This window comes from Schistocerca cancellata, chromosome 10 (genome assembly GCF_023864275.1).
Source record: "Schistocerca cancellata isolate TAMUIC-IGC-003103 chromosome 10, iqSchCanc2.1, whole genome shotgun sequence".
Taxonomy (NCBI): Eukaryota; Metazoa; Arthropoda; class Insecta; order Orthoptera; family Acrididae; genus Schistocerca; species Schistocerca cancellata.
Window position 1 is genome coordinate 157,699,573 of NC_064635.1, and position 72,089 is coordinate 157,771,661.

General features: G+C 44.9%; 1 protein-coding gene and 1 non-coding gene across 2 annotated transcripts; one reads left to right on the forward strand and one right to left on the reverse strand.

Moving 5' to 3' along the window:
- Positions 1-4,304: 4,304 nt before the first annotated feature.
- LOC126106211 (neurogenic locus notch homolog protein 2-like) lies at positions 4,305-60,126 on the forward strand. Its single transcript, XM_049912442.1, has 5 exons — positions 4,305-4,345; positions 24,064-24,215; positions 37,810-38,386; positions 48,102-48,239; positions 59,547-60,126. Exons 2-5 carry the CDS (start codon positions 24,128-24,130, stop codon positions 60,124-60,126), a joined length of 1,383 nt encoding a protein of 460 aa, XP_049768399.1. The 5' UTR covers positions 4,305-4,345; positions 24,064-24,127.
- Positions 47,530-47,604, reverse strand: Trnas-cga (transfer RNA serine (anticodon CGA)). Its single transcript has one exon. It is a non-coding gene; the product is annotated as a tRNA-Ser (tRNA).
- Positions 60,127-72,089: the final 11,963 nt, after the last annotated feature.

The following is a 72,089-nucleotide window of genomic DNA, read 5'->3' on the forward strand; positions in this document are numbered from 1 at the left end:
GTAGAGGAAGACAGAGATTGGAATACGTCAAGCAAATAATTGAGGACGTAGGTTGCAAGTGCTACTCTGAGCACAGGAAAGGAATTCGTGGCGAGCCGCATCAAACCAGTCAGTAGACTGATGACCAAAAAAAAAAACGCTCGACTTGTGTTTCACGTAGTGCAACGGTCGGATCAGCATTTCTTCTTCAGCATTCGGTGGCGTTATCTACCTCTACAACCACATGTACGTCTCCACTCTGCAAGTAACCTGACAGTGTGTAGCGGAGGGTACTTCTGCGGAGTGCGATTGTTCTGGAAAACATGTAATTCTCAGGGCATGACGTTTTATCTGAATCACAAATTTGAAAATGTTTAATATTTGAAAGAATCTTATTTATATGGATATTATTCCGTATAAACTATCAGTATTTAAAAATTGTTTACTGCTAATGTACCTCAGCTGAGAGGAAAAGAAAAGTCGTTATCGTGGAATGCTCCCCATCCCCTGTCACTCATCATTAATTTATCAGGACATTCTTCTTTGCATTTTCCATTTGCGAACGGCGCTTTAGAAGACTGAATGTCGGTAAAATTACGTACTAGCTCTAATTCCCCGGGTTGTCTCGCTGTGGTCATTTCGCAAGATGCTTTTGGGAGGACGTAACATGTTCTCCTAGATTTCCTGGTACGCACTCTCTCGGAATTTGGACCGCAGTCATACAGTATATCCGTGATGCACAACGCCCCTCTTTCAGCGTCTGCCAGCGGAGTTCGACCAGAAGATACCGTGGCGAAACGCACCGCTCTCCGTTGGATCTTCTCCAATTTTTCTGTCATTCCTACCGAGTAAGAGTCGCCCATTGACAAGCAGTATACAAAAAAGCGTGAACGAGTTACATTTCCTTAAGATTCACGCTGTGAATCTCAGTCTGCCATCTGCCTTTCGTACTATTTGTTTTACGCGATCATTTCACTTAAGGTGGCTCTGTTACTCCTAGGTATCTTACGGTTTCCAACAACTTGTCATCAGTGTTGTCGTACAGTAATGGATTTCTTTCCCTGTGTATACGCAGTACGGTACACTTACATACGTTCAAGGTCACTGCCAGAGCCTGCACCATTCATGAATGTTCTGTAGGCCGTTCCGGAAACTGATATTGTGTTTTGGCGCTGCTGCTTTCTTATAGATAACCGGATCGTGTGCGAACAGTCTTATAGAGCTTCTGATGTTTTTTACTAGATCATTTATGTACAATGTAAACAGTAACGGTACTATTACACTTTCTTGGGCAATTCTGGAATTTACCTTTACATCTTTCGATTTTATTGCGTTGAGGGCGACACACTGAGTTCTGTCTGCGAGGAAGTATTGAATCCAGTCACAAATCTGGAAACCTAGTCAGATACTCGGTGAACTCGTTTCCCGCTAAGGGGCAGTGTGGGACGGCGTCAGCTTGAACGCTGGTGTGGCTCTCACAGAGGAACACAGCGAACTGAATTTCGCAAGACGGCGTTGACTTTTATAGAGGAGATATCTGTTCTTCGAAAACGACGTAATACTTGAGCCTGGAACACGTTCCATAATTCTACAAGAGATCTAAATTTATTCACGTCTCTGGTCGCAATTTTTTTGTCATCACACTATCGGTTTCGGTCTGTATTGACCATCTTCAGGTCTATTTTATAAAAACACGTCCTAATATACATCGTCAAATGCTAAACACAAAAGCACCGGCAGCATCGTCAAATGCGTGTGAATAATGGTATATACAAGAACCATCTCGTCAGCAGCCCTACTGTTTCAAACTAAACTGCCCAAAGGTATATAAATAATAGTATATACAAGAGTAATCAAAAGCACTTCTGTTCAAAGCAATCTGGGCAGTTCGCTTTGAACAATAGTGCTGCTGACGAGATGGCTCTTGTATATACTGTTATTTATATACCTTTGGGCAGTTTGGTTTGAAACAGTAGGGCTGCTGACGAGATGGCTCTTGTATATACTGTTATTTATACACGTTTGATGATGCTGGCGCTGATTTTGTGTTTAGCATTTAACTTTGCTGCTATGGCTCCAGTATATTAGCAAATGTTTCCATAAAACAGATCTGAAGATGGTCATTACAGAACGAAACCGACAGTCTGGTGACAAAAAATTTATGACCGTAGACGTGAATGCATGGAAATTTATTCTAATTTGGGGTCGCTGTTCAATTCGCGACTACGTCGCAGCTTGTGCTACAACAGATCTGCGTCAGCTATATAGGCCTATAATTACGTGCATCGGTCCTACGACACCTTCTCGTATAGCGGAATGCCCTGCGATTTCTTCCAGTCACCGTGTGCCCTTCAGTGCTCCAGCGTCCCGCGATACGCTACAGACAGAAGGGGAAGAAGTTCTTTCACATAATCTCTGTAGAACTCGTAGGTGTCGTGTCGGACAGATGCGTTTCGAGCACCTATCGATTGTAGCTGTTCTTCCGTTCCACGATCACTTATCACAATATCTGCCACATCCTCGTTGATGTAGTGATTGAAAGAAGGAACTGTTTTACCCTCTTCCGTGGTGGAACAGTTCTGGAAGACCGAATTCAGTATTTCGGATTTGTATGGGCAATCTTCAGCACGGTGACTACGTGACTACGTGACTAGGTGACTGACTAGACTGTTCAGTCCGCTTACTGATTTTACACTACTGGCCATTAAAATTGCTAAACCAAGAAGAAATGCAGATGATAAACAGGTATTCATTGGACAAATGTATTATACTAGAACTGACATGTGATTACATTTTCACGTAGTTTGAGTGCATAGATCCTGAGAAATCAGTACCCAGATCAACCACATCTGGCCGTAATAACGGCCTTGATACGCCTGGGCATTAAGTCAAACAGAGCTTGGATGGCGTGTACAGGTACAGCTGCCCATGCAGCTTCAACACGACACCACAGTTCATCAAGAGTAGTGACTGGCGTATTGTGACGAGCCAGTTTCTCGCCCAAAACTGACCAGACGTTTTCAATTGGTGAGAGATCCGGAGAATGTGCTGGCCAGGGCAGCAGTCCAACATTTTCTGTATCCGGGAAGTCCCGTACAGGACCTGCAACATGCGGTCGTGCATTATCCTGCTGAAATGTAGGGTTTCGCAGGGATCGAATGAAGGGTAGAGCCACGGGTCGTAACACATCTGGAATGTAACGTCCACTGTTCAAAGTGCCGTCAATGCCAACAAGAGGTGACCGAGACGTGTACCCAATGGCATCCCTACCATCACGCCGGGTGATACGCCAGAATGGCGTTGACGAATACACGCTTGCAATGTGCGTTCACCGCGATGCCGCCAAACACAGATGCGACCATCATGATGCTGTAAACAGAACCTGGATTCATCCGAAAAAATGTCGTTTTGCCATTCCTGCACCCAGGTCCGTCGACTACGCGGTCGCAGGCGCTCCTGTCTGTGATGCAACGTCAAGGGTAACCGCAGCCACGGTCTCCGAGCTGATAGTCCATGCTGCTGCAAACGTCGTCGAACTGTTCGTGCAGATAGTTGTTGTCTTGCAAACGTCCCCATCCGCTGACTCAGGGATCGAGACGTGGCTGCACGATCCGTTACAACCATGTGGATAAGATGCCAGTCATCTCTACTGCTCGTGATACGAGGCCGTTGGGATCCAGCACGGCGTTCCGTATTACCCTCCTGAACCCACCGATTCCATATTCTGCTAACAGTCATTGGATCTCGACCAACGCGAGCAGCAATGTCGCGATACGATAAACCGCAATCGCGATAGGCTACAATCGGACTTCTATCAAAGTCGGAAACGTGATGGTAGGCATTTCTCCTCCTTACACGAGGTATCACAATAACATTTCACCAGGCAGTGCCGGTCAACTGCTGTTTGTGTATGAGAAATCGGTTGGAAACTTTCCTCATGGCAGCACGTTGTAGGTGTCGCCACCAGCGCGAACCTTCTGTGAATGCTCTGAATAGCTAATCCTTTGCGCATCACAGCATCTTCTTCCTGTCGGTTAAATTTCGCGTCTGTAGCACGTCATCTTCGCGGTGTAGCAATTTTAATGACCAGGAGTGTATTTAAGACCAAACTTGTTAGGACTCTCGGCTAAATTTTATCGGCGAACTCATTAAGCGCTGTCACGTCACGTGACCCCGGCGTCTGCCTTGTGAGGCGTCGAGCAGGAGTAGTTGGCACGTCAGCCGCGTGGAGAGGCGGTGGCGGAGGCGGTGGGGACCGAGGGGTGGAGGGACGGAGCACGAGGGGGGCGGCACTCGGGGCTCATAGGCACCAGCGCCAGCCCAAGCACCAGCAGTGCACGGGCGGCCGCGGCGAGGGACGTGTCTGGTGAGTAGAGTCTCTGCGTGACCTTCCTCTTGTCACTGTTACCGTATCTTGACAGCGCTGGTTGTCACGACGATGCAAAGGACCAAGTTTCATTCCTCTCTCTTTGTCTTTGAAGAAAGATCGCAACACCGAGAAACAATTAACGCAGATTAATGAAAAACATGGGTCCATTTTGTCGTACCAGTGCTGGATGTTAGTTTCATCCGTGTCTCTTGCACTCGATCGATCGATAAGGGAACGGTTAACGCTGGTTTTGGTTATCGCTGGAGTTTCGTTCGATGGTGTCTCACATGTGGTCGATTGGAGACAGGTCTGGTGACGGTGTAGGCCGAGGCAGCATGTCAACGCTGTACAGCATATTGGGTTACAACAGTGCTATGTGGGCGAGCGTTAGCCCGTTGGACAACGCTCTGCAGAAAGCTGTTCGTGAACGGAGGCACAACTCGTCGAATCGACAGTCTGTGTGAGTGGGATAACCCCGATAGTGCTCGTGCTGTCATACGAAATCGCTTCCCAGACCACAGCTCCAGGCTGGTTGGTTGATTTGGGAGAAGGGACCAAACATCGAAGTCACCGGTCTCATCGGATTATGGAAGGATGAGAAGGAAGTCGACCGTGCCCTTTCAGAGAAACTATCCCGGCATTTTCCTGAAGCGATTTAGGGAAATCACGGAAAACGTGAATCAGGATGGCCGGACGCGGGTTTGAACCGTCGTCCTCCCGAATGCGAGTCCATTGTGCTGACCACTGCGACACCTCGCTCGGTGTAACTCCAGGTGTAGGTCCAGTGTCACTAGCACGCAGACAGGTTGGTTGCAGGTTCTCAGCTCACGGCCACCACTCACACCGAGGCACAACCAGTTTGCATCAGAGAACACAACAGACCTCCATCCTGCACTCCAACGAGCTGTCGCTTCACACCACTGCAGTCGCAAAAGGTGGTGGTTCGGGGTCAGTGGAATGCACACTGGTTCGGAGCTGTCCTTGAAGTGAAATATAACAGTTCCTTGTGCCACTCTGGTGCACAAATTGTTGCTGCAGATGCAGCACGACTCGACGAGGGCCATACGCCGAACACGACCGTCTTCCGTCTCTGCACTGCCCTGTGGCCGTCCGGAGCCCAGTTTTCGTCTTACCGTGTTGATGTTGTTGTGGTCTTCAGTCCTGAGACTGGTTTGATGCCGCTCTCCATGCTACTGTATCCTATGCAAGCTTCTTCATCTCCCAGTACCTACTGCAGCCTACATCCTTCTGAATCCGCTTAGTGTATTCATCTCTTGGTCTCCCTCTACGATTTTTACCCTCCACGCTGCCCTCCAGTACTAAATTTCTGATCCCTTGATGCCTCAAAACATGTCCTACCAACCGATCCCTTCTTCTAGTCGAGTTGTGCCACAAACTCCTCTTCTCCCCAATTCTATTCAATACCTCCTCATTAGTTATGTGATCTACCCATCTAATCTTCAACATTCTTCTGTAGCATCACATTTCGAAAGCTTCTATTCTCTTCTTGTCTAAACTATTTATCGTCCATGTTTCACTTCCATACATGGCTACACTCCATACAAATACTTTCAGAAACGACTTCCTGACACTTAAATCAATGCTCGATGTTAACAAATTTCTCTTCTTCAGAAACGCTTTCCTTGCCAATGCCAGTCTACATTTTATATCTTCTCTACTTCGACCATCATCAATTATTTTGCTCGCCAAATAGCAAAACTCCTTTACTACTTTAAGTGTCTCATTTCCTAATCTAATTCCCTCAGCATCACCCGACTTAATTTGACTACATTCCATTACCCTCGTTTTGCTTTTGTTGATGTTCATCTTATACCCTCCTTTCAAACCACTGTCCATTCCGTTCAACTGCTCTTCCAAGTCCTTTGCTGTCTCTGACAGAATTACAATGTCATCGGCGAACCTCAAAGTTTTTATTTCTTCTCCATGGATTTTAATACCTACTCCGAATTTTTCTTTTGTTTCCTTTACTGCTTGCTCAGTATACAGATTGAATAGCATCGGGGAGAGGCTACAACCCTGTCTTACTCCTTTCCCAACCACTGCTTCCCTTTCATGTCCCTCGACTCTTATAACTGCCATCTGGTTTCTGTACAAATTGTAACTAGCCTTTCGCTCCCTATATTTTACCTCTGCCACCTTCAGAATTTGAATGAGAGTATTCCAGTCAACATTGTCAAAAGCTTTCTCTTAATGCTAGAAACGTAGGTTTGCCTTTCCTTAATCTTTCTTCTAAGATAAGTCGTAGGGTCAGTATTGCTACCTTTCGCTCCCTATATTTTACCTCTGCCACCTTCAGAATTTGAATGAGAGTATTCCAGTCAACATTGTCAAAAGCTTTCTCTACTAATGCTAGAAACGTAGGTTTGCCTTTCCTTAATCTTTCTTCTAAGATAAGTCGTAGGGTCAGTATTGCCTTACGTGTTCCAACATTTCTACGGAATCCAAACTGATCTTGCCCCTTACCGTACATTCCCATTATCATCTCTGCCAGCGAATGTTGTGCAGTGGCTACATTCCCGCCACGTCTTTCTACAACATCACAGAACGAATGTCCAATTACAAGACCTCGTACAAAGTCAGTGAGGCATTCATGATGTTATCTTTGTCACCTTACAGGCATTCTTGACTAATATCATTTCAGCACGTCCAGTCTGTAAGGTAACAAAAGCTCATGACAGTTAAGGCGTGTATTTAAAGCAGACGTTATTTGCATCCTCATAGCAACGCTCTTAGCGCCACTGTTACGTAAATGGCACGAAATATGAACAGACGTCATCTACCAGATGTACAGGGTGGCGCACGAAATGTGTTACCAATTGTTTCTTTCAGAATTTACGACGCACATTAGCAGAGCTTGGAAAAACAAATGAGTTGCGAAATGACGTTTAATTCACGATACTGCCGCTAGGAGACTAGTAATCAGCAATGGCTGACAATGGAAGGCTGACGACACAGTAATGATTGGCAGTTGTGTTACTTTTTCATGAAACTAAAAGCCTTGTTGTGACTCAGAGGAGTTTTCGACAGTAGTTTAACACACGATGGATCCCTCGCAAGAAGACCACCCACAGGTTGTACGATAAATTTGTACAGGAAGGAACAGTATTGGAAGCGCAGCGACCTCGGCTTAAGCCTGTTTGTTCGCCGGAGAATATTGAAGCGGTACGAGTTGCTGTACAGAGAAGTCCCGGGAAGTCGTGTAGAAAGGCAGCAGTGCAACTGAGAATATCCAGACGCTCCAATCAACGCATTCTTAAAAGTGACCTCCATATGTACCCATACAAGATGACTTGTGCACAGAAGCTCACTGAAGAACACAAGCAGCAGAGACTACTGTTTGCTCAGTGGGCGGACGATGGGGAAGAAACTCTCAACAACGTCTGGTTTTCAGACGAGACGGTGTGGTTAACAAACAAAATGTATGCTTTTGGGCCACTGAAAACCCACAAGTGCTTCATGAACGATAACATTACGCTCCGAGGATTACAGCGGGGGCAGCAATTTCCAGTTACGGACTTATTGGACCCTTTTTCTTTGAAGAAACTGTGAACAGCGAGCGTTATTTGAGCATGCTTCGCAACAGCTTCATTCCACAGCTTCTTGCTACTGCATTGCCCTTCGACACGCAGTGGTTCATGCAAGATGGTGCAAGGTCACATACTGCAAACACTGTGTTGGAGTTTTTACACGAGCATTTCGACATACGAATCATTTCACTCAGGTTTCCAGGTCGCTTCAATGACGGACAAAATTGCCCCCCCCCCCAATAGTCCAGACCTCAATCCATGTGACTTTTTTCTTTGGGGGTACCTAAAGGAAAAAATTTTCCCGAAACGTCCACGTGATTTAATGGAGCTCAGAAGACTTATTCTTCAAGCTTGCAGTGAAATTATGGAAGATGTGTGCCGTAGGGTAATCACTAACTACAGTGTTCGTTTGAAGGAAGTTAGGAAACGAAATGGTGGACATATTGAGCACGTGCTGAGTTAGAACAAATCCCCATGGACGGCTCTTCATTGTAGTATATGTTCCCTTGAGATTGTATTGACAATAAAGTTTATATTCAAAAATAAAAAGGTAACACATTTCGTGCGCCACCCTGTAGAAACACGCCTACCTAGTTTCTTTTTTATTGTGAGTCTCCTTCTTGGTGCTGCGATTTTTTCCTGCGTCAGTGTATTGTCCGTGACCTGTGGAGCAGCAGCTCCTCCGAGGCATCCCTGTGTCGTCCTGGGGGTGGTCTGGTGTGCCCTGTGCCAGCCTACTCCGTCTGACAGCTTCATTAAAGTAATATTACTGCTTCTACATACTTACTATTCTTACATCTTGCGCGTTTTTGAAACAGGTTCCTGAACGAATGTGTCTCTTACTGTAACAGTAGAAACAGTCGAGTTGTCGGGACCGCTTCGTAAAGAAGCCACAAATATGAGCTGTATTTGCCAATTGGCAGAACACCTCTTAAAAAGCGTTCATCATTGTTTTTGCTAAATAAGTAAAAATGTGGAAGAAAGTTTGACATTCATAGTACACTCCTGGAAATGGAAAAAAGAACACATTGACACCGGTGTGTCAGACCCACCATACTTGCTCCGGACACTGCGAGAGGGCTGTACAAGCAATGGTCACACGCACGGCACAGCGGACACACCAGGAACCGCGGTGTTGGCCGTCGAATGGCGCTAGCTGCGCAGCATTTGTGCACCGCCGCCGTCAGTGTCAGCCACTTTGCCGTGGCATACGGAGCTCCATCGCAGTCTTTAACACTGGTAGCATGCCGCGACAGCGTGGACGTGAACCGTATGTGCAGTTGACGGACTTTGAGCGAGGGCGTATAGTGGGCATGCGGGAGGCCGGGTGGACGTACCGCCGAATTGCTCAACACGTGGGGCGTGACGTCTCCACAGTACATCGATGTTGTCGCCAGTGGTCGGCGGAAGGTGCACGTGCCCGTCGACCTGGGACCGGACCGCAGCGACGCACGGATGCACGCCAAGACCGTAGGATCCTACGCAGTGCCGTAGGGGACCGCACCGCCACTTCCCAGCAAATTAGGGACACTGTTGCCCCTGGGGTATCGGCGAGGACCATTCGCAACCGTCTCCATGAAGCTGGGCTACGGTCCCGCACACCGTTAGGCCGTCTTCCGCTCACGCCCCAACATCGTGCAGCCCGCCTCCGGTGGTGTCGCGACAAGCGTGAATGGAGGGACGAATGGAGACGTGTCGTCTTCAGCGATGAGAGTCGCTTCTGCCTTGGTGCCAATGATGGTCGTATGCGTGTTTGGCGCCGTGCAGGTGAGCGCCACAATCAGGACTGCATACGACCGAGGCACACAGGGCCAACACCCGGCATCATGGTGTGGGGAGCGATCTCCTACACTGGCCGTACACCACTGGTGATCGTCGAGGGGACACTGAATAGTGCACGGTACATCCAAACCGTCATCGAACCCATCGTTCTACCATTCCTAGACCGGCAAGGGCACTTGCTGTTCCATCAGGACAATGCACGTCCGCATGTATCCCGTGCCACCCAACGTGCTCTAGAAGGTGTAAGACAACTACCCTGGCCAGCAAGATCTCCGGATCTGTCCCCCATTGAGCATGTTTGGGACTGGATGAAGCGTCGTCTCACGCGGTCTGCACGTCCAGCACGAACGCTGGTCCAACTGAGGCGCCAGGTGGAAATGGCATGGCAAGCCGTTCCACAGGACTACATCCAGCATCTCTACGATCGTCTCCATGGGAGAATAGCAGCCTGCATTGCTGCGGAAGGTGGATATACACTGTACTAGTGCCGACATTGTGCATGCTCTGTTGCCTGTGTCTATGTGCCTGTGGTTCTGTCAGTGTGATCATGTGATGTATCTGACCCCAGGAATGTGTCAATAAAGTTTCCCCTTCCTGGGACAATGAATTCACGGTGTTCTTATTTCAATTTCCAGGAGTGTATTACAGTGTACATGGTGGCTCTCAAGATTGCGCACAAAGTTGATACAGGTCTTAAAAGACAAGCTTGGGGGTAGGAATTTAAGGTATTTGAAGCAATCCTGTCGCAGGGAAAGCTTTCGATGGTCAGGAGCCACACAGACAATCAACATATGCGCTCCTCAAGTTCAGAAAAGATAATGTACTGCTTACTGAACAATTTTGTCGTTCCAGGAAGTTTTCATAATGGTGACTTGGTGGAGCGCCTGCACACTTTTCTTTGCGTGTTTGAAATCACGTAATGTGAATCAGTGCCCAGTACATATCGCTGTGGGGCCTCATACGTTAGTTTCAAGCCATACTGATGTTAGTTTCGTGCCTGTAACATCCTGTGATTTCTGTTATGAAGTTGAGGCTCCATCTGTGGAGAAGGGGGTGCACTAATGCCAGAACTCATTAGTTTGCCAAGTGGAATAATGTGATCCACACAATCAAAGACTCTGGAAAGGTCACATAATATACGAATAGTGTAATTTATCTTGCTTGGCTCTGCAGCCGCTTAATTTGTGAAGTGCTGTACTGATTTCTCTGTAGAGAAATGTTCACGATAGCCAAACTGTGAGGCATTTATGAAGTTTTGGTCATTTAAATGAGTTAGTATTCTGTCACAGCTACTTTCTCATAGGAGGAGTTAAATAAGTCTGCAATTAAAGATATTTTTCTTACTTGCAGTTTTATAAAGCGCTGTTCCTACGCACATTTATATCTGTAATCATGTCATATGATATCTCTATGTATTAGTCGTTGCTGAATCTATATCATAATGTTTGTATACTGCCCTAGTGTTTACATTGTACGATGCCAAGCTACTGTCTGTATGTTAGCTGTTGACGGGAACTGTTTTCCTTAACACTACATTTGAAGGATCTTTGACTTGTGTGTGTCTGTAGTTGCAAAAGTCTTTCAAATAGTGGTTCACAAGTTACCGTTGTATAGATAAAGTAACGGAAATCGCTCAACAGAGGGAAGGCCACTGCATTGACGGGATACCAATACGTATCTCCGTAGAGTATGCGAATGAATCCATCCCTCTTCTAGCAGCACTCTGCCGTAGGTCTTTGGAGCAGCGAAGTGGTTCTGACGATTGGAAAAAAAAGGATAGGTGACTCCCATTTTCAGGAAGTGTCGTCAAGAAGACACACAAAACTATAGGCCTATATCTGTGACGTCGGTCAGCTGTAGAATTTGGAACGTGTTTTATGCTCGCGTACGAGAGTAGTTTCAAAAGTTCTCGGAACAGAATAGAAAGAAAGTACTTAGATCACTGGAACTACTTCTGTTTTTTAATGTAATCTGCTTGTAGATAAATGCACTTGGTCCAACGATGTTCGAGTGCCTTGATCCCATCTCGAAAATGTGTTTCCTCCAGGCCTGCAACATAGTTGTCAACTCCGGCTATCAGTTCTTCGTCTGAAGTGAGTCTTCGACCACCAAGAAAAATTTCAGTTTTAGGAAGAGATGAAAGTCTGACGGAACCATATAAGGTGAATAAGGTAGGTGTGGCAACAATTCATACCTTAGTTCGTGTAATTTTGCCATTGCGACGGCACATGTGTGCAGGCGCGCATTGTCTTGATGGAAGATGACTTTCTTCCTTGCTAAACGTGGCTTTTTTCCCCGTATCTTTTGTTGCAATTTGTCCAGGAGTAAGCATAGTATTCTCCAGTAACTGTTTGGCCCGTTGGGAAATAATTTAGAAACAGAACCCCCTTCGCATTCCAGAACAATGATGCCACGACCTTTCCCGCCAAAGGAATTGCCTATGCTTTCTTTGGTGGCGGAGAATCAACATGTTTCCACTGCTTTGACTGTTATTTTGTCTCTGGGGTTTCATCTGTGGTCACAAACCGGTGTAAAAAATTTTGTTCGTTTCTCCTAAAACGGGCCAAACATTGTTCCGATGTGTCCATTCTCATGCGTTTTTGTTCCAGCGTCAACAGTCGCGGCACCAATCTAGCAGATTTTTTCATTTATAAATAAAATATTTGCCACCTTTCGGCTGGTCGTCGATCACATAATCGAGATGCACGCACTGCAGTATTTCTCAAACGATTTTACAGAAACTGTATAGTAAAAAAAAAGTTTTTGTTTCACTCATAGCTTTATATGCAAGGATCATGATGATGCCCCCATTATTTCGTTAACGGTCATAGTTATTGTGATACTTACATGGAAGTAACACATTGCGCGAAATTCGAAAAAGTTTGCAATGAAAAATGGGGGTCGCTATGGTTTTGCGTCTTGTAAAAATTACATAATATATTGCTGCGTATGAAATTTCGCTAACATATCGAATTCTTCTTAAGACTTGGGTGGAGGTCTCTATCTGTCACGAACCTCTAGAAAGTTCATCTAATGTAACATAGTCATTTGCGATCGCACCACGTCTGCGATGAATCCAGAATGAAATATCCACAACATTCTTCATATTTCATAAACAGTTTCAAATGCTCCAAACGGCTCTAAGCTCTGTGGGACTTAACATCTGTGGTCATCAGTCCCCTAGACTTAGAACTACTTAAACCTAACTAACCTCCATGCCCGAGGCAGGATTCGAACCTGCGACCGTAACAGCAGCGCGGTTCCGGCCTGAGGCGCCTAGAACCACTCGGCCACATGGGCCGGACATAAACGGTTTGAGATATCGAAATGAGATTTTGGCAAATGATAGCACAGAAAGAGGAAGGTATTTTTTCCATTCGGTTATTGTGCAAAAGTTCATTCTCTGCCATGTTATTCCACCAACTACAGACTTACTCGATGAAAGAATGTAATGTTTAGGGGCCATCAATAGCTGTTGAAACGAGAAATGCTATGGGTTTTGGAGCAACATTAGTCTCTATACGTTTATTTTTTTCGAGGATGTGCTTTTTCGATAAAATACTGACATTACCTTTCCTCAGTTTCACACTTAAACTTAATAAGTCACTGTTTTAGAATTCTCTCGCAGTTGCCTCTGCACATGTTGGAGAGGTGACACTGTGTATACTACGCTGTGCTGTGGCAAAATAAGCAAATTTTAACATGGCAACCAGAGAAACGTGTCAAGTTTTACTCAAAATTCGCTTCTGTGAAAGGTACAAATGATTAACAAGCCAAGTGAAAATAAATCGCTGTGTTTTCAGGGGAATTCTTTTTAGAAGCAGACATAATGCACTACTGGCCATTAAAATTGCTACACTACGATGATGACGTGCTACAGACGCGAAATTTAATCGACAGGAAGAAGATACTGTGATATGCAAATCATTAGCTTTTCAGAGCATTCACGCAGGGCTGGCGCCGGTGGCGACACCTACAACGTGCTGACATGAGGGAAGTTTCCAACTGATTTCTCATACACAAACAGCAGTTGACCAGCGTTGCCTGGTGAACCGTTGTTGTGATGCCTCGTGTAAGGAGGAGAAATGCGTACCATCACGTTTCCGACTTTGATAAAGGTCGGGTTGTAGCCCGTGGTGATTGCGGTTTATCGCATCGCGACATTGCTGCTCGCATTGGTCGACATCCAATGACTGTTAGCAGAATATGGAATCGGTGGGTTCAGGAGGGTAATAAGGAACGCCGTGCTGGATCCCAACGGCCTCGTATCACTAGCAGTCCATATGACAGGCATCTTATCCGCATGGCTCTAACGGATCGTGCAGCCACGGCTCGATCCCTGAGTGAACAGATGGGGACGTTTGAAAGACAACAACCATCTCCACAGACAGTTTGACGACGTTTGCAGCAGCATGGACTATCAGCTCGGAGACCATGGCTGCGGTTACCCTTGACGCTACATCACAGACAGGAGCGCCTGCGATGGTGTACTCGACGAACCTGGGTGCACGAATGGCAAAACGTCATTTTTTCGGATGAATCCAGGTTCTGTTTACAGCATCACGATGGTCGCATCCGATATCGCCGTGAACGCACATTGGAAGCGTGTATTCGTCATCGCCATAATGTCGTATCAGCCGGCGTCATGGTATGGGGTGCCATTGGTTACACGTCTCGGTCGCCTCTTGTTCGCATTGACGGCACTTTGAACAGTGGACGTTACATTTCGGATGTGTTACGACCCGTGGCTCTACGCTTCATTCGATCCCTGCGAAACCCTACATTTCAGCAGGATAATGCACGACCTCATGTTGCAGGTCCTGTACGGGCCTTTCTGGATACAGAAAATATTCGACTGCTGCCCTGGCCAGCACGTGCTCCAGATCTCTCACCAATTGAAAACGTCAATGGTGGCCGAGCAACTGACCCGTCACAATACGCCAGTCACTACTCTTGATGAACTGTTCTATCGTGTTGACACTGCATGGGCAGCTGTACCTGTACACACCATCCAAGCTTTGTTTGACTCAATGCCCAGGCGTATGAAGGCCGTTATTACGGCCAGAGGTGGTTGTTCCGGGTACTGATTTCTCAGGATCTATGCACCCAAATTGCGAGAAAATGTAACCACATGTCAGTTCCAGTATAATATATTTGTCCAATGAATACCCGTTTCTCATCTGCATTTCTTCTTGGTGTAGCAATTTTAATGACCAGTAGTGTAGTAGATTCCTTGGAATGGTCAAGTTGCAGCTGTGGGCACGGAGCCCCCCCCCCCCCCCCCCGCCCGCCTTAACATTCACAGAAAATGTGAGCCCAGGCTAGAGTTTAGAGCGGCACTTCCCCTACGGCGGCTGCCGCAGCCCCACGCGTGCCCTGCCCACTGCACATCTGCAGGTCGCGGTCCTCTGCGCGACCTTTACCACTTGTGAGGCGCAGCTGACACCACGAAAAGGGCAGCACTACTGACAGCCAACAAACAACAAAAGCGTTGATTTCGTAATGGTCAGCCACTTGTCCGCGAAAATTCGCTATTTGTAGAAACAGTACAAGAAAATTTGCGATTTTTCATACCTAGCGTGTATTTAGATGTCACTGTAGGTAGTGGGGCCGGGCGTGGTAACTACGACAATAAACCATCACTCGCACTTCTGTCACTTACTATGAATACTTTTATTCTCACAGCGTATGCGCAATGCGTCAAGCAAAGAGCGCGTACTACAGAGAACTGATCTGGCAAAGATACAGCTGTTCGTGCTGTGGTAGAGCAGCCATATTATTGGGGGTGGGGGAGCGGGGGGTACAGCCAGTGGTACTACGTCCCGACATCACAAAACCCATCAAAGACGGACTGAAAAAAACTGACGCCGTGGCAGCGTACAAAAAAGGAGTTTGCCGCGCAGGATTAGCCGAGCGGTTTAAGGCGCTACAGTCATGGACTGTGCGGCTGGTCCCGGCGGAGGTTCGAGTCCTCCCTCAAGCATGGGTGTGTGTGTTTGTCCTTAGGTTCAGTAGTGTGCAAGCTTAGGGACTGATGACCTTAGCAGTTAAGTCCCATACGATTTCACATTTTTTTTTTTTTTTTTTTTTTTTTAACACAAAGAGACAGTGTGGCGGATTGGAGACGCTAGGACTCACTCGGCAGACAGAACAACACCAACGAGAAAAACTTCACACAAGCGACGCTGCGGCAAGTGAAATAAACAAGAACCTTCGTGCCCGGCACTCGAAGCGGAACTGTGCTTATTAGACAGAAATGCCAAACATTACACCACCGCAGCACTACGGTCAGTGTTGCTGACGAACGACAGAGGTCCACCATTATCGTAGATAAAGATGAGACTTAAATGTCTCGGGGAAAATCTCTATAAGATCAGCTACGGTATACGATTTTCCCATTACGTTCAATGTCGGGGTGCTATCCCAATTATGGAGAGCCCTGGCAATAGTGGCAATGTACGGGGAAATTAAGATGAAGGTATGAACTGAAGTTTGTGTTCGAGAGGGCAGTGTCCTTGAGTAGTTCGTGTAGAACTGCTGGCCATAGCGCTGTGGTGGGGTAATGGTTAGCATCTCTGCCTTAGTAAATAAGAAGATTTGGGTTCGCGTGCCGGCCGTGGCAAAAATTTCAGTTCCTTTTTTCAGCTTCCGTCATTATCATAGGGAGACCTTTTTCTTTCGAATTTGTTCAATTATTGAAACGTTTCTTCATGTTGCCAGAGTAGAAAACTACGTATTTCGTTGATTTTTGATGAAGCACTTGTTTACATATACGAAATGATCATTCACCCTAGCAATTTATAGGCTAGTTAGTGAATTATTTAAAAAATTAGTTGAGTTAATACATCCGATACAAATAGCAATGTTTACTAATGCAGTACTATTGTAATTCGAATGTAGTAAATGTTTATTGATATTCTGCAAATATCACTACGAAAGTGCACTTGAAAACATCCAGACTCAGGAAGCACTGAAACTTCCTTGCACATTAAAACTGTTTACCAGACCGAGACCGAGACCGAGACTCCCGAGTTCGAGTCTCGGTCCGGCAAACAGTTTTAATCTGCCAGGAAGTTTCATATCAATGCACACTCCGCTGCAGAGTGAAAATCTCATTCTGAAAACATCCCCCAGGCTGTGGCTAAGCCATGTCTCCGCAATATCCTTTCTTTCAGGAGTGTTAGTTCTGCAAGGTTCGCAGGAGAGCTTCTGTTAAGTTTGGAAGGGAGGAGACGAGGTGCTGGCAGAAGTAAAGCTGTGAGTACCGGGCGTGAGTCGTGCTTCGGTAGCTCAGATGGTAGAGCATTTGCGCGCGAAAGGCAAAGGTGCCGAGTTCGAGTCTCGGTCGGGCAGACAGTTTTAATCTACCAGGAAGTTTCATATCAGCGCACACTCCGCTGCAGAGTGAAAATCTCATTCTGGAAACATCCCCCAGGCTGTGGCTAAGCCATGTCTCCGCAATATCCTTTCTTTCAGGAGTGCTAGTTCTGCAAGTTTCGCAGGAAAGCTTCTGTTAAGTTTGGAAGGGAGGAGACGAGGTGCTGGCAGAAGTAAAGCTGTGAGGACGGGGCGTGAGTCGTGCTTGGGTAGCTCAGTTGGTAGATCACTTGCCCGCGAAAGGCAAAGGTCCCGAGTTTGAGTCTCGGTTCGGCACACAGTTTTAATCTGCCACGAAGTTTCATATCAGCGCACACGCCACTACAGAGTGAAAATCTCATTCTGTCAAGAAGCACTGTTCCTGCATTTAACACGACGCCGGAAACTGAGACATAATTTACACTAGCTACTTTCCTTTACATCTTGTTGGGAGGAAATGAGTTATATTAATTCACAAAATTACTGGTTGCTCAAAAGCGTGCAAATGCTGAAGATATTTGGCGCGATCAATCACAAACAGTTGTAGCAAAACTGCCTACGTCCATTGCTGCGTCGCTTCTCACAATTGCAAATTTAAATTTCATATAAGTTGGGAAGGAAAACATAGGTACAAAGAAGGTAGCTGCAAAGAAACCATGGGTAACAGAAGAAATACTTCAGTTGATTGATGAAAGGAGGAAGTACAAACATGTTCCGGGAAAATCAGGAATACAGAAATACAAGTCGCTGAGGAATGAAATAAATAGGAAGTGCAGGGAAGCTAAGACGAAATGGCTGCAGGAAAAATGTGAAAACATCGAAAAAGATATGATTGTCGGAAGGACAGACTCAGCATACAGGAAAGTCAAAACAACCTTTGATGACATTAAAAGCAACGGTGGTAACATTAAGAGTGCAACGGGAATTCCACTGTTAAATGCAGAGGAGAGAGCAGATAGGTGGAAAGAATACATTGAAAGCCTCTATGAGGGTGAAGATTTGTCTGATGTGATAGAAGAAGAAACAGGAGTCGATTTAGAAGAGATAGGGGATCCAGTATTAGAATCGGAATTTAAAAGAGCTTTGGAGTACTTACGGTCAAATATGGCAGAAGGGATAGATAACATTCCATCAGAATTTCTAAAATCATTGGGGGAAGTGGCAACAAAACGACTATTCACGTTGGTGTGTAGAATATATGAGTCTGGCGATATACCATCTGACTTTCGGGAAAGCATCATCCACACAATTCCGTAGGCGGCAAGAGCTGACAACTGCGAGAATTATCGCACAATCAGCTTAACAGCTCATGCATCGAAGCTGCTTACAAGAATAATATACAGAAGAATGGAAAAGAAAATTGAGAATGCGCTAGGTGACGATCAGTTTGGCTTTAGGAAAAGTAAAGGGACGAGAGAGGCAATTCTGACGTTACGGCTAATAATGGGAGCAAGGCCAAAGAAAAATCAAGACACTTTCATAGGATTTGTCGACCTGGAACAAGCGTTCGACAATATAAAATGGTGCAAGCTGATCGAGATTCTGAAAAAAGTGGGAGTAAGCTATAGGGAGAGACGAGTCATATACAATATGTACAGCAACCAAGAGTGGACGATCAAGAACGAAGTGCTCGTATTAAGAAGGGTGTAAGACAAGGCTGTAGCCTTTCGCCCCTACTCTTCAATCTGTACATCGAGGAAGCAATGATGGAAATAAAAGAAAGGTTCAGGAGTGGAATTAAAATACAAGGTCAAAGGATATCAATGATACGATTCGCTGATGACATTGCTATCCTGAGTGAAAGTGAAGAAGAATTAAATGATCTGCTGAACGGAATGGTCTAATGAGTACACAGTATGGTTTGAGAGTAAATCGGAGAAAGACGAAAGTAATGAGAAGTAGTAGAAATGAGAACAGCGAGAAACTTAACATCAGGATTGATAGTCACGAAGTCAATGAAGTTAAGGAATTCTGCTACCTAGGCAGTAAAATAACCAATGACGGACGGAGCAAGGAGGACATCAAAAGCAGACTCGCTATGGCAAAAAAGGCATTTCTGGCCGAGAGAAGTCTACTAATATCAAATACCGGCCTTAAGAAATTTTGAGGATGTACGTCTGGAGTACAGCATTGTATGGTAGTGAAACATGGACTGTGGGAAAACCGGAACAGAAGAGAATCGAAGCATTTGAGATGTGGTGCTATAGGCGAATGTTGAAAATTAGGTGGACTGATAAGGTAAGGAATGAGGGGGTTCTACGCAGAATCGGAGAGGAAAGGAATATGTGGAAAACACTGATAAGGAGAAGGGACAGGATGATAGGACATCTGCTAAGACATGAGGGAATGACTTCCATGGTACTAGAGGGAGCGGTAGAGGGCAAAAGCTGTAGAGGAAGACAGAGATTGGAATACGTCAAGTAAGAAAGGTACGTTGCTTCTGGAATACTTAACTTTAATCCATAATTGGTGAACATCGGTCTGACGGTACATGCATCACAAGATAAATAGCAAATTACACTCCTGGAAATGGAAAAAAGAACACATTGACACCGGTGTGTCAGACCCACCATACTTGCTCCGGACACTGCGAGAGGGCTGTACAAGCAATGATCACACGCACGGCACAGCGGACACACCAGGAACCGCGGTGTTGGCCGTCGAATGGCGCTACCTGCGCAGCATTTGTGCACCGCCGCCGTCAGTGTCAGCCAGTCTACCGTGGCATACGGAGCTCCATCGCAGTCTTTAACACTGGTAGCATGCCGCGACAGCGTGGACGTGAACCGTATGTGCAGTTGACGGACTTTGAGCGAGGGCGTATAGTGGGCATGCGGGAGGCCGGGTGGACGTACCGCCGAATTGCTCAACACGTGGGGCGTGAGGTCTCCACAGTACATCGATGTTGTCGCCAGTGGTCGGCGGAAGGTGCACGTGCCCGTCGACCTGGGACCGGACCGCAGCGACGCACGGATGCACGCCAAGACCGTAGGATCCTACGCAGTGCCGTAGGGGACCGCATTGCCACTTCCCAGCAAATTAGGGACACTGTTGCTCCTGGGGTATCGGCGAGGACCATTCGCAACCGTCTCCATGAAGCTGGGCTACGGTCCCGCACACCGTTAGGCCGTCTTCCGCTCACGCCCCAACATCGTGCAGCCCACCTCCAGTGGAGTCGCGACAGGCGTGAATGGAGGGACGAATGGAGACGTGTCGTCTTCAGCGATGAGAGTCGCTTCTGCCTTGGTGCCAATGATGGTCGTATGCGTGTTTGGCGCCGTGCAGGTGAGCGCCTTAATCAGGACTGCATACGACCGAGGCACACAGGGCCAACACCCGGCGTCATGGTGTGGGGAGCGATCTCCTACACTGGCCGTACACCACTGGTGATCGTCGAGGGGACACTGAATAGTGCACGGTACATCCAAACCGTCATCGAACCCATCGTTCTACCATTCCTAGACCGGCAAGGGAACTTGCTGTTCCAACAGGACAATGCACGTCCGCATGTATCCCGTGCCACCCAACGTGCTCTAGAAGGTGTAAGTCAACTACCCTGGCCAGCAAGATCTCCGGATCTGTCCCCCATTGAGCATGTTTGGGACTGGGTGAAGCGTCGTCTCACGCGGTCTGCACGTCCAGCACGAACGCTGGTCCAACTGAGGCGCCAGGTGGAAATGGCATGGCAAGCCGTTCCACAGGACTACATCCAGCATCTCTACGATCGTCTCCATGGGAGAATAGCAGCCTGCATTGCTGTACTAGTGCCGACATTGTGCATGCTCTGTTGCCTGTATCTATGTGCCTGTGGTTCTGTCAGTGTGATCATGTGATGTATCTGACCCCAGGAATGTGTCAATAAAGTTTCCCCTTCCTGGGAAAATGAATTCACGGTGTTCTTATTTCAATTTCCAGGAGTGTATAATGGCGCCTTGCTAGGTCGTAGCAAATGACGTAGCTGAAGGCTATGCTAACTATCGTCTCGGCAAATGAGAGCGTAATTTGTTAGTGAACCATCTCTAGCAAAGTCGGCTGTACAACTGGGCGAGTGCTAGGAAGACGCTCTAGACCTGCCGTGTGGCGGCGCTCGGTCTGCAATCACTGACAGTGGCGACACGCGGGTCCGACGTATACTAACGGACCGCGGCCGATTTAAAGGCTACCACCTAGCAAGTGTGGTGTCTGACGGTGACATCACAGTTAGCACAGGAAAGGAATTGGTGGCGGGCCAGTCAGTAGACTGATGACCAAAAAAAAAAAAAAATAACTGCTCAAAACCGCTCACTGAGACAAACAGTTGTAGCAAAACTGTCTACGCCCATTGCTGCGTCGCTTCTCACAATTGCAAATTTAAATTTCAAATAACTGCTCAAAATCACTCACTGAGGCTGCGTTGAGAGTATTTCTAATCCTGCTGAAAGCGACGATGTGAGGCTGAGCTCAGTCGAATTACGCCAAGTTCGACGCTTCGCACACGGGAAGCGCTGCTGTCAACTCGCGGCCCAGACACTGCCTGCAGGATTACCGCGCATCAGCTCCCCGCAATGGCTCGCCGCCAGGAGACACCCGAACGACGGGAAGACACGGAAAGCGGAGAGGACGGCGGTCTGCGCCTGTCGCTGCCCTCCGTCACGTCTCACACCGCTGCGTCCCAGTTTGATTCCGAGAGAAACACTCAGAACTAAAGCTTTCCTCAAGTATACATCACGTTACAATAACTTTACATTCATCATTGTCATTTTGTGGCCTCTCTAGGAGTGAACTACACAATATTACGTAAGATATGAACGAGAATCGTGCTCACATTCGGTTTTTAGCACAGAGAAAGTACGCTAAGTAAAGTTGTTGTTGTTGTTGTGGTCTTCAGACCAGGGACTGGTTTGATGCCGCTCTCCATGCTACTCTATCCTATGTAAACTTCTTCATCCCCAAGTACCTACTGCAGCCTGCATGTTTCTGATTCTGCTTAGTGTATTCATCTCTTGGTCTCCCGGCCGGCCGGTGTGGCCGAGCGGTTCTAGGCGCTTCAGTTTGGAACCGCGCAACCGCTACGGTCGCAGGTTCGAATCCTGCCTCGGGCATGGATGTGTGTGATGTCCTTAGGTTAGTTAGGTTTAAGTAGTTCTAGGGGACTGATGACCTCAGTAGTTAAGTCACATAGTGATCAGAGCCATTTGAACCATTTGAATCTTGGTCTCCCTCTACGATTTTTACCCTCCACGCTGCCCTCCAGTACTAAATTGGTGATCCCTTGATGCCTCAGAACATGTCTTACCAACCGATCCCTACTTCTATCAAGTTGTGCCGCAAATTCCTCTTCTTCCCAATTCTATTCAATACCTCCTCATTAGGTACGTGACCTACCCATCTAATTTTCGGCATTCTTCTGTAGCACCACATTTCGAAAGCTTCTATTCTCTTCTTGTCTAAACTGTTTCACTTCCACATATGGCTACACTACCTACAAATACTTTCAGGAAAGACTTCCTGATGCTTACCGTAAATCTATACTCGATGTAGCAAATTTCTCTTCTCCAGACAAGCTTTCCTTGCCATTGCCAGTCTATACTTTATATCCTCTCTACTTCGACGATCACCAGTTATGTTGCTCCCCAAGTAGCAAAACTCATCTTCTACTTCAAGTGTCTCATTTTCTAATCTAATTCTCTGAGCATCACCTGATTTAATTCGACTACATTCTATTATCCTCGTTTTGCTTTTGCGATGTTCATCTTATATCCTCTTTTCAAGACACTGTCCATTCCGTTCAACTCCCCTTCCAGGTCCTTTTATGTCTCTGATAGATTCACAATGTCATCGGCAAACCTCAAAGTTTTTATTTCTTCTCCATGGAATTTAATTCCTACTCCAAATTTTTCTTTTGTTCCCTTTGCTTCTTGCTCAATATACAATATACAAATAAAGTCATACGAATACATGTGGCAAGCTTATAAAGAGCATACCTCCTCCCTCCACTCATTTGTGCTTTTAGATTTCACATAGCGTGTAGCATTTGATTTTTATTTAGCAATTTTAGCTATCCCCATTTGCATAAACAATGAACTAATGATTAAATACCATTAAACTTTCCATATTCATCATCTGGAATAGCTAGTAACGGAACTGGATAACTCATACAGCCTTTCTATTACATTCAGCCGTGGCAAATTCAGAATAATGACACATTTCCCCTACGATACTGTTATAAAATTGGCTGTACTTTTAGATTAACTAATATAAAAGAAATGTGACTTCTATAGTTTTTACTCAAACTCTCAGTTTTCATGTGATACCCCATATTCTGTGGCAGTTAAAATAGTAGCCATTAATTTTCTGTTGCCTGTCACAATATCCATAATCACAAATATTGGTCACTCTTCTCATATTTATTGCAAAACAAGCTCGTATCGTCGACACAATTTCCGTCGTGTCTTTGTTTCTGTTTCTGTGTGTTTAGAGGGCGGCAACAGTCGTACTAGAATCAGCTCTCTGTAGCTGCCAGTATATGCCTCAGGCCGTAGTTTCCCCCACCACTTTGCGCTGTTCTTGCCTGCTCAATGCTCGCTGCTGCTTTAAGTAAAACACATCAGCTCGTAATTTCATTTAAGACAATTTCATTCGATGTCATTTCATTTCCGAAATACTTGAGGTAAACGGCTTAGCTGAGGCAGAAACTATGTATTGGGCAATACGAAGTGAAAATTCATTTTTGAAACAGATATTATCCACTTTAGCTTGATAGATTAATTTACACTAGCCACTTTCCTTTATAGCTTGTTGAAATAAAATGAGTCATGTAATTGTAGCCGGCCAGGATGGCCGGGCGGTTCTAGGCGCTACAGTCTGGAACCGCGCGACCGCTACGGTCGCAGGTTCGAATCCTGTCTTGGGCATGGATGTGTATGATGTCCTTAGGTTAGTTAGGTTTAAGTAGTTCTAAGTTCTAGGGGACTGATGATCTCAGAAGTTAAGTCCCATAGTGCTCAGAGTATTTGAAGCAAGTAATTGTATGTGTTTATAAAATTACAGGAGACTCAACAGCGTGCACGTGCCGAAGACATTTCGACGGAGAAGACACTTTTTCTCCTCCATCATGTCTTGCAGAAGCACTAGTTGGCTCATCTGCGTCTTTATGGCAGTAGCCATAGCAGCTGACTGCAGTGGCTCGAAGTCCACGACAGGTAAAAAATTTACTTTTTTTCAATTGATACACACTGAAGCGCCAAAGAAACTGCTATACGCGTGCGTAATCAAATACACAGATATGTAAACGGGCAGAATACAGCACTGCGACCGGCAAAGCCTGTATAAGACAAATGTCTGGTGCAGATGTTAGATCGGCTACTGCTGCTATGATGGCAAGATTTAGGTGAGTTTGAACGTCACGTTATAGACGGCGCATAAGCGATGGGACACAGCATCTCCGAGGTAGCGATGACTTGGGAATTTTCCCGTACGACCATTTAGAGAGTGTACAGTGAATATCAGGAATGCAGTAAAGCTTCAAATCTCCGACATCGATGCGCCAGGCAAAAGATCCTACAAGAACGGGACCAACGACGACTGAAGAAAATCGTTCAAAGTGACAAAAGTGCAACTCTATCACAAATTGCTGCAGTTTTCAATGCTGCACCACCAACAAGTGGCAGCGTGCGAACCATTCAACTACACATCGTCGATATGGGCTTTCGGAGCCGAAGGCCCACTCGTGTACCCTTGATGACTGCACGACACAAAGCCTTACGCCTCGCCTGGGCCCTTCAGCACCGACATTGGACTGTTGATGACTGTAAACATGTTGACTAGTCGGACAAGTCTCGTTTCAAATTATATCGAGTGGATGGACGTGCACGGGAATGCAGACAACCTTATGAGTCCATAGATCCTGCATGTCTGCAGGGGTCTGTTCAAGCTGTTGGAGGCTCTGCAACGGTGTAGAGCGTGTGCAGTTGGAGTTATTGGGACCCCTGATACGTCTACATGCGACTCTGACAAGTGAAACGTACGTAAGCATCCTGTCTCATCATTTGCATCCATTCATGTCCATTGTGCATTCCTACGGATTTGGGCAGTTCCAGCAGCACAATGCGGCACCCTAGACGTCTTGAATTGCTAAAGAGTGGCTCCAGAAACGCAATTCTGAGTTTAACTTCCACTGCTACCAAACTCCCCAGACATGAACATTTTGGGCATATGTGGGATGCCTTGTGACGCGCTGTTCGGAAGAGATCTCCAATCCCTCGTACTCTTACGGATTTATGGACACCCCTGCAGGATTCATAGTGTCAGTTCCCTCCAGCACTACTTCCGACGTTAGTGGAGTCTAGATGCGATTCTGACAAGTGACACGTACGTAAGAATCTTGCTTCAGAACTCTGCGTTCTCACAGGGGCTATCTACAATATTAGTAGCAGTTTCTTTGGCTCTTCAGTATATATCCTGGTATGATAATGATTAACAGATTTATAGTAAATGAAGCTCAGCTTGTATTCAGGACAAATGCAGGAACCCACGAGGCAATACTGACCGTATAGCTTCTCATAGTAGATACGTTAAGGAAAGGCGAACATATGTTTAAAGCATTTGTATAATCAGAGGAAGCTTTTGACAATGTTGACTGAATGCTCTCTTCGAAATTCTAAAGGGGGCAGGGGTAAAATAGAGGCTGCGAAAGGCTATTTACAATTTGTACAGAAACCAGATAGCAGTTATAAGATTCGAGTGGCACGAAAAGGAAGCAGTGGTGGGGAAGCGACTGAGACAGGGTTGTAACCTATCACTGATGTTATGCAACCTGAATGTTGACCAAGCAGTAAAGGAAACAAAAGAAAAATCTGTAGTAGGACATAAAATCCATGGAGAAGAAGTAAAAACTTTGAGGTTTGCCGATGGCATTGTAATCAGATGAACGGAATGGACAGTGCCTTCAGAGGAGGATATAAGATTAACATCAACAAAAGCATAACGAGGATAATGGAATGTAGTCGTATTAAGTCAAGTGATGCTGAGGGAATTAGATTACGAAACGAGACACTTCAAGCAGAAGATGGATTTTGCTATGTAGGAAGATAAATAACCAATGATAATTAAGCTACGAAGGATAAAAAATGCAGACTGGCAATGGCAAGAAAAGCGTTTCTGAAGAACAGGCATTCGTTAACATCGAGTATAGATTTAAGTGTCAGGAAGTCCTATGTGAAAGTATTTTGAAAGGAGTGTAGCAATCTATGGAAGTGAAACATGGACAATAAATGGTTTAGACAACAAGAGAACTAAGCTTTTGAAATTTGGTGCTACAGAAGAATGCTGTAGATTAGATGGGTAGATCACGTAACTGATGAGGAGGTACTGAATAGAGCTGGGGATAAGAGAAATTTGTGGACAACTTGACTACAAGAAGGGATCGGTTGCAAGGATACATTCTGAGGCATCAAGGCATCACCAGTTTGGTACCAGTGGAAAGCAAGGGGGGGGGGGGGGAGCCGGGTAAAAATCATAGAGGGAGACCAATAGGTTGTAGGTTGCAGTAGTTACTCGAAGCTGAAGAGACTTGCACAGGATAGAGTATCATGGAGAGCTGCATCAAACCAGTCTTTGGACTGAAGACCACAACAACGACAGCAGTAAGTGATATAATACAGGTCCAATATTTTCTCATTGAGATTTATAGGAATTTCTTTTTTAGGATCTGATCATGCGGTCACAGTCAATAGTTTAAGAATAGACAATCCTGAGAAGTATTTACTCTCCATTTTTCTTAGAGACATTTTATGGTTCAAGATATTCATTTGATGCTGACTTATCTCATTAGGTTAGTCTTACCTCTTGATTTAACAGCTTCTTTGCCTACAGTCTAATCACATTGTAAATGTGACCGAACTGTAGAATATCATTCACTTTCAGTATATCACTGCTTTTGATGTTGTACACTACACTAGTTGAGATGACATTTACTTACTTGTTGTATACAATTTCCATAGATCATTACAGCGAACTCGTCACTGAGAATTACTTGTGCAACCGATGTCAGTATAGAACGTCAGGAAACAATAACACTGAAGACGCTACTGTCTTACGAACGCAGTGCTAACATTCATGCATTGCGAACTCTTCCAACATTACGGTTGCACATATATAACCTACGCACTGACTCCATAATAAGCACCTTAAGTACACAATAATTACATAGCCAAATTGAAAATACAAAGCTGATAACGGCAATAATTTATTTTCCACTGTTGTTGTTGTTGTTGTTGTGGTCTTCAGTCCTGAGACTGGTTTGATGCAGCTCTCCATGCTACTCTATCCTGTGCAAGCTTCTTCATCACCCAGTACCTACCGCAACCTACATCCTTCTGAATCTGCTTAGTGTAGTCATCTCTTGGTCTCCCTCTACGATTTTTACCCTCCACGTTGCACTCCAATACTAAATTGGTGACACCTTGATGCCTCAGAACATGTCCTACCAACCGAGCCCCTCTTTTAGTCAAGTTGTGCCACAAACTCCTCTTCTCCCCAATTCTATTCAATACCTCCTCATTAGTTATGTGATCTACCCATCTAATCTTCAACATTCTGCTGTAGCACCACATTTACAAAGCTTCTATTCTCATCTTGTCCAAACTATTTATCGTCCATGTTTCACTTCCATACATGGCTACACTCCATACGAATACTCTCATACGCGACTTCCTGGCACTTAATCTGCACTCGATGTTAACAAAGTTCTCTTCTTCAGAAATGCTTTCCTTGCCATTGCCAGTCTATCCTCTCTACTTCGACCGTCCTTTTTTATTTTGCTCCACAAATAGCAAAACTCCTTTACTATTTTAAGCGTCTCATTTACTAATCTAATTCCCTCAGCATCACCCGACTTATTCGACTACATTCCATTATCCTCGTTTTGCTTTTGTTGATGTTCATCTTATATCCTCCTTTCAAGACACTGTTCATTCCGTTCAACTGCTCTTCCAAGTCCAGTGCTGTCTCTGACATAAATACAATGTCATCGGCGTACCCCAAAGTTTTTATTTCTCCTTCATGGGTTTTAATACCTACTCCGAATTTTCCTTTTGTTTCCTTTACTGCTTGCTCAATATTCAGATTGAACAACATTGGGGAGAGGCTACAACCCTGTCCCACTCCCTTCCCAACCACTGCTTCCCTCTCATGCCTCTCGACTCTTATAACTGCTATCTGGTTCCTGTACAAATTGTAAATAGCTTTTCGCTCACCGTATTTTACCCCTGCCACCTTCAGAATTTGAAAGAGAGTATTCCAGTCAACACTGTCAAAAGCTTTCTCTAAGTCTACAAATGCTAGATACGTAGGTTTGCCTTTCCTTAATCTCTCTTCTAAGATACGTCGTAGGGTCAGTATTGTCTCACGCGTTCCAATATTTCTACGGAATCCAAACTGATCTTCCCCGACGTCGGCTTCTACCAGTTTTCCATTCGTCTGTAAAGAATTCGCATTAGTATTTTGCAGCTGTGACTTATTAAACTGATAGTTCGGTAATTTTCACATCTGTCAACACCTGCTTTCTTTGGGATTGGAATTATTATATTCTTCTTGAAGTCTGATGGTAATTCGCCAGTCTCATATATTTTGCTCACCAGATGGTAGAGTTTTGTCAGGACTGGCTCTCCCAAGAATGTCAGTTTTTCTAATGGAATGTTGTCTACTCCCGGGGCCTTGTTTCGACTCAGGTCTTTCAGTGCTCTGTCAAACTCTTCACGCAGTATCGTATCTCCCATTTCATCTTCATCTACATCCTCTTCCATTTCAATAATATTGTCCTCAAGTACATCGCCCTAACTGGGTTTCCATCTGAGCTCTTGATATTCATGCAAGTGGTTCTCTTTTTCTCCAAAGGTCTCTTTAATTTTTCTGTAGGCAATATCTATCTTACCCCTAGTGAGATAATCCTCTACATCCTTACATTTGTCCTCTAGCCATCCCTGCTTAGCCATTTTGCACTTCCTGCTTCATTTATTGCATTTTTATATCTTTTCCTTTCATCAATTAAATTCAATATTTCTTCTGTTACCCAAGGATTTCTACTAGCCCTCGCCTTTTTACCTGCTTTATCCTCTGCTGCCTTCACTACTTCATCCCTCAAAGCTACCCATACTTCTTCTACCGTATTTCTTTCACCCATTCCTGTCAATTGTTCCCTTATGCTCTCCCTGAAACCCTCTACAACCCCTGGTTCTTTCAGTTTATCCAGGTCCCATCTCCTCAAATTCACACCTATTTGCAGTTTCTTCAGTTTTAATCTACAATTCATAACCAATAGATTGTGGTCAGAGTCCACATCTGCCCCTGGAAATGTCTTACAATTTAAAACCTGGTTCGTGAATCTCTGTCTTACTATTATATAATCTATCTGATACCTTCTAGTATCTCCAGTCTTCTTCCATGTATACAACCTTCTTTCATGATTCTTGAACGAGGTGTTAGCTATGATTAAGTTATGCTCTGTGCAAAATTCTACCAGGCGGCTTCCTCTTTCATTTCTTACCTCCAATCCATATTCACCTACTACGTTTTCTTCTCTCCCTTTTCCTACCATCGAATTCCAGTCACCCACGACTATTAAATTTTCGTCTCCCTTCACTATCTGAATAATTTCTTTTATCTCATACATTTCATCAATTTCTTTGTGATCGGCAGAGCTAGTTGGCATATAAACTTGTACTACTGTAGTAGGCGTGGGCTTCGCGTCTATCTTGCCCACAATAAATGCGTTCATTATGCTGTTTGTAGTTGCTTACACGCACTCCTATTTTTTTTATTCATTATTAAACCTACTCCTACATTACCCCTATTTGATTTTCATATATGACCTTGTATTCACCTGACCAAAAGTCTTGTTCCTCCTGCCACCGAACTCTACTAATTCCCACTATATCTAACTTTAACCTAATCCATTTCCCTTTTTAAATTTTCTAACCTACCTGTCCGATTAAGCGATCTGACATTCCATGCTCAGATCCATAGAACGCCTGTTTTCTTTCTCCTGATAACGACGTCCTCTTGAGTAGTCCCCGCCCGGAGATCCGAATGGGGGACTATTTTACCTCCGGAATATTTTACCCAAGAGGACGCCACCATCATTTTACCATATGGTAAAGCTGGATGCCCTCGGGAAAAATTACAGCTGTAGTTTCCCCTTGCTTTCAGGGGTTCGCAGTACAAGCACAACAAGGCCGTTTTGGTTAGTGTTACAAGATCATATCAGTCAATCATCCAGACTGTCACCATTGCAACTACTGTAAAGGCCGCTGCCCCGCTTCAGGGACCATGCGTTTGTCTGGCCTCTCAACAGATACCCCTCCGCTGTGGTTGCACCTGCGGTACGGCAGTCTGTATCGCTGAGGCACGCAAGCCTCCCCACCAACGGCAAGGTCCATGGTTCATGGGGCGGGGGGGGGGGGGGGGGTATTTTGCACTCGTGTTTACAAATTCACGAATGGAGTACAAGAAGCTATCATACAGGAAGAGTTGTATTTAGGTAATGCCTTCTCTGTTTCTGACACATTTGAGTCCAGTCGGTACAGAATTGTGGTACCATTACATCTAAAGTCTTCTTTCACCATTAGCAGATTTTCGTGTCTGTAGTATATGCCGTTACTGTGGCTCACGTGTACTTTTGCTTTCATATACATCAGAGTTCGTGACAACAATCCTGATAAACTGTGAAACAATGTGAAAATTTCTCAACTGTTAACAGAATCTTCCGTCGATTCTTGGCAGAACTGCATTATAATAAATGAAAAGCACCAGTTTGCTTTTGTTTATCTGTTCTTTTATAGAACAAAAGCAAACTGCTGCTTTTCATTTATTAATTCTCAACTGTCTACACGATTCGCACCAAGAGGTCCTTGGACTTATTTTACAAATTATTCTACTCACTATTTTCTACATAATGAAGATTATTTGAAAAAGAAAGTTTTTCCTTAAAAATTATTTAAACACCACACAGTGGAATGCACACTTTATGACTCAATGATCACTAACGATATAAAATCTATGAAAAACCAAAATCCATCATCTAACTTGTTCAGAATGTTAAGTATGATTTGTTTCCTGTTTTGTTTTTAACCTGATGAACTTTTTGCGATGACCTTACGGTACGTAAGTTCTTCTAGATTTTTCTTGCCAGGGAGAAACTGAATGTCGTTGATGTGACTTATGTTGGTTGAAAGGGAGCTTACAGTTAACATGATGGAAAACAGGGAAAGGAAGTTACTGGTGCACGCATCTGACACATTTTTAATCACCATATTGGTCTCATCTGTAAAGAAATAATTGAATTCACAGTTTCATAATGTTGCTGTGAGTGGGTTGCTACCAGAAATTGGAAACAAAAGGGAAGACACGACGGAACACAAAAATACATAACTCCCTTGTCTGATGCCACATAGCGTCGGTTTCAGCGAGACGTGATGTCAGAAGTGTAGCTGATGAGCCACTGACGCTATAGTGTTGAGCGTTTGCTAGTGGCAGTTCGTGACCAACACAGAGCGCCAGTCAAATCACAGCATGTACCTACTGCCAACCAATCTCTGGTCAGGCTCTCTGAGGTATCATTCACAGCTGTAAAGACGAACATCCTTAGGAAAGCCAAACTGTCTTTTTCATTAATTATTACAAAACATTCTTCTCGTATGAATTAGTCATTCGATTAATTTTGAAAAGATATTAAGAATCGAGACGAGTCGGTAATCGGAGGTCCACATAGGTGTTGTACAGGGCTATTACAAATGATTGAAACGATTTCATAAATTCACTGTAGCTCCATTCATTGACGTATGGTCACGACACACTACAGATACGTAGAAAAACTCATAAAGTTTTGTTCGGCTGAAGCCGCACTTCAGGTTTCTGCCGCCAGAGCGCTCGAGAACGCAGTGAGACAAAATGGCGACAGGAGCCGAGAAAGCGTATGTCGTGCTTGAAATGCACTCACATCATTCAGTCATAACAGTGCAACGACACTTCAGGACGAAGTTCAACAAAGATCCACCAACTGCTAGCTCCATTCGGCGATAGTATGCGCAGTTTAAAGCTTCTGGATGCCTCTGTAAGGGGAAACCAACGGGTCGGCCTGCAGTGAGCGAAGAAACGGTTGAACGCGTGCGGGCAAGTTTCACGCGTAGCCCGCGGAAGTCGACGAATAAAGCAAGCAGGGAGCTAAACGTACCACAGCCGACGGTTTGGAAAATCTTTCGGAAAAGGCTAAAGCAGAATGCCAGTTCGACATTTCTTAAACAGGAGATTGGAAAACCGATGGATCGGTCGTGGTGGAGATCATAATCAGCAATTCATCTCATGGCCTCCACGCTCTCCCGACGTAACCCCATGCGATTTCTTTCTGTGGGGTTATGTGAAAGATTCAGTGTTTAAACCTCCTCTACCAAGAAACGTGCCAGAACTGCGAGCTCGCATCAACAATGCTTTCGAACTCATTGACGGGGACATGCTGCGCCGAGTGTGGGAGGAACTTGATTACCGGCTTGATGTCTGCCGAATCATTAAAGGGGCACATATCGAACATTTGTGAATGCCTAAAAAGCTTTTTGAGTTTTTGTATGTGTGTGCAAAGCATTGTGAAAATATCTCAAATAATAAAGTTATTGTAGAGCTGTGGAATCGCTTCAATCATTTGTAATAACCCTGTACTTTTCGTGTGGTCGTCTTGCGAAACCCGAGAGGTACTCAGGAGAAACAATGCGTTTATTGTCTCAGTGAGGTTCAAACGCTGATTATGATGTGTCGGGATATCACTTCTTCACGCATTGATTGGTGCTGATGTTTCTGTTAAACTTCAGCCTACTCTTCATGATTACTAAATTGTGGTCTGAGTCCATCTGCTCCTGACTATGCCTTACAGGCCAATAACTGATTCGAAATTACTGCCCCACAGTGACGTAATCCGGCTGGTGTCTGCCCGTGCCTCCAGGGCCTCCCCCAGTATACATGTCTGTCTTCTGTACTTACAGTTACTGATTGAATTTTATTGCAGAACTCAGTTGGTCTTACCTCTGCTCTCATTTCTGCCAACAAACCCGTATCCTTGTGTAAGTCTGTCTCCCGTTCCTTCATATACTCGTAGTACTTCGCTCTAATCCCGCTCTGTTATAAATGTTTCATGGTCCTTCAGACACGCAGTTACCCGTTCAGTATCCTCTTAGACTCTCTCCACGTCTTCATCTTCTGCCAGTGATGTCGACACGTATAGCTGAACTATCGTTGTTAGCGTCCCCAGATCACTGTCGACTCTGATGAAAGTCCTGTCTCTCAACTGCTCACAGCAGTTCACTCTCTGCCCTAACTTCTTGTTTGTAGTGAGTCCTGCTTCAGCTATACCATTTTCTACTGCAGTTGACGTATCCTACATTCATCTGAGCAGAAATCTTTCCTTCCATTGTCCTTTACTGAGCCCCGCTATAGCTACGAAGGTTGTTCAATAAGTAATGCCCCACATTTTTTAAAAAAAGCTATTAATAAACATAGACCAACGTCCTTGTTGGTTCTTCACATTTGATGTTTGTTCTGTGCGCCGGTGAAATTTCGCACCGTTGTGGCAGGTGGTAGAGCCGTACTACAGCGTCAAAGTGGCATCTACATACGACTCACGTTACATGCAGCGTGGTCTAAGGCGCTGCAGTCATGGACTGTGCGGCTGGTCCCGCCGGAGGTTCGAGTCCTCCCTCGGGTATGGGTGTGTGTGTTTGTCGTTAGGATAATTTAGGTTAAGTAGTGTGTAAGCTTAGGGACTGATGACCTTAGCAGTTAAGTCCCATAAGATTTCACACACATTTTACATGCAGCGTGCTGTTATTGAATTCTTGTGTATAGGAAAATAAAACCATAGTGAATATCCAAAAACATTTGTGTGCAGTATATGACGATGCTGCAGTTGATGGGGTACAGTTGCCACGCAGTATTCATACTGCGCGGTTTCACGCATTGCGCGGCCCCTCCAGCCGAAGGTTCAAGTCCTCCCTCGGGCGTGGGTATATGTGTTGTTCTTAGCATAAATTAGTTTAAATTAGTTTCAGTAGTGTGTAAGTCTAGCAATAGATGAGCTCAGCAGCTTGGTCGCTTAGGAATTCACAAACATTTGAACATCTTGAGTACAGTTGGGCGACAGGTAAAGAAAGTTACAGTCTCGGGAAATGAAGAAACAGATCAGCCACGCTCGGGACGTCCTGTCACAGCCACTGCTCCAGACGTGCTGAATCGTGCGGATGCCATTATTCGTGCCAACCGGCGCATCTCAACTCGACAATTTCCTCTACAGTTGTCGGCCATCATTGGAAGTGCGTCTGAAATGATCGAGACTCTCGGATATTCAAAGAGGTGCTCACGATGGGTTCCACGAATGCTCACAGCGGACTACAAGATTCACAGAAAGGCCATTTCATCTGCATTGGTGGAGCGTTTTGAGACCGACAGAGAAGCTTTCCTGTCACGGATCGTTTTGGGGGACGAAAGCTGGGTGCACCACTTTGCACCGGAAACAGGAAGGTAGTTCATGATTGGCATCATCTTTATTCACCACAAAAGAAGAAAATTCAAGATAACCCCCTCTGCCAAAAAAGTCATGGTGACATTGTGATGACATTCTCGCGCATGTGATGCCAAGAGGGTCAACCATCAATTCAGAGGCATACGTGAGGACTCTGAATAAACTCAAGAACAGTTTCGGACGTATTCGATCGGACAAGAACCTATCAGAAATCTTGCTCAAACACGATAATGCACGCCCACACACAAGTCATTTTTTGAGGACAATCGAAATTATTGTTTTAGGATGCATTCACAACTAGACCGAGCGTTCTGTAATTTTCGCGTTTGAAGATGTTCGAATTTTTGTGGATGGACGCTTATGGTTCCTCAGGTTTTACAAAATTAGTTGAGATTAATCTATTGAGATGAATATTCCAACTACTGGTGTTGTCTGATATAAAGTAAGTACAATAAGACAACAGTGATTTAAAGTCTTATTTAAAGAATAAGCGCGACATTTTAGATGTTGAGTGTGAACTGGAGCAAGAATTACAGAGAATATAACAGAGAAGTGAAAAAATTTTTGGAAATGTGTGGCATGTTCCTATGGGGCCAAAATGCTGAGATCATTGGTTCAAAAAATGGTTCAAATGGCTCTGAGCACTATGGGACTTAACTTCTGAGGTCATCAGTCCCCTAGAACTTAGAACTACTTAAACCTAACTAACCTAAGGACATCACACACACCCATGCCGGAGGCAGGATTCGAACCTGCGACTGTAGCAGTCACGCGGTTCCAAACTGAAGCGCCTAGAACCGCTCGGCCACCGCGGCCGCCTGAGATCATTGGTCCCTAGCATTACACACTTCTTAATTTAACTTACACTAAGGACAACACACACACCCATCCCCGAGGGAGGACTCGAACCTCTGATGGGGAGAGCCGTGTGAACTGTGGAAAGGCATCATGGGATGCCTGTGAATGGTGCAAAAATTGGCACTTCACCCCAAATAACAAAAGTGTGAGGTCAACCACATGAGTGCTAAAAGGAATTCATTAAACTTTGGTTACATGATAAATCAGTCAAATCTAAAGGCCGCAGATTCAACTAAATACCTAGGTATTACAATTACGAACAACTTAAATTGGAAGGAACACATGGAAAATGTTGTGGGGAAGTCTAACTAAAGACTGCGTTTTATTGGCAGAACACTTGGAAAATGTAACAGATTTACTAAGGAGACTGCCTACATTACGCTTGTACTTCCTCTTTTAGAAAGCAGCTGTGTGGTGTGGGATCCTTACCAGATAGGGTTGATGGAGTACATCGAAAAAGTTCAAAAGAAGGGCAGCACGTTTTGTATTATTGCGAAATATGGGAGAGAGTATCACTGAAATGATACAGGATTTGGGCTGGACATCATTAAAAGAAAGGCGTTTTTCGTTGCGATGGAATCTTGCCTTTCACGGGCAAGCGCTCAACCATGAGAGCTTCTGTAAAGTTTCGAAGGTAGGAGACGAGGTACTGGCAGAAGTACGGCTGTGAGGACGGGGCGTGAGTCGTGCTCGGGTAGCTCAGTTGGTTGAGCACTTGCCCACAAGAGGCAATGGTCCCGAGTTCGAGCCTCGGTCCGGCACACAGTTTTAATCTGCCAGGAAGTTTCATATCAGCGCACACTACGCTGCAGAGTGAAAATCTCATTCAGGAAACCTAGAGCTTTTCGAGCAAACAAGCAGTAAATACAGTACAATAAACGGTTTAGTTTAAGATTTTGCAGCTGTTCACCTCTGCCACCTGTTTGAGACATAGAAAAGATATCACACACTTACAGCACTGAGCAACTTTTGCTAGATGTTGATCTGCCTGTGGCTCGAGCAGGTGCAGACGGCACTGTGTAAAGGTCGGGGCACACACGTCCGGGCCGTGTCAGGGCCGAGCGTCGGACGAGCGACGGCCGTGCTCCGGTCTGTTCCTGCAGGGGCCACGCATGGCCGGGGCACGCCCGTGTCTCTGTTGTTCCTTGTAGTGACTCGGACGCGGTGATCTGTGTTTCTGTTTGTGAAAGCTGTAAAACATGTTCACTAATTTTCGTAATAGTGAATTGGGGCTAGATGGAAAGCACGTAACAATACAGGCTCCAAACAACTCAGGAAGTCTCTATTGGAATTACAAAAAAACATATTACATTGTGCTTCTTGCTCTGGTTGACCCATGTACGGGGAGCGTACGGAAAAAACTCTGATGGAGGCATTCTAGTAAATTCAAACCTTGGAAAGTCATTGGAAAACAATACGCTTAAGTCTCAAAGAGTAAAACTTTACCCGGAACTGATGTTGAACTTCCAATGGTAATTGTAGGTGATGAAGCTTTTCCTCTGAAAACATACTTGATGGGACCATATCTCGGCAGGAACCTAACAAATGACAAGGCTATTTTTAATTTATCGTTTGAGTCGGGCAAGAAGAACATCCGAAAATGCATTCAGTATATTGCAACAGACATTTCGAATATTTAGATGAATTCTTCAGGGAGATCCTAATAACCTTATAATGATTGTGACGGCTGCGTGTGTACTGTACAACTTTATTCGAAAAATGGAAGGTTATAGGGTGCCCGAACAGATGATGGATCAAAAGGAAACTGCTTAGGGATCCGGAAGATCATCAAATCTTCGAAACGTACCTCGAATTCGTGGGATATCAACAGACGCTGCATTTGCTGTACGAGAACAACTCAAAAAACGCCTGAATTATCCACAAGGGACTGTGGAATGGGAAGAACATGTCACCTTGGCGGTCTAACGATGACATAAACCAAACATCTGTTTGTAAAATAAAAAGTAAATAAATATCTTTCGGGTATTAAAACTTGTATAGTATTTTTCTTAGCTTTGGCTTGTAGATCTGTTGCAATTGTCTTCCAAAGTCTGTCTTTGTACTCGATATTCCTGTAGTTTTCACTTCACTGATCGTAAAGAACAGGAAACTTACGAACTTCTTCTATTAGTCGTTCCACATCCGTGTTTTGTACACAGAACAGTCTTGCGCAGTTGCACAGCTCACAAGACAGTTCTACCGTCAGGCCGTGTCCGTCACTGAAAAGTTAAACACGGGGAATCCCGCCTGGCCCGGCTCCGGACCTTTGACGTGTCATCCGGATGACGGCCGATACTCGGACGTGTCTCGGTACGGACACGGTCCGGACATGTGTGTCCCTTAAGGGAAGAGAGCTGCTCAGTGACGCCGTGTTTCAGACTCGTCCACCGTGTCAGCAGTCGGTGAGGACGGGGAGACGGCGGCCGCGGACCTGGCTGCCCTGCTGGACGCGAGTAGCGGCGCTGTGGTGACTCTGGTGGCGGGCGAGACGCGGCTGGTGGCGCACAGGGCTGTCCTCGCCGCCAGGAGCCCCGTGCTAGCCGCCATTTTTGCCCACGACGCGCCGAAGGCCAGCGGCGGCCAGGTCAGCGTCGCGGACGTGGAGGGCCCGGCGCTGCGCCACCTCGTGGCCTACTGCTACACCCTCCGGGCCCCCCAGCTGCGCGGCACGGCCCCCCAGCTGCTTGCCGCCGCTGACAAGTTCGGCTTGCCGGCTCTCAAGTCTGCCTGCGAGCAGCAGGTGGCCGCGCAGCTGTCCGTGGAGACTGCGGCGGCCGCAGCTGTGGTCGCAGTCAGGCACGGCACTGACAGCCACAGGCAGGCCGTCGTGGCCTTCGTAAAGGCCCACCTGCTCCGCGTGGTGGCCACCCGAGGTTGGGTAGAGGCGACGCGAAGCCACCCCGAGGACTTGCTCGAAGTGATTCGGCTGCTGTCTCGTCCGTCAAACGAGACCGAGTAAGCATCCAAGCCACTCTTCTGCAGTTTTACAGATGTGTGCATTTCCATACCTACAGTTTTTGCTACTAAGTTTCCCCAGATGAGCCAGTCCTCTCAAATACACCACCATAGATCATTACGGTTTTATCGACATCTCAGTCCGCAGCTCGTGGTCTAGTGGCTAGCATCGCTGCCTCCGGATTGGAGGGTCCCGGGTTCGATTCCTGGCCGGATTGCCGATTTTCTCTGCCCGGGGACTGGGTGTTTGTGTTGTCCTCATTGTTTCATCATCATTGTCATCATTCGTGACAGTCACTAGATTGGATTGGGTAAAAATTGGACTGTGCAAAAATTGGGACTTTGTAGTTGAGGGCCCTACAAAACAAACATCGCCACTGACATGTCGTAATAAGTTCATCAAATGTCTGAACTGAGCAGTGTTTACCAACAAATAAGTTATCAACTGTTTTAATCTACATCTACATCTACATGATTACTCTGCAATTCATATTGAAGTGCTTGGCAGAGGGTTCATCGAACCACAATCATACTATCTCTCTACCATTCCACTCCCGAACAGCACACAGGAAAAACGAACACCTAAACCTTTCTGTTCGAGCTCTGATTTCTCTTATTTTATTTTGATGATCATTCCTACCTATGTAGGTTGGGCTCAACAAAATATTTTCGCATTCGGAAGACAAAGTTGGTGACTGAAATTTCGTAAATAGATCTCGCCGCGACGAAAAACGTCTTTGCTTTAATGACTTCCATCCCAACTCGCTTATCATATCTGCCACACTCTCTCCCCTATTACGTGAAAATACAAAACGAGCTGCCCTTTTTTGCACCCTTTCGATGTCGCCCGTTAATCCCACCTGGTAACGATCCCACACCGCGCAGCAATATTCTAACAGAGGACGAACGAGTGTAGTGTAAGCTGTCTCTTTACTGGACTTGTTGCATCTTCTAAGTGTCCCGCCAATGAAACACAACCTTTGGCTCGCCTTCCCCACAATATTATCTATGTGGTCTTTCCAACTGAAGTTGTTCGTAATTTTAACACCCAGATACTTAGTTGAATTGACAGCCTCGAGAATTGTACTATTTATCGAGTAATCGAATTCCAACGGATTTCTCTTGGAACTCATGTGGATCACCTCACACTTTTCGTTATTTAGCGTCAACTGCCACCTGCCACACCATACAGCAATCTTTTCTAAATTGCTTTGCAACTGATACTGGTCTTCGGATGACCTTACTAGACGGTAAATTACAGCATCATCTGCGAATAACCTAAGAGAACTGCTCAGATTGTCACACAGGTCATTTATATAGATCAGAAACAGCAGAGGTCCCAGGACGCTTCCCTGTGGAACACCTGATATCACTTCAGTTTTACTCGATGATTTGCCATCTATTACTATGAACTGCGACCTTCCTGACAGGAAGGTCGCACAACTGAGACAATACCCCATACGCTCGCAGCTTGATTAGAAGTCGCTTGTGAGGAACAGTGTCAAAAGCTTTCCGGAAATCTAGAAATACGGAATCAACTTGAGATCCACTGTCGATAGCGGCCATTACTTCGTGCGAATAAAGAGCTAGCTGCGTTGCACAATAATGATGATTTCTGAAACCATGCTGATTACGTATCAATAGATCGTTCCCTTCGAGGTGATTCATAATGTTTGAATACAGTATATGCTCCAAAACCCTACTACAAACCGACGTCAATGATATAGGTCTGTAGTTCGATGGATTACTCCTATTACCCTTCTTAAACACTGGTGCGACCTGCGCAATTTTCCAATCTGTAGGTACAGATCTATCGGTGAGCGAGCGGTTGTATATGATTGCTAAGTAGGGAGCTATTGTATCAGCGTAATCTGAAAGGAACCTAATCGGTATACAATCTGGATCTGAAGACTTGCCCGTATCAAGCGATTTGAGTTGCTTCGAACCCCTAAGGTATCTACTTCTAAGAAACTCATGCTATCAGCTGTTCGTGTTTCAAATTCTGGAATATTCCATTCGTCTTCCCTGGTGAAGGAATTTCGGAAAACTGCGTTCAATAACTCTGCTTTAGCGACACAGTCGTCGGTAACAGTACCATCTGCACTGCACAGCGAAGATATTGACTGCGTCTTGCCGCTTGTGTACTTTACATATGACCAGAATTTCTTCGGATTTTCTACCAAATTTCGAGAAAATGTTTCGTTGTGGAACCTATTAAAGGCATCTCGCATTGACGTCCGTGCCAAATTTCGCGCGTCTGTAAATTTTAGCCAATCTTCGGGATTTCGCGTTCTTCTGAACTTCGCATGCTTTTTCCGTTGCCTCTGCAATAGCGTTCGGACCTGTTTTGTGTACCATGGGGGATCAGGTCATAATGTATTAATGTAAGGAGAATAGATGCTGAATGATGAATGCATGCAGCTTGTCGCTAACTGTGTGTAATGTCTTGTCTGTATAGACGTGTATCTGTTGCCTTTAAGATCCCTTCACTTTCACACATAAATCTATACAGTAAAGTAAGGGCCTCCCGATTTGTCTTTAGACTGATCCGTGATAAGACAGGCGAAAAGTGAGACTAATGGAGGATTATTAGCATTTTCTCTAATTTCATTCGCTCTCTCTCTCTCTCTCTCTCCTTTATCTATGTACAGTTTTATATATAATATTTCATTACGTGAAATCAGCCCAATAGAATCTCTGGAGGAGCCCTTCGTCTTAGTATTCAGCGGCTGGCTTGCTGTAAGAGATCTTTACATTTATTATTATTGTTAAGCGCTGCATTCAGTTGGGAAAATCAATCGTTTGAACAATTCGTTCCTTTTACGAAAGTTTTCGAATTCCAGATGTGTACGAAGCCTTTTTGGACGATTTAACAAAGACTCGGTGATTGCAGGCTCTCTTCGACACAGCTGAAACTTCCCCACTAATTACAGGGCCAACGCGATCATCAATGATTCAGACAAAGAACTCATTCGTTCATTCACTCCAGAATAAAAGGGGTCACAAACCTTATTTATGAAGGAAATTGTATATTCAATCCATCTCCATTACATGTCCAGATCTTTGTTGGTTCCAAGTCTTAATTATTTTCCGTTACAGTATCTTTCTCTTCAAACAACCCGCTATTGGCACAAATGTTAATAGCTCGCTTTACAGAGAAGAAAAGCAAATATGTCTCTTTTAGAAACCCGTCAATCTTTCAACAGATACTTCCGAAGCTGTCCTCTTTACCAGTCTAACAACCTTGGAGAATACATACATGTATCTCTGTTATTCCAAAGAATAAACGTACTAGAATATACTTTGGCGTCGACGAGCTGTCGGCGCATATATTACTAGAAAATCAGATCAGATACTTTTCCCAAGTGAATGAATGTGGATGGTTTGATTGGCAATGATTAACTGGTGCGTGGTAGAGGGTATTTTCTGTGGGGACATTACAAGGTCCATCTCTTACCAATTTATGAGGTATGAATCTCTCAATTGCTGTGAAACTTCCCGGTAGATTAAAACTGTGTACCGGACCGAGACTCGAACTCGGGACCTTTGCCTTTCGCAGGCAAGTGCTCTACCAACTGAGCTACCGAAGCACGAGACACACCCCGTCCTTAGAGCTTTCCTTCTGCCAGTACCTCGTCTCCTACCTTCCTAACTTTACAGAAGCTCTCCTGCGAACCTTTCGGAGGCCGTAGTAACATGACATATATATTTATTTATTCCTTTTCCTCAGCCCATATTCACCTACTACTTTTCCTTCTCTTCTTTTTCCAACTATCGAATTCCAGTCCCGTAGCATCATTACACTTTTGTCTCCCTTGACTATCTGAATAATTTCTTTTATCTAATAGTATGTTTCCTCAATCTTCTCCTCATCTGCGGAGCTAGTTGTCATATAAAGTTGTACTATTGTGGTGAGTGTGGCTATGTGTCTATCTTGGCTACAATAATGCATTCACCGTGCTGTTCATAGTAGCTTATCTGCATTCCTTATTCATTATCAATCGTACTACTGAATTACCCTGATTTGATTTTGTATTTGTAACACTGTATTCGGCTGACCAGAAGTCCTGGTCTTCCTGCCTCAGAAATTTTCTAACCTACCTGGCCAATTAAGGGATCTGACATTCCATGCTTTAATGAATAGAACGCCAGTTTTGTTTCTCCTGATAACGACATCCTCCTGGGTAGTTCCCCTCTCCCCCCCCCTCTCAAGAGATCCGAATGGGGGTTCATTTTACCTCCGTAACATTTTACCCAAGAGGATGCCATCATCATTTAACCACGCAGTAGAGCTACATCCCCTCGGGAAAAATTACAGCTGTAGTTTCCCCTTGCTTTCAGCCATTCACAGTACCACCACAGCAAGGCCATATTGGTGGTTTTAACAAGGCTAGATCAGTCAGTCATCCAGATTATTGCGCCTGCAACTACTGAAGAGGCTGCTGCCCCTCTTCAGGAGCCACACGTTTATCTGACCTCTCAACAGATACCACTCATTTGTGGTTGCACCTATGGTATGGCTATCTGTATTGCTGAGGCACGCAAGGATCCCCACCAATGCCAAAATATATGGTTCATGGGGGAGATAATACACTACCTAAATTAAATAGAGTCCTTTCAGTAATTCCTGATCGTCATCAACTTCATTGCGCCGGCCGCGGTGGTCTAGCGGTTCTAGGCGCGCAGTCCGGAACCGCGCGACTGCTACGGTCGCAGGTTCGAATCCTGCCTCGGGCATGGATGTGTGTGATGTCCTTAGGTTAGTTAGGTTTAAGTAGTTCTAAGTTCTAGGGGACTGATGACCACAGATGTTAAGTCCCATAGTGCTCAGAGCCATTTGAACCATCTACTTCATTGCCTCAGGCTTCACAAATTTTTGAATGGTCAGCTTATTGTAAAAACAATTTCTCATACAGCTTCTGTTCCCATCTTCAGGATCTACGTGATAGGTTTCATGTTGAGTCAATCGTAAATTCATAGCACAGTAACGTCCCACACCTTCAATACCATACGCGAATGTCTCTAATGGTTAGTGTCATTAAATATTGCTTCTATAGTAATCACACAACTTTTAACTGTTTATTTTCTTTTGCCATGACTATACTGCTTCATTATTAGCTCATTAATGAATTATATGTTTAATTATACTATCATCCACATTCCTCTTACAGTTGTTTCTGCTTGTCAAAACATTACGTACAAACTTCCGTCAAGTGGCTTACTTAGCATAGCTCCCTTGTCAAAAATTCCTACTGTGCTTTTGCACTGCACTGAGAGAATAACTGCCAGTCCCATACTTCGTAACGCCTTACTTCTAACGCATTAGTAGCTTTAATTTATTAACTACTGATACAATATATGTGGTCTACTGACAAACCTACAGTAGTCGCGTGACTGAGCACACAATGTGCATAAGCTTATTTTTATATTCCCTAACAATAGCCACATTCAAATGACACGGGTGAAATGCTGACCTTCAAAGTGGAACCCGAAGCTGCAGCAATTCACGTCTGCAGACAACCCACACAGGCGACTACACGACTAAAAGGAAATCGCCTATTTTCGACGTCAACGTGCAACACCCAGGCGGCGGCATTAGCTGTGGAGGGCAAATGAAACGTGTTGAAAGAACGAGGAAACAGTACAGTCGCTACCACAGTGCAGAAAGGGAGCGATTTATCTGACGTCCAAACATGCACGAGCATTGGCTTTCCGGCCAAGAAGCATTTTCGAAACTGCCAAGTTTGTAAACTGTATGTGTGCTATCGAGTTATTATTTCCAAAAAGCAAAGTTTTCTCTATTTTGGGCAGTGCTCTTTAGTGGTAATGGAAAAATACATTTTGATAAGAGGAAATTAACTGGAGTGCCATTAATTAAAAGAAGCAGTCAAGTAAAAAGAATGATATGACAGCAAACGATATGTCCGGCAGCCTCGCAGTTCTCCTAACTGAGACATAGACAAGTTGGCAGGCAAGGCTAATGTTGTTGAAATGAAACATTGGTTCATATGCTGACGATACCTTTACATAGATAAGTACTTTACACACCTTGAAAATATCTTTCAGGTTCAACTGCCTACCACAAAATCATTCGAGAGAGCGACCATTAAGAGCGATCGACAAGAACGGAGACACCGGAAGAGAGCGGGCTTCAGGAGAGAGAGAGATATCGAGAGAGACCGATCCAGACTCCACTCGTGTTTGTATACAAATAGACAACTGAAGGAAACTCCACTGTCATTCTTCCTCAGCCTCTTACTGCTCTGGAAGTCTCTTGCGGGGAAAAATGTTCGAGAGACTTCGCTGCGCACCTTTCTGGTGCGACCGATCGCATCAAATTTGGTTGTTGACGCCGCTTGCGTTGCATTTGATGCACTATTATCAATTAAAAAATACAGTTGCTCTCTTTCGCTAGTTTTGACATCTGTATGCTCTCTCAAATTTAAGAATTAATTGCAATTTTACATTATAACACAACTTGGAAACAATACGCGGAATTCATACAAAAATACGACGTTTCTGACGTAGGTTAACATAAATTATTTAGTTTTGGAACTGAAATTTATTTACAAATGAAAAGAAACATTTCACCGTCCTGGTTAAAGCACAACCTGCGTGGCATAATGGCGCAATCCAAAACAGGTGCCAAGGGAACTGTGGTGCATTGCGTGTCATGGATGACGGTGGTGAATGATGGCTGCAGAGATGTGTATGAGCTGACGGATATGCAGCCATTGAGCAGTTGACTGCCCAGATGAACTAAGGGGATATCAACAGTGCTTATTCAGTGATCACTCAGCGAATGTTGGTGCATATGGTCCTGCTGTTCATCAGTGACAAAGGATGGAAGTTGCATGGGAGCACCAGAACCAGGTGTACACTGAATGGCGACAGGTGGCCATTTCGGAGAATGTTTCCGTTGCACTCATTGGATGAACTCGTCATTCTGGAAGGCACAAAGGATCGGCACAAGTATGCATCTATCCTTGAGGACCATGTCCACCCCTACAAGCAGTTTTTTTTTTCCTCGTCATGATTGCATCTACCAGTAGGAGAATGCAACCTGTCACACAGCTCGCAATACATGTACATGGTGTGAAGAGCATCAGGGTGAGTGGCCTGTAATCCCCTCGCCACGAAACTAGCGGATTTCAAACCAAACGAGAATGTTCAGGACCACTTTGATCAGACAGTCTGTGCCACGGATTGTCAACTGAGAAACCCAGCACAGACGGCCACGGCATGACAGCAAGTGCCTCTTGGAGCCTTCCGGAACGTCATTGGTTCTCTTCCAGCATGTCTCGCAGTTGCCCATGCGGTTATTTAGCCTATCAGTATTTTGACAGGTGATCATATTAATGTAACTGGACAGTGTTGCATGTATATAACACAGAGTGTAGGGGTACGACTGCAAACATTTTTATTGGTGACTGAGGTTAGTGAATGCACAATATTATGCCGTATTTAATTCATTTGCAGTCTAATAATAACAAATATTAGGAATAATATGGTTTTAGGTTGGTTAGTACGTCCAAGTAGATGTGTCAAGAGCAGCAAGTCAGGTGCTGAAGTGTGGTCATGTGGATGCAAAATGTTTATTCTGTACTGGTAAGTGCAGTCCACTTAATGGTGCAGCAGTTGTGGCCATGCGAAAACATCAGGGAGTACATTATGTGACTTATTTTTGGGAATTCTGTTAAACACAGAGGAAAAATAACTAGCACACAAAAGTGGGTAGACATTAAGGTATCAATGATCACAATATCTGCTCTTTATACCCATTGCCAAGCGTAAAATTCGCCTGTTCATTGAGGGTGCTCGTTGGCTAACATTAATCAAATACAGGCTGTTGTGTACATAGTTCCGTGTAGTCAGCACGTACACAATTTTCCCACTAGAGCACGCCCCGCTAAGCACAACAGCGCAGGCGCAGCACTCGTCCGTCTCCGCACTACAAGATGGCGCTGCCATAGAGATGGACCAAATTCTGCTTCCACCGATCGTCATATTAATATGTAACGCAGCCAATGAGATTGCTGCTTATGTAGAACCTTTTCTCCTCGTGGATCACACTCGCGCAGTGATACATGAACGCGCGAGGTATTACAACGAGTGTACAGGCCTCCGATTAGTCAGTCTGCATTAGTCTGTACCAGTCTGCCTTTGTCTGCACCAGTCTGTACCAGTCTGCATTAGTCTGTACCAGTCTGTACGAGTTCTACATCTGTCTGTACCAGTCTATAGTCAAGTTTCAGTCTGCGCCTAATAAGATTACCATAGCCATGAAGATAAATGTATAGACACTTGTCAAGTATCAGAGATATATGTGAGAATAAGATTAACGTACCAATACCAAAGGAACTTCAGATTTTCAATTGTAAATAGCATCCAGAACCAAGTTAAGTAATTTTTATGCTTGTTATTATTTTAATAAATGTGTGTGAAAATTAATCAAGTTCTGTTTAAAGTTGGTCACCGCCAATCTGCTACTCTAAGCGTACAAGTGGCATTACATCGACGGACCTAATGGCAGAAGATAAACACGCCATGATAAGACAACGAGATATATTGCTGACACTCGCGTACTCCGTTAAAGCGACTAGTCAAATAATCTGATGGTGTGTGTACTGAAGATGTTACAGTACGCACACAGGCACTGGGAAATGTTTCAATTTCTGTGATAATAATTCTTGCAACAATTAAATGGTTTACTGGTATGGCTTCATAATATCGCAAATTTTGTACCCCTTGCTTCCCTGAACGTCCTCCCCACTAGTTCAAAAGCTGCTCTCCTCGTTTTGCACCTGTGGCTTTACAGCCCGTCCGTGACACCTGTGCTGGGAACATCATTCAGTGACTACAGTGTCCAGTCAGTTTATTTAAAATTCTTCCATTTTTAGTTTCTGTTTTATTGTTGTTTTTATGTATTCAAACTGTGCTGTACAATAGTTATATCACTCCACGATAACTGTTGACCCTTGTATATGCCTCTCATTTGCATGTTATTTTATACAACATGTTTTTTGGTATGCAACGGAATTGTTGTGGGAATCTGAGGAGAAGCAGTGTGTGAAGTAGAATGAGATTTTCACTCTGCAGCGGAGTGTGCGCTGATATGAAACTTTCTGGCAGATCAAAACTGTGTGCCGGACCGAGACTCGAACTCGGGACCTTTGCCTTTCGAGGGCAAGTGCTCTACCAACTGAGCTACCCAAGCACGACTCACGCCCCGTCCTCACAGCTTTACTTCTGCCAGTACCTCGTCTCCTACCTTCCGGCACACAGTTTTGATCTGCCAGAAAGTTTCATATCAGCGCACACTCCGATGCAGAGTGAAAATCTCATTCTGGAAACATCCGCCAGGCTGTGGCTAAGCCATGTCTCCGCAATATCCTTTCTTTCAGGAGTGGAGATGAGGTACTGGCAGAAGTAAAGCTGTGAGGACGGGGCGTGAGTCGTGCTTGGGTAGCTCAGTTGGTAGAGCACTTGCCCGCGAAAGGCAAAGGTCCCGAGTTCGAGTCTCGGTCCGGCACACAGTTTTGACCTGCCAGAAAGTTTCAGTGACTGAAGTGATTAGCTCGATGGCAAGGCATTCACCTTTGTGGTCACACTACAGTCGTTGTTCCATTGTTAAGAATGACAATCCCTTGGCAGTAGTTCTTGTGGTGAGGTGCCCCCCGGCCTCCTCGCTAACACGGTGTCTCCCTCGGTCCAGCACTCCAGCCACTGGAGACAGCAGGGACACGGCGGCCAGCAGCTCCAGCGAGAGCAGCTGCACTCCCGTGGCAGCCGCGCCACCAGTGGAAGCCTGCCCCACTCCGCCACCTGGTGACGCTGAAGTCTGTCGCATGAGGTGAGTTCCATCGCGACGTGTCCACGTTTTCCACGTTAACTGGGGGCGTCAGCCAGTAGTTACAGAGAATAAATCACACACCATTTATTGCATTTTTTAATAAGGCAGACGGGAGACTCTTAACAGTACTTGTGTCAGTCGATCTCTACATACTTCTTTGCGTTCACAGAGTCAGTAGCATTCAGCTTGAAGATTAAATGTCAACCTTTGAATAACCATGTACACTCCTGGAAATGGAAAAAAGAACACATTGACACCAGTGTGTCACACCCACCATACTTGCTCCTGACACTGCGAGAGGGCTGTACAAGCAATGATCACACGCACGGCACAGCGGACACACCAGGAACCGCGGTGTTGGCCGTCGAATGGCGCTAGCTGCGCAGCATTTGTGCACCGCCGCCGTCAGTGTCAGCCAGTTTGCCGTGGCATACGGAGCTCCATCGCAGTCTTTAACACTGGTAGCATGCCGCGACAGCGTGGACGTGAACCGTATGTGCAGTTGACGGACTTTGAGCGAGGGCGTATAGTGGGCATGCGGGAGGCTGGGTGGACGTACCGCCGAATTGCTCAACACGTGGAGCGTGAGGTCTCCACAGTACATCGATGTTGTCGCCAGTGGTCGGCGGAAGGTGCACGTGCCCGTCGACCTGGGACCGGACCGCAGCGACGCACGGATGCACGCCAAGACCGTAGGATCCTACGCAGTGCCGTAGGGGACCGCACCGCCACTTCCCAGCAAATTAGGGACACTGTTGCTCCTGGGGTATCGGCGAGGACCATTCGCAACCGTCTCCATGAAGCTGGGCTACGGTCCCGCACACCGTTAGGCCGTCTTCCGCTCACGCCCCAACATCGTGCAGCCCGCCTCCAGTGGTGTCGCGACAGGCGTGAATGGAGGGACGAATGGAGACGTGTCGTCTTCAGCGATGAGAGTCGCTTCTGCCTTGAGCCAATGATGGTCGTATGCGTGTTTGGCGCCGCGCAGGTGAGCGCCACAATCAGGACTGCATACGACCGAGGCACACAGGGCCAACACCCGGCATCATGGTGTGGGGAGCGATCTCCTACACTGGCCGTACACCACTGGTGATCGTCGAGGGGACACTGAATAGTGCACGGTACATCCAAACCGTCATCGAACCCATCGTTCTACCATTCCTAGACCGGCAAGGGAACTTGCTGTTCCAATAGGACAATGCACGTCCGCATGTATCCCGTGCCACCCAACGTGCTCTAGAAGGTGTAAGTCAACTACCCTGGCCAGCAAGATCTCCGGATCTGTCCCCCATTGAGCATGTTTGGGACTGGATGAAGCGTCGTCTCACGCGGTCTGCACGTCCAGCACGAACGCTGGTCCAACTGAGGCGCCAGGTGGAAATGGCATGGCAAGCCGTTCCACAGGACTACATCCAGCATCTCTACGATCGTCTCCATGGGAGAATAGCAGCCTGCATTGCTGCGAAAGGTGGATATACACTGTACTAGTGCCGACATTGTGCATGCTCTGTTGCCTGTGTCTATGTGCCTGTGGTTCTGTCAGTGTGATCATGTGATGTATCTGACCCCAGGAATGTGTCAATAAAGTTTCCCCTTCCTGGGACAATGAATTCACGGTGTTCTTATTACAATTTTCAGGAGTGTATATTTCTCAATTCACCATTAGATTAGATTAGATTAGATTACATATGTAATTCCGTGGATTCTGTTAAACGCCTTGATAGCTTCAGGTTGGCTGAGTCAGATATCATGGTGAGTTTTGATGTCGTTTCCTTGTTTACGAGGGTACCCCTGCGAGAGTCACTAGAACTGATTAGTCAGAAGTTTGACGAGAAGACCACTGTACTTTTTAGGCATGTCTTGACTTCCACGTATTTTCTTTTTAATGGAGAATACTACGAAGAAACGGAGGGAGTCGTCATGGGTAGCCCACTCTCACCGGTGGTAGCGAATTTGTACTTGGAGAACTTCGTGGAGGAAGCCCTGTCGTCATCCGAATGGAAAACTACTTGCTTTTTCCGTTACGTGGACGACACGTTCGTCATCTGGCCACATGGTATGGATAAGCTCCTTGACTTCCTCACACTTCTAAACTCCATACACCCCAACATCAAATTCACTATGGAGACTGAAACGGAGGGTAAATTACCTTTCCTTGACGTCTTGGTCAAGAGAAGGGCTGACGGCACCCTACGTCATGGGGTGTATCGGAAGACAACGCACACTGATCTGTATTTGCACGCAGACAGCTGCCACCACCCTTCACAGAGGAACGGGGTACTTAAAACTCTAGTACATAGGGCGCGCACTATCTCCGACGCAGAGAGTCTACCCCAGGAATTGGAACATCTGAGAACTGTATTTCGAAAAAATGGGTACTCAGAGTGGCAGATTCAACGTGCTCTCCACCCAACCACTACAGCACAACCTGTGGAGAGGGAGGAGGTAGGCACTGCGTTTATTCCATATACAGGCGCATTCTCGGGGAAAATCGCCCGCATTTTGAAGAAACACCGGGTCGGAACTGTGTGTTTTCCTCCGAATAAAACTCGTGCATTGGTGGGGAGCGTCAAAGATGACCTCGGTTTGAGGAAGGCTGACGTGTACCAGATTCCGTGTCAATGTGGCAAGTCGTATATTGGTCAGACGATGCGTACCGTCGAGGATCGATGCCGTGAACACCAGACGCACACTCGACTGATGTTTCCGAGCAAGTCGGCGGTCTATGGAGTATGAACGCACGAGGATTCTGGTACAGACGTCGAGATACTGGTACAGCGTTGTTAGAGAGGCCATCGAAATTCGCACCAATGACGACCTCATAAACCGTGACTGAGGCTATAATCTTAGCAAGGCTTGGGAACCAGCGATTGGGTTAATCAAGAGTAAATCGAGCAAACGTATAGTTGTGACGACCACGGCGGACAGAGCCATCACTTCGACGTCATCTCAGACGCCGTCGAAATCTGTTCCACCGCGCGACCGTGGCGCGGGGCGCGGACAGCGGAGGGAGCGCGCCGCGGGAGGAGGGTATTTAAATCGGCCGCCGCCGCGACCGAATTCAGTTCCCTCCGAGGAGTCATAGCGTACCGATCTCCGTGCCGGCACGTTCACAGGAGCTCACTCCGTCAGTGCACCTGATGATGGGGACATGTATGATCGCCGAAATATTGTGCCCTTTGGACACTGTAGACCGTCAGCACGGCCGTGGATATTTTGATTAGATTAGATTAGATTAGTACTTGTTCCATAGATCATGAATACGACACTTCGTAATGATGTGGAACGTGTCAGGTTAATAAAAGGTGTCTATACAAGATATTACATTAGACAAAATATTACATGACACTCAATATTTGTAATTATTTTTTGTTGTGTGGTTTGGGAAATTACCCACTTACTATATCCAAAAATTCATCTAATGAGTAGAAGGAGTTGCCATTAAGAAATTCTTTTAATTTTCTTTTAAATGACATATGGCTATCTGTCAGACTTTTTATGCTATTAGGTAAGTGACCAAAGACTTGTGGCAGCATAATTTACCCCCTTCTGAGCCAAAGTTCGATTTAACCTTGAGTAGTGAAGATCATCCTTTCTCCTAGTGTTGTAGCCATGTACACTGCTATTACTTTTGAATTCGTTCGGATTGTTAATAACAAATTTTATAAGTGAATATATATATTGTGAGACTACAGCGTAGATTTCTAGCTCTTTAAGTAAGTGTCTGCAGGATGATCTTGGATGAGCTCCAGCAATTATTCTGATTACACTCTTTTGTGAATCAACACTCTTTTACTCAGTGATAAGTTACCCCAGAATATGATGCCATACGAAAGCACAGAATGAAAATAGGCGTGGCAAGCTAATTTACTCAGATGTATATCGCCAAAATTTGCAATGACCCTAATAGCTTAAGTAGCTGAACTCAAACGTTTCAGCAGATCCTCAGTGTGTTTTTTTCCAGTTCAACCCTCATCAATGCATACACCTAGAAATTTTGAATATTCTACCTCAGCTACTGATTTCTGATCGAAGTCTATATTTATTAATGGGGTCATTCCATTTACTGCGTGGAACTGTATATACAGTGTTTTGTCAAAGTTTAATGAGAGCCCATTTGCAGAGAACCACTTAATGATTTTCTGAAAAACATCTTTTACAATTTCACCAGTTAATTCTTGTCTGTCGGATGTGATAGCTATACTTGTATCATCGGCAAAAAGTACCAGCTTTGCATCTTCGTGAATATAGAATGGCAAGTCATTAATATATATTAAGAACAGCAGAGGACACCCCATTCTTGATTGTTCCCCAGTTTGAGAAATCACCAGTTTTTTGCATATTATGTGAACTGTTTATTTCAACTTTCTGCACTCTTCCAGTTAGGTATGATTTAAACCATTTGAGCACTGCCCCATTCATACCACAGTACTTGGGCTTATCTGGAAGTATTCCATGATTTACACAATCAAAAGCCTTTGATATATCACAGAAAATCCTAATGGGTGACTTCAGGTTACTCAGAGCATTTAATATTTCATTAGTGAAAGTATCTATAGCATTTTCCGTTGAAAAACCTTTCTGGAAACCAAACTGACATGTTAAAACTTTATTTTTACAAAGGTGTGAAGCTACTGTGCAATACATTACTTTTTTAAGAATTCTGGAAAAAACAGTCAGAAGAGAGATTGGGCGATAGTTGTTGACATCAGACGTATCCCCCCTTTTTTCAGTGGTTTAACAGTGGCATACTTCAGTCTATCTGGGAAAATACACTGCTTCAGAGAGCTATTACATATGTGGCTAAGAATCCCACTTATTTCTTGGGAACAAGCTTTTATTATCCTGCTGGAAATGCCATCAATTCCATGTGAGCTTTTAGTCTTGAGAGAGTTTATTATCTTCCTAACGTGTGTGTGTAAGTTTCCTCCAGAAATGTTCAAATGTGTGTGAAATCTTGTGGGACTTAACTGCTAAGGTCATCAGTCCCTAAGCTTACACACTACTTAAGCTAAATTATCCGAGGGACAAAGACACACACCCATGCCCGAGGGAGGACTCGAACCTCCGCCGGGACAGGCCACACAGTTCACGACTGCAGCGTCCTAGACCACTCGGCTAATTCTGCGCGGCAAAATTGCCTCCCCTCTGTTGTTTTATAGTATGCAACATTTGAAAACAACATCAGGTCTTGACTGATTATGTTTATCCGTTCCCTGGCCCTTATCCTCGTGGGTCATTAAAGTACCAACATAAAGGAAAAAGGCTTGCTTCACAATGGCTGAAACTCGTGGAGGCTGAAAAACTGGCCATGGATGGAAGGTCACTGAAACATAATTGTTTGATGTTATATTGAAACGTCCCCTTAGAAAAATTCACGAATGACCGTTCTGATAAACCTCTTACGTTATTTGATTTTCAAACAGCTGAGCAGAACTGAAAGTACTCAGACATTTCTCTCTTTACTTATTCTGATCAACACTAAACTGACACAATATTTTTAGCGCAACGCAGTCTGACTTTCAATAATCCCTACAAAAGAATGGCCCTGACTAACATTAACCTATACCTTCTACGAATCACTTACCTCACAAAAATCTTCGTTATTCGAACTACTGCAATACAATGAGCGCCACTACTGCCAGCTAAATAAAAGATTCTAACTACTGAAGGCACTAACTACTGATAGGCATACTCAGCAAATGAAAGATTTTGATAGAGAACAAACAATGTATTTACCTTAATAGTGTTCAAAAGTCATAATTTATATATCAATTCATGACATTCAATCTTACAAATTTACTGTCTCTGATGGACACACGTCCAGATCATCCGCTCTTAAAACTCCGCCATCTCACTCCCCACATCCACCAGTGCTGGCAGCTCACCTCCAACTGCGCAGCGATATGCGTTGTTCACATCCAACTCCACAACACTACAATGGCGAATATTCCAACAATGCCAACCAGCCACAGACTGCACACAGCACAGCCAGTGATTTTCATACAGAGCGCAAGGTGACGTTACCAACATAAAAACCTAAACAGCCTACTTACAATATATCTGCTTCTAGTGCAGGATGATCAACTTTTTGTATTCTAGGATATATAAATTCAGTCTTTGTTGTTTTGGGAAATGAGTCACAAGTGACTGGACAGAAATGACACGTTGGACGGTGCCAGTGTGTTTGGCACGAAAGCAGTGGCTCTCGCTGTGCACGGACATAGACGTCACCTGCTTTTTGTGTTGAGTCATCTGGCTGGCCTAGTCACGCCACCTGTGCAGCCTGTGGGTTGTTTGTCACACATCCACATCACAACTCGGTGTCCGGAATGCGTGGCGTTTGGCGCTGCCGCCATCTCGGTTCCAGGGGAGAACTGGCACGTAGGTGTCGCTGACCGTTTCTTGGATCACCAGTAGTGTCAGGAAGCGACCTCACGCAACATCCTATCACTGGTACAATTTACCCATTAGTATTCTTATTCCCCATTTTTTCGTAGTTTGTATTATTTCGCAGTCTTTCTTGCAATCTTCTACATCCCGGTTCTTGATAGGAGCTGCAGACACCATCGGAAAATCATAGTAGAATTTCTTGCAACCTTGTACATCCCGGTTCTTGATAGAAGCTGCAGACATCATCGGAAAATCATAGTAACACTTAAGTACCTCTATAGGTTCTTGCCGGTCCACCGTGACATTGGATGCCGCCTGGTGGGGTTGCGGGCACATGATGCGGTAGCAAAGGTATGTAAGCAGAGCAGACGCGGAAGGGGGAATACACCAGCGACGATAGGGGCTGCAAATGGGAAAGTCCATTGAGACAAGCGACTTTGCAAAGAGCAGATTAAACTACTGGCCATTAAAATTGCTACACCACGAAGATGACGTGCTACAGATGCGAAATTTAACCGACAGGAAGAAGATGCTGTGATATGCAAATGATTAGCTTTTCAGAGCATTCACACAAGACTGGCGCCGGTAGCGACACCTACAACGTGCTGACATCAGGAAAGTTTCCAACCGATTTCTCATACACAAATAGCAGTTGACCGCCATTGCCTGGTGACATGTTGTTGTGATGCCTCGTGTATGGAGGAGAAATGCGAACCATCACGTTTCCGACTTTGATAAAGATCGGATTGTAGCCTATCGCCATTGCTGTTTATCGTATCGCGACATTGCTGCTCGCTTTGGTCGAGATCCAATGACTGTTAGTAGAATATGGAATCGGTGGGTTCAGGAGGGTGATACGGAACGCCGTGTTGGGTCCCAACGGCCTCGTATCACTAGCAGTCGAGATGACAGGCATCTTATCCGCATGGCTATAACGGATCGTGCAGCCATGTCTCGATCCCTGAGTAAACAGATGGGGACGTTTGCAAGACAACAACCAACTGCAGGAATAGTTCGTTGACGTTTGCAGCAGCATGGACTATCAGCTCGGAGACCATGGCTTCGGTTACCCTTGACGCTGCATCACAGACAGGAGCGCCTGCGATGGTGTACTCAACGACGAACCTGGGTGCACGAATGGCAAAACGTAATTTTTTCGGATGAATCCAAGTTCTGTTTACAGCATCACGATGGTCGCATCCGTGTTTGGCGACATCGCCGTGAACGCACATTGGAAGCGTGTATTCGTCGTCGCCATACTGGCGTATCACCCGGCGTCATGGTATGGGGTGCCATTGGTTACACGTCTCGGTCGCCTCTTCTTCGGATTGACGGCACTTTGAACAGTGGACATTGCATATCAGATGTGTTACGACCCGTGGCTCTACCCTGCGAAATGCTACATTTCAGCAGGATAACGCACGACCGCATGTTGCAGGTGCTGTACGGGCCTTTCTGGATACAGAAAATGTTCGACTGCTGCCCTGGCCAGCACATTCTCCACATCTCTCACCAACTGAAAATGTCTGGTCAATGGTGGCCGAGCAACTGGCTCGTCACAATAAGCCAGTCACTACTCTTGATGAACTGTGGTATCGTGTTGAAGCTGCATGGGCAGCCGTACCTGTACACGCCATCCAAGCTGTGTTTGACTCAATGCTCAGGCGTATCAAGGCTTTTTTACGGCCAGAGGGGGTAGTTCTGGGTACTGAATGGAATCATCGGACAGGAACCCAAACCCGGATTTCCCGTTGTATTGGGAGCGGTCGCCTCACCATTTGGCACGACTCAGGGCCAGCCCCAAACCCACATATGTCGTCAACCTCGCGTCTACGACCTGAACTCGTACATCCGTTATTTATATTCCCGCACGGGCCCCACGCTGTACAATAAAGTCGCTTGCCCGGTATCGGCGGATAAATATGATACTGCAGTGCGCGTGTTACTCTGATTACGAGCAAAGTTCCTTTGGGAATGTTTGCAGGTCTGGAGGAATGTCGGCGTTCTGGCTTTGACCTCTGCCAGTGCTCTGTGTGTTTTAAAGCTATGTGGCACCGTTACTAGTATTCTGTGTCAGACTGTGGGTCAGTGTTGACAGTAATTCACATCAGAGGCAGGCAGAGGTGCATGGTCTCACCTTTTAAAGCACTGTGCAACCTTTCGTCGTTGGCCACTGTAGAGGCATCCTGAATTTACATTTTTTGCTGCATCAGCACTTTCATTTGGGCATTATATTTTATACCAGTAAAAAGTGACCATTTGATTGGTTGACAGAGGGTGGGTTTCTCATGTGCAACACTTCACTCGGCAGAGTAACAAAATAAATTTGCTGTTAACTCCATTCACTTATAAAGAATTTGGTTCATTTTACATCTGAGGAAAAGCAACACTCAGCTGTTACGGTCATTGTACAGGGGGCTTCACATACTGATGACATGATGTCCATCTTTTCTCAGTATCTACAGCGGCGTGAGAGATCTCCGAGGTGTTCAGGAAGCTCAGATTCACTTTGAGCAAATTTTCATATCGTAAATTAGACAAATGCATGAAATGTGCATTTACTCTTATGACCTACATGTTTTGCTGTTACCTTGAGAGGCATTGCCATCACAAGAATTAAGACTGCAAGTCTGTGTGTGTGTGTGTGTGTGTCCTATTATTGTGCAGACGTTTTATCTGTGCAAAGTGAATGTGTGCAGGCGCCAACATGTGTGTTTGCGGAGGGATAGTAGAGGCGAGTTAGTATTGTTGCTAAATGTGAATCATTTTGGCTAAATGGTTTCTTGTATCCCTGATGATGGTGTGTCAAGATATTTGCGAATAAAGGAGCTGAATTTTTTCTACCACGACAGAATAGTTTTTGTAAAAACCTGGAGATGTGATTAGCTTCGTCACATTTTCAAGTGTCAGAAGAGATTACTACAGGCAGTATTGGCTGCGTGCTCTTTCACTGGAGGCCAACGACTGCTTAACAGTGACATCCAGAGGGCAAAGGAACATAGTGGCAGCAATCAGCATGACAAAAGTGGGACAACTGAATTAGATGGAATGTAGGACTTTTCAGCGTAGAGTGGATGAAGATTTTGTGAGAGAGATACATTTGTACCTTAATATACAGAGGCAGTCCCAGTGCTCTGCATCACTGAAGGGAGAGAATTGTAGATTCATCGTTTGTCACTGCAGATGTCTTGGTTGGTTCGGGGGAGGGGACTACACAGCGAGGTCATCAATCTCTACGGACTAGGGAAGGATGGGGAAGGAAGTCGGCCATGCCCCTTCGAAGGAACCGTCCGTGCATTTGCCTTAAGCTACTTAGGGAAATCACGGAAGACCTAAATCAGAATGGCCGGGTCAGTGTTTGAACCGCCGTCCTCCCAAATGAGAGTGAAGCGTGCTAACCTCTGCGACACCTAGCTCGGTTTGCACATGTGTGCTTTTACACTAATGTCCATTAAAATTTCTACACCAAGAAGAAATGCAGATGATAAAGGGTATTCATCGGAAAAATATATTATACTAGTACTGACATGTGATTACATTTTCACGCAATTTGCGTGCATAGATCCTGAGAAATCAGAACCCAGAACAACCACCTCTGGCCGTAATAACGGCCTTGATACGCGTGGGCATTGAGTCAAACAGAGCTTGGATTGTGTGTACAGGTACAGCTGCCCATGCAGCTTCAACACGATACCACAGTTCATCAAGAGTAGTGACTGGTGTATTGTGACAAGCCAGTTGCTCAGCCAACATTGACCAGACGTTTTCAGTTGGTGAGAGATGTGGAGAATGTGCTGGCCAGGGCAGCAGTCGAACATTTTCTGTATCCAGAAAGGCCCGTACAGGACCTGCAACATGCGATCGTGCATTATCCTGCTGAAATGTAGGGTTTAGCAGGGATCGAATGAAGGGTAGAGCCACGGGTCGTAAAACATCTGAAATGAAACGTCCACTGTTCAAAATGCCGTTAATGCGAACAAGAGGTGACCGAGACGTGTAAACAATGGCACCCCATATCATCACGCCGGATGATACGCCAGTATGGCGATGACGAATACACGCTTCCAATGTCCGTTCACGGCGATGTCGCCAAACACGGATGCGACCATCTGTAAACAGAACCTGGAACCATCCGAAAAAATTACGTTTTGCCATTCGTGCACCCAGGTTCGTCGTCGAGTACACCATCGCAGGCGCTCCTGTCTGTGATGCAGCGTCAAGGGTAACCACAGCCACAGTCTTCGAGCTGATAGTCCATGCTGCTCCAAACGTCGTCGAACTGTTCGTGCAGATGGTTATTGTCTTGCAAACGTCCCCATCTGTTGACTCGGGGATCGAGATGTGGCTGCACCATCCGTTACCACCATGCGGATAAGATGCCTGTCATCTCGACTGCTAGTGATACGAGGCCGATGGGATCCAGCACGGCATTCCGTACTACCCTCTTGAACCCACCGATTCCATATTCTGCTAACAGTCATTGGATCTGGACCAACGCGAGCAGCAATGTCGCGATACGATAAACCACAATCGCGATATGCTACAATCCGACCTTTATCAAAGTCGGAAACGTGATGGTACGCATTTCTCCTCCTTACACGAGGCATCACAACAACGTTTCACCAGGCAACGCCCGTCAACTGTTGTTTGTGTATGAGAAATCGGTTGGAAACTTCCCTCATGCCAGCACGTTGTAGGTGTCGCCACCGGCGCCAACCTTGTGTAAATGCTCTGAAAACCTAATCATTTGTATATCACAGCAGCTTCTTCCTGTTGGTTAAATTTCGCGTCTGTAGCACGTCATCTTCGTGGTGTAGCACTTTTAGTGGCCAATAGTGTAGATCTGTCCGTAGTTCTGCTTCCGTGATCAGATGTGTGTATGGTAACGTGTGAGAATGTCTTTGTTTTGTGCAGGAGACTTTCGGGAAGAGAGAAGGGCAGGAGGCTGCTGGAAGCAGCTCAGCAGTCACGAATGTCAGAAATGCGAGCCCTGCTGGCTGCAGGTGCGGACGTGGGAGCGACGGACAGCGACGGTTGGACCGCCCTGCACTGGGTGGCAAGAAATGGACAGGTGGAGATGGCCAAGTGTCTACTGGCTGCAGGGGCAAACGTCGAGGCCAAGGGTCAGTGGGAATGGACCGCCCTGTTCTGGGCAGCACGACAGGGGCAAGTGGAGGCGGCGAAGGCTTTGCTTTCCGCAGGGGCTGACCTGGAGGCGAGGGACATCTGGCAGAACACGCCCCTGTTCCTGGCTGCAATGACTGGACACACGGCTGCCGTGCGGTTTCTGGTGGCGTCCTGTGCCGACCCCAACGCCACGGAGGAGAATGCGACGACTCCGCTGCACTGGGCAGCGTACAATGGGCACGCAGATGCAGCAGCTGCACTGTTGGAGGCAGGCGCCGACAAGGGGGCCAGGAATAGATTTGGGCGCACCCCTCAGGATGAGGCCAGGAAATGGAACGACCGGCAGCTGATAAACATGCTTAGCTGAAGCCAGCACTCCAGAAATGTGTCTGTTGTGTATAAACAGTTGCGTTTTTTTAAATAAATTATATAAAAATATTAACCTGTTCTCAATATTTGCACCCACATTTACACAGTATATGTAAGTAGTGTAAAAAGATGGCAACAAATGGGACGTAGGAGATTTCTATTTCTTGGTTCTAAAAGGGCCAATGTCAAGAGTCTTAGTTTTATAAGTTTATGAATATTTTCTGTCATTTTCTGACAACTATTAACAGTATGAAACTTTCTGGCAGATTAAAACTGTGTGCCCGACCGAGACTCGAACTCGGTACCTTTGCCTTTCGCGGGCAAGCGATCTACCATCTGAGCTACCGACCGGGCGTGAGTCGTGCTTCGGTAGCTCAGATGGTAGAGCAGATGCCCGCGAAAGGCAAAGGTCCCGAGTTCGAGTCTCGCTCGGGCACACAGTTTAATCTGCCAGGAAGTTTCATATCAGCGCACACTCCGCTGCAGAGTGAAAATCTCATTCTATTAACGGTATATTTGGGGCTGGTTCAAAAATGGTTCAAATGGCTCTGAGCACTCTGCGACTTAACTTCTGAGGTCATCAGTCGGCTGTAACTTAGAACTAATTAAACCTAACTAACCTAAGGACATCACACACATCCATGCCCGAGGCAGGATTCGAACCTGCGGCCGTAGCGGTCGCTCGGCTTCAGACTGTAGCGCCTAGAACCGCACGGCCACTCCGGCCGGCTATTTGTGGTTATTTCTTACCATCATTATAGTAAATCATCTTAAGTAAAGCTTATTTTTAAATAATAAATTTCTAGAATATTCAACTTCAGAATTAAAGGACTTACGAGGATATTGGCCTGCTTTAAAATCATGAACTCTTTTAAATTATTTGACATTGCCCATTTGGACATCAGGGTCAGGTACACTGAATAACCAGAAACAGGTAATTTTAAGATTAATTCAATCACTTTATTCATTCCTCTGCAATTTAATAACTGATAGCAACTGTTACATGTTCCAAAAGACACATTTTATCTCCGTAAATCATGAAAACACTGTTCGGTCTTGTAAACAGCGGGGAAACTTTATTCAAAATTCTTAATATCATTCAAATAATTTGGATACACTATGGTTGACACTATAGAAGGGGAGACAGGAAAAATATATCACTCGTTTCCGTCGTCACCATCCTCATCCTCCCTTCGTAAGATATCTGTTTATCTCTTTCATCTGACTGTCTATTGGCTCTCATTTGATTGATGAACTGCATGTAGAATGGACGACTACTTACATTGATGTACGGAAAGAGATCCCTTAAGTCCTATAATTTCTTTTCTGAAATAGGTATGATGTCTTCAGAAATAGGTGCAAGTTTTGGCATAGACAAGCATCGAGTTTTCTTTCTGTTCAGATTTATAATCCTGAATGGTTCTTCTGAGGAGTAACTGTGTTTGTAGGAGACAATTCCTGGCATATCTGAGTGATACTTCATCTATTTTATCTTGTTTCAAACAATAGGATTCCTTCTGTGTTAATTTTCTTGCAGATAATGACTTCTCATCAGGTCTTTAAATTTGTAGAGGTCCTTTTGTTCCAGGTCTATTGCAGTTATGGGTGGCTTTCGGGGACCATGCGTATTAATTTGGCCCAGTCTCTTGGCAGTTCTACTTCAACAGTTGTTGTTTTCTTTTTCTTCTCAATGGCTGCGTGAATTGAGTCAACTTCCAAGTCAGTATGTCCAAATTCAAGAAACTTGTGGTTGATTTCCAAACGTCTTCCCTGAATTATGAATTCTTCCACTACTCTCAGAAACATGATGGCAATAAAAATATTATTGTTTTGTGTGGTCCACGAATCGCTGTACAGGTGTACCTTTCGTTGGCCAGTTTCATCAAATGATCATATAGACAAGAAGCTATTTCTTGGTCACCTCTTCCTGCCACTGTTTCATTCCAAATGTAACATACTGGAGAACATTCTTTATGTCTCTTTACTTAGATGGTCAAGCTGAAGGTCCAAAGTTGTCTTTTGTAAAATGCCACTCCACAACGTAGAAAAGGAGAGGGTAGACATTTCTGCATATTGGAATTCTGCTCAGCTTTCTTTTTATTACTGTCTTTCTGATCGTAAGCAGCCTAGGATAAATCCAAATGTTGCTGTTCCATTTCAACCTTACAACTTTCAGCATCATCAGTACAATTCTTCAGCATCATAACGTGTTTGTCACATTTTGCACAAGTGTCAGTCTTCGGTTTGTGGAAGCTAAGATTGAAACAGGTCAATAAAACTCTTCGGTAACACGCCTCACTTCTTGGCTTCATACCTTTGGTTTTGAAAAATTCTTGACAGAGCCGGTACATTGCTGAAATATTCAAGTCTGGAGATAAATATTTTTTAGAAGAATGAGATCGAGAATAATGGCTTTCGTAGGAAGGAAACATGTTAATGTGTTCCTTTATGAAATCAATGTCGCCAGAGCGTGGGAGCGTGCTGGGCTCATAACCCAGAGGTGGCTGAGCACCTGAAGGATAATTTGGAAAATATTTCGAGTAGACTTCCCCACCATGTTATAGTTCTGGGTGGACATTTTAATTTTCCGGGTATAGACTGGGAGACTCAAACGTTTACAACGGGTGGCAGGGACAAAGAATCCAGTGAATTTTTTTAAGTGCTTCATCTGAAAACTACCTTGAGCAGTTTAACAGGGAACCGACTCAGAGCAATAACATACTAGACCTTCTGGTGACAAACAGACCCGACCTATTTGAAACAGTTAACGCAGAACAGGGAATCAGCGACTATAAAGCGGTTACTGTATCGATGATTTCAGCCGTAAATAGAAATATTAAAAAAGGTAGGAAGATTTTTCTGTTTAGCAAAAGTGACAAAAAGCAGATTTCAGAGTACTTGACGGCTCAACACAAAAGTTTTATCTCAAGTACAGATAGTGTTGAGGATCAGTGGACAAAGTTCAAAACCATTGTACAATATGCGTTAGATGAGTATGTACCAAGCAAGATCGTAAGAGATGGAAAAGAGCCACCGTGGCACAACAACCGAGTTAGAAAACTGCTGCGAAAGCAAAGGGAACTTCACAGGAAACATAAACATAGCCAAAGCCTTGCATACAAACAAAAATTACGCGAAGCGAAATGTAGTGTGAGGAGGGCTATGCTAGAGGTGTTCAATGAATTCGAAAGTAAAGTTTTATGTACTGACTTGGCAGAAAATCCTAAGAAATTTTGGTCTTATATCAAAGCGGTAGGTGGATCGAAACAAAATGTCCAGACACTCTGTGACCAAAATGGTACTGAAAGAGAGGATGACAGACTAAAGGCCGAAATACTAAATGTCTTTTTCCAAAGCTGTTTCACAGAGGAAGACTGCACTGTAGTTCCTTCTTTGGATTGTCGCACAGATGATAAAATGGTAGATATCGAAATAGACGACAGATCGCTCAAAAGAGGAAAGGCCGCTGGAACTGATGGGATACCAGTTCGATTTTACACAGAGTACGCGAAGGAACTTGCCCCCCTTCTTGCAGCAGTGTGCCGTAGGTCTCTAGAAGAGCGTAGCGTTCCAAAGGATTGGAAAAGAGCACAGGTCATAGGCCATCTCCGTTTTCAAGAAGGGACGTCGAACAGATGTGCAGAACTATAGACATATATCTCTAACGTCGATCAGTTGTAGAATTTTGGAACACATATTATGTTGGAGCATAATGACATTTCTGGAGACTAGAAATCTACTCTGTAGGAATCAGCATGGGTTTCGAAAAAGACGATCGTGTGAAACCCAGCTCGCGCTATTCGTCCACGAGACTCAGAGGGCCATAGACACGGGTTCCCAGGTAGATGCCGTGTTTCTTGACTTCCGCAAGCCGTTCGATACAGTTCCCCACAGTCGTTTAACGAACAAAGTAAGAGCATATGGACTATCAGACCAATTGTGTGATTGGATTGGAGAGTTCCTAGATAACAGAACGCAGCATGTCATTCTCAATGGACAGAAGTCTTCCGAAGTAAGAGTGATTTCAGGTGTGCTGCAGGGGAGTGTCGTATGACCGTTGCTATGCACAATATACATAAATGACCTTGTGGATGACATCGGAAGTTCACTGAGGCTTTTTGCGGATGATGCTGTGGTATATCAAGAGGTTGTAACAATGGAAAATTGTACTGAAATGCGGGAGGATCTGCAGCGAATTGACACATGGTGCAGGGAATGGCAATTGAATCTCAATGTAAACAAGTGTAATGTGCTGCGAATACATAGAAAGAAAGATCGCTTATCATTTAGCTACAATATAGCAGGTCAGCAACTGGAAGCAGTTCATTCCATAAATTATCTGGGAGTGCGCATTAGGAGTGATTTAAAATGGAATGATCATATAAAGTTGATCATCGGTAAAGCAGATGCCAGACTGAGATTCATTGGAAGAATCCTAAGGAAATGCAATCCGAAAACCAAGGAAGTAGGTTACAGTACGTTTGTTCGCCCACTGCTTGAATACTGCTCAGCAGTGTGGGATCCGTACCAGATAGGGTTGATAGAAGAGATAGCGAAGATCCAACGGCGAGCAGTGCACTTCGTTACAGGATCATTTAGTAATCGCGAAAGCATTACGGAGATGATAGATAAACTCCAGTGGAAGACTCTGCAGGAGAGACGCTCTGTAGCTCGGTATGGGCTTTTGTTGAAGTTTTGAGAACATACGTTCACCGAGGAGTCAAGCAGTATATTGCTCCCTCCTACGTATATCTCGCGAAGAGACCATGAGGATAAAATCAGAGAGATTAGAGCCCACACAGAGGCATACCGACAATCCTTCTTTCCACGAAAAATACGAGACTGGAATAGAAGGGAGAACCGATAGAGGTACTCAAGGTACCCTCCGCCACACACCGTCAGGTGGCTTGCGGAGTATGGATGTAGATGTAGATGTCCGTGGATCGATACCACGCTCTGCTACTAATTGTGACTTAGAAAGTCGTAGCGAGTCCGACTACCAACTCCCCAACCACAAATACCCGCCACCAGATCACAACAGAGGCAAAGGTCGTAGTACACCCGGGTACTCGATAGTCGTGCCAAAGATCTGGTGTGCCAGAAAAGGCGCACCATGGCTCAGGAGGGGGCAGAGGTTGTGGTCGCCCACTGATATGGACGATAATAGAACTTATAACGCCATCCATGTGAGGTCATCAGTAGTAACATGTATGATCTTGAAAAAAGCTCCATGACTGAGTTCAAGATTGTGTCTTTATGGATTCTAGCTGTGCTAGAATGTCCATACCTATACTACTACAGTAGTCTGACATGGCACCAAAAAAGCTATTGGCAACTAGTTTTCAGTAATCAAGTTTTGTACGTAGAAAACCAGTGTTTGTTAGTAATTGAATACTCACACATTTTTGATGTTTTCAAAACAGGAAGCCTGCCTGTTTTTACATTAATTCTTATAAATCTGTGCTTGGTTCTGAAAGGGCCAATGTCAATATTCGTCAAAACTGGTTTTATTGGTGTACGCTATATAGTTTCACATGCCCTTCATATTGTTAAAACGGCCAATGCCTAAGCCCCATAGGATGAGAGATACTAGGGGTTTTAAGTTGTAAGCCCCAAAGTGTTTTATTAAGTTTCCAATCGGCATAAAAGGGCCAATCTTGCCCTTGGCCTTTTTTGCTGACGGATGGTCTCAACAACTGAAACAGTGCTGTGGCATTGGACTTAAATATGGCGGGACTACACAATAATAAGAGTTGTTCCTTCAACAATTACCCTTACCATTCGGCACATTGTTAGTGAGGAGTCTAGACAGTCATGGTGGACACAAACATGTTTCACAGAGGCGATAAGGAAGAACTTGAGGAACAAACTACATCTGAAATATCACCGCTGAAGTCATCACTTTGCCTTGAAGGTAAGTTTACTAAAATAAACTAGTATCAGGAGCATTTATCCCTAATTTTTCCAAAACAAGACCATAAATTGACTGGTATCTCTATTCAATGCCAATCTAAAATATTATCAACCGCCTTTTAAATTTATTTCATTTTTATTTTCTTTAAGGTCATCCCAGTACCATTACAGAAGGAAATTCATGGTCGTCATTATTGGCAGACGTGATTTCAAGTTCTGATGAAGATGTTTTTGAAGATTCTGATGAATATGTTCCAAGTGATGCCGAAAGTAGTGATGAAAGCAATGATTGAGGGAATATAGCCGTACAAAAGACAGTTAAAAAATCTTCAAGGACGAAGAAATTGATCTAATTCAACCGCAGCCTGGCAATGAAATAACAAAGTACAGTGGAAGGCGGAGGAAGAAATGTGATCCAGAGGATCAGCCAGAAAAAGAAAGTGAAACGAAAAATTATGGGAGAAAAATTGGAGTAAAGAATTTTAAACAGCAGGAAATGAATATGTGACGTCGAAATGAAAAGTTATACCTGCTAAAGTTCTGATACCATCGTGCAAGTCCAGGAAAAATTGTGGAGGAAAAGTGAATGACGATGAAAGAGAGAAAGAGAGAAATGTCAAGCCCCAATAATGTCACTCCTTAAACACAACTAATAAATAAATAAATTAACAATTTATTCAAGACCACATTTATAAAACAGCTAACATACAATCATTACGTGGCCGTCTTAAAAACTATATCCAAAATGACCAATACTTTCCTTCTGAAGAAAGCACAAAATTAGAATTACTTAATGAACAATAAATCTTAAGTAATTTAAAAAGGTGGATCAGATAAAAATTTTCTCTGAGCCATAACGCAACCAGCACAATAAGTTACACTTAATATAATTCATTGGTAAACAAAATTAAAATTATTTTTTTAAGTACATGAGAGATGTTAAATGTTTATCAAATGGCAGTGATGCGAGGGTGCCCTGGGCAAAAGGTAACTTAACTTAAAATGCTGGAAGCAGCAGACCAGCCGTCCAAAACAACACCTAAACGCCGGGGCCCATTAAACGGCACGTCACAACTTCTGTGCACCGAAGCGGAACGTGGCGCCGCGCCCACGCACCCCAACTCACAGAAAACACGGCAAACACCAAGCAAACATCAATTAATATAAGTTAAGAGATCAATAAACAATGTTGTTGTTGTTGTTGTGGTCTTCAGTCCTGAGACTGGTTTGATGCAGCTCTCCATGCTACTCTATCCTGTGCAAGCTCCTTCATCTCCCAGTACCTACTGCAACCTACATCCTTCTGAATCTGCTTAGTGTATTCATCTCTTGGTCTCCCTCTACGATTTTTACGCTCCACGCTTCCCTCCAATACTAAATTGGTGATCCCTTCATGCCTCAGAACATGTCCTACCAACGGATCCCTTCTTCTAGTCAAGTTGTGCCACAAACTCATCTTCTCCCCAATTCTATTCAATACCTCCTCATTAGTTATGTGATCTACCCATCCAATCTTCAGCATTCTTCTGTAGCACCACAGTTCGAAAGCTTCTATTCTCTTCTTGTCTAAACTATTTATAGTCCACGTTTCACTTCCATACATGACCACACTCCATACAAATACTTTCAGAAATGACTTCCTGACACTTAAATCTATACTCGATGTTAACAAATTTCTCTTCTTCAGAAACGCTTTCCTTGCCATTGCCAGTCTACATTTTATATCCTCTCTACTTCGACCATCATCAGTTATTTTTCTCCCCAAATAGCAAAACTCCTTTATTACTTTATGTGTCTCATTTCCTAATCTAATTCCACCAGTATCACACGACTTATTTCGACTGCATTTCATGATACTCGTTTTCCTTTTGTTGATGTTCATCTTATACTCTCCTTTCAAGACACTGTCCATTCCGTTCAACTGCTCTTCCAAATCCTTTGCTGTCTCTGACAGAATCACAATGTCATCGGCGAACCTCAAAATATAAGTTAAAAAACCGGTAAGTGCTTTCAATAGAAACTACTTAAATTTTGCAGCAATATCAATGCTGTAAAACATTTAAACTAAGACTTGTACACAAATGCAATGCTGTAAAATAATATCAGACCTTTACACTCATAGTTTACCCAACAATATTTACACATATTATTAAGGCCGACAATGTGTACGAAGATGACACGGAAATAATTTAAAGATAATATTACATTATTCAAATGCACAACTACACAACAAAACTAGGTTTGTGCACTTTCATTTGGTTGCGTAGGTCTGTAATGTAACTGGCAATTATGTAAGCTTGGTATGCATAAAATCAGAACTAGACTATGAGCTAGTATCTTCAATACCTTACAGTTACTACATATTTTGAGGACGCTGGTTTCCGTAAAGGAGGTAGTGACAGCTGGTCTCCATGCGATCACACACCTTGCTCTTACTTCAACAGCACATACATTAGAGCAACCAACAAGTGATAGTCGCTACAATGCAAATAGTTCCACCAAACAAAGGCACCAAAACCACTTCCACCTTCAATGGAGAAGCGTTGTTCGAGATAGTCTCGAGGAATGGGTCTGTGCAAGAAAACAGGCACCAACGCAATGCGACGAGCATCTCCCGGAGTTGACATCAGGCAAGGGCTCCACAAATTCCTGACCGTCCTGCAAGATAGACCGCTGCTGGCCGCCCGTGTTTTACTCCTTCGTCCCCTCAAGCACGTCCTAGCGCCTCATAACGAGTCCGACGACCAACTCCCCGACTGCAGATACCCACCACCAGATCACAACAGCGGCAAAGATCGTAGTACACCCAGGTAAGGACGGTATTACACTATCAAATTTCTCTGTCAAAGATTTGATCAAGGATGTGATCAAATATTCCGTCAAATATATTTGACAAAGATCTTCGACGTAGCGCTAGAAGGGGTATTACACTTTCATCATATTTTTCGTCAAAGTTCAAGATGGCTGACATCAACAACTTGTTATTAACCGCAGCAGTTGCATGTATCGCAATTGCACTGTGTGCATACGCGCAAAAGAAGCAGGGAAAAAAAAAGGAAACATACCTGGGTGAAGCCGTGGGTTTTACGACGACACGATAAAAGCATTCAACAAAACTTGTTACGTGAGCTTATAGTGAAGGACGTCAAGTCGTACATCAATTACTCAAGAATGGATGAGCATACATTTCTGTATGTGCTCAATGAAGTGTATCCTCATATCACAAAGCACAATATACACTTAAGAACAGCTACATCTGCAGAAGACAGGCTCACTGTAACACTCCGATTCCTTGCTACAGGAGAGGGTTAGGTTAGGTTACGTCAGGTCTCCAATCTTCGTAATCTATTTTTGTATTCAGCTTGCCTCACGTTGTAAAGCGCCTCATCAGTTTCATACATCTCTATTAATTTTGTGGTTGTGGGCACACATCAATTGTATTTACCCGCAATGTTTATAAAAATACTACAGATGACAGAATGCAGCGATGCTAGTGCTCCATGTGGTAACGTGTCACATTGCAGTGAACAGAAGACAAGCGACTTATTTGATCAAATCTACAGTGAGGCCCTAGATTTGATCAAATATTGAACGACATTTGACAAAGTTCCCTATTACACCATCAAATATCTTTGACAAAGATATTGGACAAAGATATTTGACATAGAAATTTGATAGTGTAATACCGGCCTAATGGATAGTCGTGCCAAAGACCTAGTGTGCCAGAAAAGGTGCACCATGGCTCAACCTCCCCCGCTCAAACCTGTCCAGCCTCCTCCCCCTTTGTCTTACCACCACAGAAAGAAGGAAAAGAGACTTATCTAACAGGCTTGATTTGACTAAGGTGCACTCTGAACCTCTTCCCCATTGAAGCTTAACTAACAAATTAACAAGACCTAAGACTCTAGTGACAACACACGGTCCCAAGTAACGCTGCAAAAATTTACGAGTTCCCATATCACGAGCTTTCCGACCAGCGATGTTCTTTATAAACACCTTATCCCCGGTCTTAGCCTGAAAAACGCTTCTGCCTTGGTTATAACATTCGGCTTGCCGTCGATGGGCTAACTCGATGTTGTTTCGAGCACGTTGCCAATTTTCCCTAAGGGTATCCAGAGTAATGGAAAACGGCAACAAGTAATTGATCTGCCAAAGATTGGATAGAGGCGATTTGATTGGATATGCCAACATTAACTCAGCCGGAACTACCCTAGAAGTTTCATGCTGGGCCGTGTTGAAACCGGAATTTAACCCCGGGTGTGTAGTATCCCACCTACTGGGGGATTTGGTGTGATAAAGTATAAGCGCTGCCTTTAGGTTACGGTTAACCCTTTCTGCCAAGGATGCTTGGGGATAATAAGGGGTACTAGTAATATGCCCGATTCCACTACGGAAGCAAAACTGTTTAAACTCTCTTGACACAAAGGCAGGCGCATTATCGCTAACAAGTTGTTTCAGGGGGGCCAAACCATAAAAAAATACGGGTCAGATGACGTATGGTTATACTCGTAGTGACCCAGGTATTGGGCAGCAACCATACAATACGCGAAAAGTCATCCACGGCGACGAAGATGTAACGATACCCTCCCTTAGTCCTAGGCATAGGTCCTACAAAGTCGATAAACATATTATCCATCGGTCGCTGCTCTCTTTGAGATTGAAGTAGACCCAAAGGGGCGTGAGAACTGGCCTCGCTCCTTCTACAGTCGTCACACTGACTGACGAGCCGCCGCACATCGCGGTACAGGGATGGCCTCGTCACATGGGCCCACACCTTGGCCAAGGGTTTATAGAAGCCAAGGTGCCCTCCTAGTACAGAATTATGAAAATACTGAAAGAGAGGTGAAACTAAATCAAGTGGTAAGCAAATCCTATCGTCTCCAGACTTACGAACTCTTTACAGAGTATTCCATTCCTTAAAGAGTAACAGGGCAGGCCTTCGCCAGCAGTCACCTTCCGCTTGATCGGACCCAAATACAGATCCTCATTCTGCTTGATTTTAAGGTCAATGAATAATTGAGGGATCTCTGTGAGGACACTACTCACCACTTGACTACCAGAGTCATGCTCTCCCCCTAGCTGAGATTCGAGGTCTTCAGTAAACATTCTGCTAAGGGCGTCAGCTACCTGATTGTCGGAGCCTCTAATACGAAGCACCTTAAAAGAAAAGGCGGAATACGGACCGCCCACCTAGCAATCCTCCGGGTTTTTCCAGGTCGAGCTAGGACCCACCAAACTCTATGCTTGATTGTGGGTTTAGAGTTAGAACTCCCTATGTTCCAAATAAAATCGAAATTTCTCCAAGGCGAAGAGCACTGCAAGAGCCTCACACCCATAAACAGAATAGTTTAACTCTGTAGCGGTGAGCTTCCTTGAAGCAAAGGCAAGGGGGCACTTCACGCCCTGATCTTGAAGAAGGACGGCTGCTATCCCGGCTTTGGAAGCATCGGTTTGGACTACAAAACGTTTCTGGAAATCGGGAACTACCAAAACGGGATGGTTAGCAATTGCGGTCTTAATCGCCTCGAAAGCATTTTGTTGGCTGTCTCCCCAGGTAAACTCTTGGCCTTTCTTTCGCAAGTCATTGAGAGGGGCAGCCAACTGTGCGAAATTAGGAACGAAGCTGCGAAAATAATTCGCCATGCCGATAAAACGCTCGACCTGCTTCTTTGTCCTTGGGGTCGGAAATTTCTTAATCCCACTGGTCCGCTATTGATAAATTCTATCTCCGTCGCCTGAGACAAGATGGCCTAAAAATGAAACTTGCTGTCTAGCAAGAGTAATCTTGACCGGCTTAAAGGTCAATCCAGCGGAACGAAATCTACGCAGCACCTGTTCAAGATGGGAAAGGTGTTCTTCGAAGGTTCGGCTATACACCACAACATCATCCAGATAGTTGCACACACACTTAAGTTTTAAATCTCCCAAACAACGGTCCAACGTGACAATACTGCGGCCCCAGGAGCTAAACCAAAGGGAACTCTGTTAAATTCAAAGAGGTTCCAGTCTTTGAAGAATGCGGTAACATGTTTTGATTCCTCACTAAGG

Bases quoted from the DNA above. Each gene is read 5' to 3' on its own strand.
- LOC126106211 (XM_049912442.1), top strand. From the start codon at position 24,128: ATGTCTTGCAGAAGCACTAGTTGGCTCATCTGCGTCTTTATGGCAGTA. The intron at 24,216-37,809 runs GTAAAAAATTTA...GCCGTGTTTCAG, and splicing joins TGGCTCGAAGTCCACGACAG to ACTCGTCCACCGTGTCAGCA. The intron at 38,387-48,101 runs GTAAGCATCCAA...CCCTCGGTCCAG, and splicing joins CGTCCGTCAAACGAGACCGA to CACTCCAGCCACTGGAGACA.